The 72089-nt window shown below is 36.7% G+C and overlaps 2 protein-coding genes and 1 pseudogene across 3 annotated transcripts; all 3 read right to left on the minus strand.

The window, feature by feature from the left end:
* Window positions 1–4511: 4511 nt before the first annotated feature.
* LOC149163797 (transmembrane 9 superfamily member 11 pseudogene) lies at window positions 4512–6304 on the minus strand (annotated as a pseudogene).
* A 1782-nt stretch (window positions 6305–8086) lies between these two features.
* On the minus strand, window positions 8087–12145 carry LOC149163798 (protein NEN4-like). 2 transcript variants are annotated; one of them, XM_089430805.1, is made up of 6 exons: window positions 11735–12145; window positions 11402–11559; window positions 10181–10227; window positions 9983–10046; window positions 8884–9394; window positions 8087–8448 (listed from the first exon to the last, which is right to left on the minus strand). In XM_089430805.1, exons 1-5 carry the CDS (start codon window positions 11997–11999, stop codon window positions 9287–9289), a joined length of 642 nt encoding a protein of 213 aa, XP_089286931.1. In that variant the 5' UTR covers window positions 12000–12145; the 3' UTR covers window positions 8087–8448; window positions 8884–9286. The 2 variants fall into 2 exon arrangements, with proteins under 2 accessions (XP_089286931.1, XP_089286932.1); XM_089430806.1 differs by lacking the exon at window positions 8884–9394.
* A 30114-nt stretch (window positions 12146–42259) lies between these two features.
* On the minus strand, window positions 42260–46567 carry LOC149163799 (protein NEN1-like). Its single transcript, XM_089429261.1, has 6 exons — window positions 46180–46567; window positions 46006–46015; window positions 45351–45406; window positions 45136–45206; window positions 44212–44732; window positions 42260–42654 (listed from the first exon to the last, which is right to left on the minus strand). The coding sequence occupies exons 1-6, from the start codon at window positions 46565–46567 to the stop codon at window positions 42489–42491; spliced, it is 1212 nt and encodes a 403-aa protein (XP_089285387.1). The 3' UTR covers window positions 42260–42488.
* Window positions 46568–72089: the final 25522 nt, after the last annotated feature.

Consider the following 72089-nt stretch of genomic DNA (forward strand, 5'->3'; position numbering starts at 1 on the left):
TACAATCTTCCATCATCGTCGTGCATGAATGGTCAATGAAATACAAAATGGCACCACTTGACTTAGGAAAGAAAAAAATCAATAGGAAGAGTTGGAGAAAGCAAGAGTTCAAATGTTGATCGAAAACAACAAATAGCTCGCCTCATTCACTGGTAACGTTCAGGCCCCATATGCACGGTTATACAATAACATGGATGTCTTGGTGAAGTCCCACAGGATCCCATCAGTCATTTCACTCATAGAGATCAAGCGCAAGAACCCATTCAGGCAGGAGATCGATGAATACTTGGAACAGTGGAGACAAGTAACCATTAAGGAGTATCTTGAAGTAAATAGACAGAGTATGCACAAGTACATTGGTGGCCCTATCTAAATCAACACAATGTTGTCCTACTCAAGAAGGAAACAGAAACTGGTTCCAAGTCAGTGTACCCGGATGCCATGGAATCTAGAGTCCTCTTCTAGCCTAACACCATCACGCATTGCGCAGTATAGAGCTTGGAAATGTTATGTGGTTGGGAAAAAATCAAATGGAAGTTACTGAGCTGGAGTTTCCCCAAACTCGAGCATGATATTTTTTTTCTTATTAGGCTATCTAGTTGGCTCTACCCAATTTTGTCTTATGTGGGTACAAGTGTAAATTGTGATATTATTTTGTAATTTGTATTTGGAATTGCAAGTGTCAATATTGGAATGTGAAGAGTGATGATGTAATGTAATGATTCATTTTGTAAAGAAGTTGAAGAATCATGAGGGAAGTCCAAAAGTCACAAAGGGGAGTTGAAGAGTCACCCCTCTTGTTATAAATATACCCTCATAATTCATGTAAAGGGATTTTGAGAGCCAAGCTTTTGGCTATGCTTAGGCTTAGAATCAGGAGCTTGGGAGTTTGTGACAGCCTTGGCTTCTTTGTAGCATAGATATAGTATATTTCTTTGGAGGAGCAGGTGATGTTGAATTCTTGTTATGTTTGTAATGTATGTTATTTAACTTACGCTTATGCTTATGAAATATTTTTTTTCCATTCGTATGAATCTTGTTGAATGTGGGTTGTTGTTTAATTCATCACTGTTAACATGTGAACTATTTATCATATTATCTTGTGATGTCATTTATGCTTGTGTGTTCCTTTCAAGTTGCGTATTATTACATGATTTTAAGGGGTTCAATCATTTTCCCTTTTGTGTGTGAGAATATTCATGCATCGCATTTGAATTTCCACAAGGTCACACACTTTTTCTCACCAAAGTCATTATACATCACTCTATGGGTTATTGCAGCCAAGGCACATCATTAAAACCCACTACATCAGTAACCAGGTCATATTCTGGATGGGACTTTCACACCAAACTATGTGAGGTCTATTTGGGACTTCGTATTGAGGATATCCCTTAATTTTGGAGGGTTCAACATTGTCAACAACGCCTTAGGGCATTAGAGCATTACAATAGTCTTTCTCAACATATGATCCCATCCAAAACGTTATTTCAACAATTTTGGTAACCTAAATTTGGAGGGGTCGTTCCCTAATGACCTAACTTAAATTGTAGAGTGTAATACATGGTTGGAAAGTTGACTCAGAGATATGTCTAGTGGTACTGGGCAATCCCCTATATTCCCTAGGGCATAATATATCTCTACACTTCTTTTGGGCTTACTTTTCAACTGATTCTGGTCACTAAGATTTTTCTTGTTAATGGTTTGAGGGTAATTTTGGTGTGTGTTTGGTGACACAAGTGTGGGAGTTTTATTTATGGATATATACATGATTTACAATTTATTTCTCTACCTACATTGGGATTCATATTTTCCACATATTTAGAGGTGGTTGTAAGCATGGCATTTTGATGTTCATTCACATCCCACATGTGTGGTTTCTTAGGGTACATTGTACACCTGAAATTTGTCTCATGATGACACATCATCACTGATCTTCATTAACACATATTTGAAGGCACTTTGGTGTACTTATATCCACTTTTCATCTCTCTAGATCACATGTGTGGTTGAGGGGACATTGCTTACATATTTGTTTATTTACTTGCATGATGCATCCACATATGAGAGGTTGATGGATCAATTGACACATCACAATTGAGTTTGATTGAAAGCTTTGACCTATTTTTATGATTGCTTGCACATGGATGATTCACTTGATCATCATTTATTCCATGTGCTAACTTGAGGAGGCCATTTAGAGACACAAATGTGGGTTAATTTGCATATAGATAGAGGATGGTTTTGATAGTAGCATGTTTTTTGGAGACATACTAGGGGCTCAAACCCTAGCTTTATGGTGGTTTTACTTGGAGATTACTTGTTGACTTGGTGACCATAACACCCACTCTTTGTTTCCCATTGAGGCTTATATCTCACTCTTTACACACTCTTATTACTTGATTATGAGGGAAGCTTACATTTATGGACAAATTTCACACTTTTCGAGGCTCATTTTATTTGTTCTTAGGGCATATAACAACTACAATTTTTGTTGGATATTTGCTCATTTATCCTCACATGATATATTAGGAGTGATCCTCCTTCCAGTTTTGCAGTGTAGATTGTGTGAATTGGTTCTTTATAGTTGTCTTACTTATTTCCGTTTCACTGTAAATTAAGCTATATGGAATGTCTTACCTTAAAATGTGGGCTATATCCTATTGTTATGAGTTGCCTTCGTTTGTAATCTGAAATTTTGCAGCATATTACTACAACTCAGATTTGGTCAGTAGCACTGAAATAAAAATCTGACCTACTGTTTGCTAGTTATGGACTACATTTTTTGGGGGGATGGGATATTCCCACCATCATTGTTGTTTATCTAAATCTCATCCGTATTGAGGTTTTGGGAATTATTTAGTTGAAATGAACCTGCTATGATAATCAGTCTTGTTTCTATGGTAAGCATGAGTATTTATCTAAATTAATGTCTATTTAAAATGATAATTAATAGTATTGATTTCTTTTCCTTTATGGTATTTCTAAGAAACATGTCTGCTATGTTCATATGCTTTTATATTCCTTTGGTATTGATGTACAAGTTATTATTTGTATCTTTGTTGAGTTTGTTTCAAATAAATTGTTGTCTTTTAGAAGATTATGTCTTTGACAATCCATTTCTTAATTGAGGCATGGCCTGATATTTTGCTTGCACATACTTACTTTTTGTAGCATCCCATGTCATTGTTACATTTAGACAACTTTTATATGGGTCATCCACTAGTTGACCTTTATGGGTGTTTGTATTTTAAGCTAGAGATCTGTCAATCCTAATTGAAATATTTATCCTGATATGTATATTTACTGTCCATGAACAGGTAGAGCGGAAGAAAATAATTCTATATCTAAATATATTTTGTTATATTCCCTACTTTCTAACTATTCGTTTTGCATTGGAAAAGTGCCTGACATTGGAGGGGAGGAATTAGACCTACATTTAATTTACAGACAAGTAACTACTTATGGTGGGCTTGGACAGGTATGCCTCATTTCTCTCTTATATTGGGTGATTCTTGAATTTTGAGAAGCTCATAATGTTCTATATGCAACATGTATTCCAAATTCATTAGGTTATGGTATTACGATGATTCCTTAAATTGTATCTATAATTTTAGCCAGCTAATTATCAACACTGGCAGTATTGAATAATGCAAGAACATGCAATAACCCAAGCTACAAGGCATTGTAGATTCAAGTTTGTTGTTGCTACTGTATTTAGGAACTATACAATTTTTTTGCAAACATATTGGAACTGTAAGGATGGAACTACTTATTGTTTATTTATTATGGCAGTGTTTTCAATTTTTTTCTATCTTTTTGATACTCCATCATTTGTTTATTTTCTATACACTAGTTTTTATCAATCCTTTTCAATGTTAAAATTACAAATAATGTTTGAGGGTAATAAACCCAAAATTCTAGTTACATGTATTTGTCTGAGAGGTTATGGATGTGTTTATTCTTTCTTAGTTATGTTGTGAATTTCCTAGTCTAAAGGACTTATAAATATCCTCTTTCATTACAAGGAGTTTGATGTGGCTATGAGAAAATGTAGTAGTACTTACATGTAGAACCCAAATTTGTCTATATTGTATCTTTATAGACCCCACATTTTGTTTGACATATCCATGGTAAGGGCAGAGTACTTATGTTTGTTTTATTTTTCTTCATAGAGGACTCTATACGTATTCTAACTAGGTTTAATTCCCATTAGTGAAAGAGTTAGTTAATTAAAAATTTGAAAAAAACTAGTCAAAATAGCTAGTTAATTTAAAAATAAAAAAAAAAAATCTTCTGTATGCAATTTTTGTACTCACAGTTATAGTGACATGAATTTTTAGTTTTTTTTTTTCTAAAGGAACTGCTTCAAAAGATCATATTATCATGTCTTACAAAATTGCTATCAAATCATTCATATTCTAAACCTTTATGTGAAAAACATAGAACTGGGAGTCTAGGTCTCATCAACTACCTAAACCCATTGTAGACATGTAAGAGGCTTCCAGACAACTTCATATTACATATACTTTAGACAATCCCATGGCTTGAGGACCACTGACCACTAGATAAAACACCAGATAGTTTAATGAGTAGAGAAAAAGATAAATTGACACAGAGACATATGCAAAGAATTCTTTCCACCACCACTTCCAGTTTTCCACACACAGGGGCATGTAAGTTAGAACTAGAGAAACCTCAGCATAAACAACTACAAGGAGAATCAACACAATAAATAGAAATCCAAAAACATAGTAAACCCACCCCAACCAGATGCTTGACATGATGAAGAAGAGCTCAATGAAAAGAGTGTTGAAAGGAAGTGTTCCTGCACCAAGAACAAGCAACCAAGAAGGATACTTCTGGGGTGGAATCTCTTTGGGAATATGATTGGTACACATAGGATATTCAATATGTGATGCCTTGGCTCCAAAAAACCCACCCAAAAGAGTCATAGGTATTGAAATAAAAAACCAGAGGGCCAGAAGAATGATAAATAAAGAGATCAGTATAGCTCCAGTGCTTTGACTTCCCCACAAAAGGAAGTTAAGCATCGTGAGAATCAAGAAAGAAATGCTTGGGAAAGAGCATGAAAAACTCCATGAGATTGAATTCCAACCCCTATGATCCCCCCTTCATGGTTCTCCCCATTCTTATAACAACATAACCTATTGCAACTCTAAGAACAAGGTAGGAAAACAACATTTCAGTGATGAGAGTTCCTCGAGATGATGGAAACATGAAACCAATGGAAGTAAACAAAATAGTGACTATCACCATACCCAATATCTTCACTCAATCACCCAGCATAATGCAGTGAATATATGAGTAAGCAAGGGACCAAAAAACATAACTCACAACAAGTTTCCATCCTGACAGTTCTTCACTCATTTGAGCTTCCTTGTCTAGCTCCTCATAATGGGTTAGATATCACCTTATAGTTCGAAGGAAGATCACAAGCAAAATAACGGCAAGGAAATAAATGATCATGAGCAAGTTGAGAATTGAAAACCAATTTACCCAAGCTCCTTCCATTTTCAAGTATGCATCCCATCTTGATGGCCATCTAATATCACTCTCCACAAAGACAACTTCATAAGAGAAAGAAATTGGATGTCCTTCCTTTACAACTTGATAAGGTCCTCGCCCATACAAGTTGTAGTAAATGGCAGTAGGATACTTTCCATACATTTTAAGATTTGAAGATGCCTCTATATTATGCTGGTAACTGCAAGGAACAACCTCAAACCCCACAACCATGAATTTAAGGGTCATCCTACGATATTTGTTGTCGACCGACATTGTATCAATGCCATCTCTTGTCCCAATGGCCTTAGAAACATTGTCACCATCATATTTGTGCATGAAATCCTATTAGAAACCTGGTCCACTGAAGGTTGAAATTGTTTTGTTGTATACCGAATGGTAGGAAGGTTGTCAAGCATCAGGTTCACCTGGTAGAGATTATCGATCCTATGATTCAACTTTTAGATTCATTGAATCATTGGGAAGAGATATAGTGAGCTCTCGATCTTGTCCCCCATGAGGAGCTCTCCAAGATTTTATGCCATGTCCTTCACATCATCTAAGGCTTTGCAAAAGGGAAGGTTGTAATAGTTGTAGGGAAACTTTATCTTGGTTGAGGTAAGGGAATTGACCTTTACCCATAAATTTGAGCCCTCGGTATATGAGTGGGGATAACTGATAAAAGATAGAATGCATTTGTGTTTTGTGCGCTACCTAATATGCCCAACATAATCAAAACCCACATCCCAAACCTTGCCCAGACTCCCACTCTTGTATCCATCTCTCCTAATTCTAAAATCGTGTGATTGATAATGGGTTTATTGTGTGAACATGTATCCAGAACACAACCCTAATCTACACGTTTGAGTTTGATTCTTTACATACCTTTATTAGATCTGCTCATTTGGGTATCTTCTTGGCATGGTCAGGTAATGAAGTCCTCCATGCCCAAGCAATTGCTTTTGCACTTCTCTTTGAGCTTTTCGCAAGCCATATTTTTCAAAGATGATCTGTAATATGAATTTTGAGTTAGTTTATAGATTGTAAATTTTACAAAAAATATGTCATTATTTGTAGAGCATTTTTTTAAACCAATGCCTATATATGCAATTTCAAGGACTACCATAACTCCTCACATAATTTTTTAAAGGGTGTTAGCTCAATGGAAGAGCACCTACCTTATAAGCAGGAGGTTGGTGGTTCGATTTCACTGTGTCCTAACATGAACTACTTAAATACTTTTTACACTGATTTATTTCAATGGTGAGATATTTTTCTAGATTCATTGTTTTATATTGTCTCTAAAATGAGAAAAGTGATATCGTATTATATTTAAATGTATTTTTTTATTGTCTCTAGAGAAACAATAGCTAGGATTAAAGACATATTGTCTCTATAAAGATGATATGTCTTTAATCTCAACTATTGCCTCTTGAGAGACAAAAATGAAATTCTCCCCCAAGAGACAATAATGCTTGTGTTATATATTTGTCTTTATAAACAATTTTTTTAATGCCTTGTTATCTAAACATTTTGAATTACATTATATATATATATATATATATATATATATATTAAAACTTGTTGACTACGAGAAATTACATAAAAATAAAGATAAAATAAAATAATTATATATTGATTATTAAACCAACTTAGATCCATCTTAACTCGGGATCTAGAGGATGAAATTTCTCTAGGTGCAAATATTTCCTCATATTTTGCACTCAAAAAAGAAGTTTGAGATTTGATCCCTCTAGTGCTTGATAGATCTGAAGTTAGGTTTTTTTTTTTTTTCAAGCAATGTGACATGTATCATAAAGCTATGTTTTTTATGCTTATCATAGTTTGATAGAATTTTTAATGGAGACTTTGGAGACTTTTAATTAAGCGGATAGATATGTCTACTTTGGAATATGGCTTTTAGAATATTAATTTAATTGTCAATAATTATTAGGTGGATAATAGGGAGTTATCTTCCACAAAATAGTCTTAGTAATATACACAAATCAAAGGTTGATATTTATCTCTAATGTAGTTATGCTCTTTTTGTCTTTTTAATTAAATTGATTAATTTTAAAAAAAGCATATGAACTAAAGTTATATGAAGTGAGTTACGGTTTTGGGCATGTGGTATTGATAAATCATGGTATTGGTCCATGGTAGTATAACAAAGCCTATTTACAAATTAAGGATTTCCATAGTAAAATGGGGTAAATCTCCATGGTTAAGAATCTTATTCCATATTTTTAAAATTTTATATGTTTAATTTTTAATTTGAGCAACATGAAACATATAATTAAACAAATATTTTGAGACTTATTATGGATTGATGCATATTGGTATTTCTTAGCCCTTAAATTTATATGCCATACTAATCTTTAAATAAGTTTTGTTACAATTTTAATAACACCACATACCCAAAAAAAAACAATAATTCATGTCATATGACACATATGCATATAACATTTTTCTTAATTAATCAATTTAATTAAAATAACAAAAAAATGCTTCATATTAATGGAAATGAAGATAGCAAAATAATAAAATATTATACATAAAAAAAATCCAGTATTCAAATCGTCATGACCCAGACTGCTCTAACAGAGTTGTAAATATTAGACACGTATAAAGATATTTCGTCTTTGTAATTAGCTTTACATCACTTTTAGTATTTTACTATGACTTTACTGAACAGTTCCGCCCACAGTTAGTTTTGTGGCAACAAGGCAGATCCCTGCCTTTCGCTCGACATCATAGATCTCGAAATTATACTCTGCATCAACTAACCTTCCAGAAACCAATAGCTTATTGAGTTCATTAATGTCCACAGTTTCAGCAGCAAACCTTGTGGTAGTTCCGTTTGAATCTCTCATGTACAATTTAGTAGAATATGTTGTTGTCTCCCCAGAAACTGCAGTTGCAATGCTGTATAACCAAACCGAAAAAATTATAAATTATAACACGCCACGGTATAGCTCTGACAGAATTTGTCACCATTCACATGTACAAGGCAGCGCTAACCAGCCTGCCATAGGACATTAAATGTCTGGGGAGATGCAGGCTGGATAACTGCTAACACACGAATTCGGAAACTGGGCATTAAATAAGAAATAGGAATTCGCGTGTTAGTGGGCTATCCAGCCTGCATCTCCCCGGGCATTTAATGCCCTATGGCAGGCTGGTTAGCCACTGCCTACTGTAAAAGCTATTTTTGCACAGGAACAGGAAATTTATTATGGAAAAGTAGAATTTCTCAAACATATATAATTATGTCAACCCAATTTATAAAATCAAACCTCCCCACCTAATCATTAGAGTACATTTTTGAAATTTAAAAAAATTAACTAAATTAATACTCACTTTATCCGAATGTTACGGATGGTGTCTTGTGGGCGATCTTTCACCAAAGGCTTCCACTCAGCCTTATCATTATAGCTTGAGAACAAATTATGTGCAATGTCGTCATAATCCTTGAGAATGTTACAAGTTTGTGAAGATGGTTCCACAACAAATGACAACCGTTGTTTGCCTTTGCTAGAGGGGTCAACAAATATCCCATGATAGCGTATCTTCATGTTACTAGAACACATTCGGAATGGAAGGGTATGCAACAGCGTCAATTTCGGAGTTCCCCATTGAGATAATACATTTTTCAGGGAAAATGTGGAAGGATCTTTTAACATACCAAGATTTTCATCCTCCAAAATTTCCGGGGAAAATGGAGATATCTCATGGTGTTCCAGAAAATCTTCAGCCTTTCTTTTCATGGGATATGTGCTTGTGGAAGCACCTGGAGACTCTGATATAACTCTGATATAACAGGTGTAGGTAAAATTGGAGCTGGTAGAACATTGGGAATGCTTGAATCTTCCTGAAATAAACAAGTAAACCACTCAACTCCAATTCCTCTCCAAACCAGAAAAACAAATTAAAATCATTAGGACAACAACTATAATGGGTGGTTTTTTGATCAATTGGTTTATCTTGGTGGTTTTTCCACTGAAGTTTAATTTCCTGCTAAATGAATTATGATGTTTTGAACATTATCGTTATATAATAACATTTGACTGAAAAAAATACTCTTAAATATAAGTGTGAATTATCTTAATACCAAACCGGCTGACTCTTAACTATATTTTTTTTCAGTGGGGGAGAGAATCCCCGTTGAAGAATCATAATACATCATATATCGCCGAAGCGAGCAGATTCATCATACAATATTTATAACAGAAGCGAGCAGAATAACGTAATCATCGAGCAGAATAAGTCATCATCGAAACACATACGTCAACATCGAAATGCTGCAGCAGCAACGTGCAGCTCCCGCAGGAATCCAACGTGGCTGGGGTGCGAAAACCAACCGCCCCAACCAACACATCATGCACTCACGTAAATATACATACACATTTTTTACTAAAACTTTTTCTACAATTATATATAGGTAAGAGTGCATACTTACTAAAAACAATACAGTTGCGCAATTTTTCAGGATTTCTATGTTCATCCGAACATCAGCTAGGCTTCTGTCACATGCAAAAGTAAATTTCTAAATTAGTGAAACATAAAATGATATATGATATTTTGTACAAATGAATACAAAATTGAAATAGAGGTGCAAGAGAAAAAGGGGATTACAAGATAAACATATTTCCATTACCTGTGTTGTTGACTTCCGAGCCCAAAATAATTTGCCAAGGTAGCCATCTGACACAGTTAGACATTTATTAAATTTTATAAAAGTTTAACTATATATTGCTTTAAAAAAGGTCAAATAAAGTTATATAATTAATTTAATCTTCAAAGCAGTATTTGATTTTAATTTTGATTTTGAATTTGAAATAATAGTAACTGAGTACAATCCGAGATAACTTTATGTAAATCAAATATTTTTATTTTCAACATACTTTTACTGTTTATATTAATGGTTTAAGGTTTTATTAGGATAATAATTTACTAATAAATTGTAAGTTTATATCTATTATATCTATCTATTTTTATTTGCAGCATGGTTTTTCGGTTTATGATTTTTTATATTATAATTTATCTTTTCATCATTTAATAGTTATCACTATTAATGAATTTAAACATTTTGTTATTTGTATTTTTCAAAAAAGAAATGCTTTCATTTTAATATAGGTGGAAATTTTATATAATTTAATTTGTGATAGTAGTAGTAGAGATGGTTATAATTAGTTGCTATCTATCAATGTAGAATGACTTTTATCATTATTAAAGCAAAATCATACCACTTAGAATAAACAGAGTAGTTCATAAAGAGGCAGAGTATGTACTTTAGATCTGAGACTCCCTTACATCTAAAAAAACAAGCTCTTAGCCAACAAAAATAGTTTTAGAAAAACCATCTTATTTTTTTAATATTTTCAATGTTTTTACAACTCTTCACATTTCAATATTTTTACAGCATGGTCTGCATGGGGTAGCTCAAGTGGCAGTCGCCGTGGGTTCAAATATTTTACAGCATGGTCTGCATGGGGTACTCAAGTGGAAGTCTTGGTTCAAATTTTGTGCTACCCTCCCCATAAATCTCACCGAACCGAAAGTCTTGGGTCCAAATCTTGTGCTACCCTCCCCTTAAGTCACGAAACTGGAAGTCTTGGTTCAAATCTTGTGCTACCCTCCCAATGACTATACAATCCATTTTTCACCTATTTTTCCAAACCTCATCAAAATCAGCTCAATTCCCATAACTTACTATTAAATTACTCTTAAATTACTCTAATTCCACTAAAATTCACCAATACAATACCGAAGTCTGGGTTCATGAACTTCTCTGCTTGCACAAGGAGCATGTTCTACTCCCTCCAAAAATTTCTCCAAACACCATTAAAATGATCTAAAAACGAAAAGGGACTGTAACCTTCATGTCACCGGCTCTACTTCTGAACTTCTGGTCCAACAATTTATAAGAGTCGAAACAATGCTTTGGCTTGGGGGCCGACCGCCCGATATCTTCAAACGCCTCACGAATCCACTTGCAATCAGCGCTCAAAATATTGTGCCCCGCCCATGATCTATCTGGACTCAACCAAAACACAAAACTTAATTCAACCGCTAGAAAATGCGAAATTCCTTCTTATGAAAACAACATTGAAGTATGATGTAATTCCATAAAAATTGAAATATGAAAGAAAAATTAGTTCCTTCTAAAGCTGTGGAGTAAACTACCAGAAAATTTAAAATAAAAAATTACCGTTCAACATTTCATAAATCTTATCCGCCACTTCTTCAAATTTGGGTGCGGAGGCCACCTCCCCGGGAGTAATGCCTTTACATTTGACGCTTGTTTCGGAAACCAGAGAGAGATCGTTCGGTCTGATAGGAGTGCAGAACTCATGGAGCTCTACGAGTTTTTGAGGACAAAGCAGAATAGCACCAAATTCTATTATCATCCATTTCTGTCCAAATTGTATTCTTTCCAAATCAAAGAAAACTATCTCACACGGATCCACCGCCATCGGAAATCCTTCAAAGTTCAAACCTTTAAATTAAAACTCTCGCTTAGATTTTTAACAAAAATCTCAAGGCCATGCAATCTGAGAAAATGCCAGAATGGTCCAATCTGAATTGTGCAATCTGAGAACAGAGTATAAATGTGCCAAAACTTCATAGAGAAGCAGCTTCACTTATAAAAGTAAAATGAAAAGATAAAGCCTTCAAAGGAAAGCTTCATGTGGAAGCTTAAAGTAAAATATGTGATAGTTGATTAAGAAAGCTCATAATATCTCGTGATAAACGCTGAGAATATCTTAAATTAAAATTCCTTTTGCTATAGAAAATGAAAACTTATTTTCTTTATTTTGAAGAAATGATAAAGTTAGAAGATCCCTAATATATTGTTATTAAACATATTTATAAAAGTAATTTAACATTAATGATAATTGATGGGACCAGCGCTGATCACTTACGGCATATTATTAATTGGGTGATTGTGTGGATGATTTTATTGTTGATTGGTTTTATGGCGCGGTACTGATGATTTAATGGTGTGAGGACAATTGTCATGTCCTTGGGTCTCGCTTCTCTCGCCTCTTCACTATGCCAAAGAAACCCTATTCTCGGTCATTCTGTCATTGTTCTGGTGCTTCGCTGCTCCGTCGAGGTGAGGTCTCTGCTTCTGGTTCAGGTTGCTGCTCCTCGAGGGCTTCGGCTATCCTGTTCTCGGGATGGTTTTCCATGAGGGTTTCTGTCAGCAAGTTTTGGTAATGGTTATGGTTAGCTGTACGCTGGTCTCTTCTTTCCCCCGGCTGTATGGCTTAGCTGTGGCTTCAATGCTCCTCTGTTTTTCGGTTCTGTGTGTCGATTCGAAGCTCGGCTTCGCGGGTATGAAACCCTCGACTTTTGTCCTGTGTTGGCCACCTATCTTGTGGCTCTGCAGGCGCTACTTCAGCTATACTCCTAGGTTGCCTCGGCTCTGTAAATTTATTTGTCGTTCTGTGGTTTCGATTATGCTTTTGCCTTCAAGGTTTTCATCTCACTGTTTCATTGTAAGCTCATCGTTCTGTTGCAGGTCATGGTCGTGGGGTGGCTCGACTCTCAGCTTTCATCCAACATTTGAGCAGAGGTAAGCTCTTCTTCCATGTTTTATGCTTCTGCTTCGTTTTCTACTGTTACTGATTATTCTTGCTCCTTGTGAGCAATTGGTGCTCTGCGACTGTGACCTTGGTCCGCCGCTTCCTTCCTCCGTTTGCAAGGCTCAGCTCTTCTAGTAAGTGAACTCGCCTTAAATCCTTGGCACTGTCTTCAATTCCTTTTCATGGCTCTGTTACTTGGATTCTGATCGCCTTGTTTGGTAGCCACGACAAGTGAATGGCTGGGCTCACCGATTGCTGGTCTCGTGCCCTGACACCTACACTCTTGTATCCGGTAGGGTCGTGCCTTGTCGTTTCTTTGTCTGTCTGTTTCGAAGCATTTGCTGCTAGTAGTCTTCTGTTGTCGAGGGTTGTGGCTTCAATCTCATTGTTTCATGGTTCTTGTGTATTTATGCCTCTGGGCTGTTAACTTATGAAACTATATTTATGTCGGCTCTATGGTGAATTCGTAGTTGTACTTGGCACTGTTACGGAGGACCTTTGTTTCGTAGCTTGTCTGTATTTTTATAACTATATCTTTCACTGCAAATTTTTGATATCTATATATACGCAAAGATTTTTGAAAAGTAAATGGTAAATGGAAATGTTACGAGTTCTGTTGGTACCTGTAGATATTTGTTGTACATGACTCTTCTGCAAACCCTCTCTGTTGTTCTATGGAACTCGACCGTGTTTTCTTCTTGCCTCTGTGATAATGCCTGCTCTCTGTCACTATTAGGAAATGGGTAGATGAACTTGATTAAATAACTTTAAGCTGCAAATATATAGACTCAGATTTTCTTGCTTTAAAATGATTGCATGCTTCTTTTTTATTCAAATACTATGATGGATGATTACAGTGGCTTTTTCCTTTTCTCTTAAATATCACTGTACAGTTATTTAAACTGTCTGTAGTTACATTTTAGTTATTCATTGATAATTGTTCATCCTTGTTTATATTCTAAAGTTAATTTGAAACAAAAAATAAAAAGAACAGTGAATAAAAATAAACAGTTGGCTGAAACAAACTTAAACTTAACATAAGGTCCTAAATGTTGTTAACTAGAAATTTAAATGAAATTTAAAAAAAAATTAAATGAAACTCCTTCTGTCTGCAAAGAAAAATACTCTAGCCATGACCTCCCTTAGCTGGATGCTCCTGCATCAGGGTCCCGAGGTAGATGAAAATTCATGGCTCCGGTCCATGAGCTCCTCGATAGAATACTCTGCACGTTGTATCTAACCTGCATCAAGCCATGAACTATCCTCAATGGGACGGTTCTTCCACTTGATGAGGTATTGTAGGTACTCTTTTCTTCGAGTCTGCCTGGCCACCTGTGTATCGAGGATTCCTTCGATCTCAAGTGGCTGAGCTGAAGGCATTTGTCTCATCCACGAACTACTCTCTTCCTGGGTATCCCGATTTTGCTGCGTCAAACTGTCCCATTCAGGACTGGCAGTGTATGGGAATAAATCTGCCACATTAAAGATGGGCGATATTCCTATACGTGGAGGCAATTGCAACTCATAGGCATTTGCAGAAAACTTACGTAGAATCTTGCAAGGTCCAATTTTCTTAAACTTCAACTTATTGTATTCGCCCTTAGGGAATCTTTCTTTGCGTAGATGTGCTAGGACTTGATCCCCTACATTAAATTGTACCTCCCGTCTTTTTAGATCTGCTTTTTGTTTGTACCTTTGATTGTTGTCCTGTAATTTTGACTTCACCTGCTCATGTAGGTCGTTAATTGCTCTTGCGAAATCTTCCCTGTCAGCACTTCTTCTTTCTAACTGTCCCAAATCTCGTAACTCATGCACTCCTCGGGGATGCATTCCATACAAGATCTGGAAAGGACTACTTCCCGTGCTTCGATTTGGTGAATTGTTGTAAGAAAATTCCACTTGGGCAAGTACACGATCCCATATTCATAAATTTTCCCCAACTAGACTCCGTAGCAGGTTTCCTAAACTCCTGTTCACCACCTCCGTCTGCCCATCGGTCTGTGGGTGATAAGCAGAGCTGAAGTTTAACTTTGTGTCCAACTTTTTCCACAAGGTGTGCCAAAAATGTCCTGTGAATTTCACATCCCTGTCAGAAACAATGGACTTGGGTAAGCCGTGCAGTCTGACAATTTTAGTGAAAAACAAGTGTGCTACATGGGTAGCGTCACTGGTTTTCCTGCAAGGGATGAAGTGTGCCATCTTGGAGAAACGGTCCACCACCACCATGATGGATTCAAAACCCCGTTGTGTTTTTGGCAGACCCAAGACAAAGTCCAGACTGACTGAGTCCCACGGTTTGTTTGGAATAGGCAAGGGTGTATACAACCCCGTGTTCTGATTGTGCCCTTTTGCCAACTGACACATTTTACACCTGGTTACATATCATTTCACGTCTCTCTGCATCTTCGTCCAGTAGTAAAAATGACTGAGCTGATCCAAGGTCTTATCAATGCCGAAATGTCCAGCTAGACCTCCACTATGTTTTTCCCAGATGATGTTCTCCATCATCGAACATTATGGAACACACAGTTTTCCTCCCTTGAATAACTGCTCCTCTTGTAAGTTATAGTCCAGCCATGGACTATTATTCCTCAACAAGGGATTTTGGTAGGCTTCATAAGCCTCCTTGAAATCTGCATCTGTTTGATACAAGTCCTTCAGGTGTTCAAAACCCAACACTTGTATTGTGCTCTCCTATAAGAATAAAACTCTTCTGCTTAATGCATTTGCTATCTTGTTGGCTTGACCACTGATATGCTTCAATACGAATGTAAAACTCTGCAAGTACTCTACCCATTTTGCGTGTTTATGATTCAGCTTATGCTACTGCATAACATACTGTAATGCAGAATTATTAGAAAACAAGACAAACTCATTACCCAACAAATAATGTCTCCAATGCTTCAATGCTTGGACGACGGCATAAAATTCCTTATCGTAAGACGTGTATTTTTGTCTGCTTTCATTTAATTTTTCACTGAAGTAAGCTATTGGTTTGTCCTCCTAGCTGAGTACAGCTCCAATGGCTATACCACTGGCATCACAATGAACTTGGAAAAGTTTGATAAAATCAGGCACCTCAAAATTGGCCTTTCAGTGATCTTCTTCTTCAATATCTAGAAACTCTTCTCTGCAACTTCAGTCCACTGGAAAGGCTAACTTGCCTTTTTGATGGTATCCAACATGGGTGCACAGATTCCACTAAAATTCTTTATAAACTTGTGATAGAAACTTGCCAACCCGTGAAAACTCCGAACTTCGAACAGACTCTTAGGGGATGGCCAGCTGATTATAGCTGCAACTTTTTCTAGGTCCATTTTCAGCTCATTTTCTGCAATCACAAAACCCAAATAGACTAACTCCTTCTGAAAGAAAGAACATTTTTTTAAATTTATCAGCAACTTATTTTGTTGTAACTTCTCCAAAACATATCTAACGTGTCGAAAATGTTCTTCCTTGGTCTTACTGAAAATCAGTATATCGTCAAGATATACAATCACAAATTTTCCAATGAACTCCTTCAACATCTCGTTCATTAGGCGCATGAAAGTGCTAGGGGCGTTACTCAACCCAAATGGCATCACCAACCATTCATACAGACCTTCATTGGTTTTGAAAGTTGTTTTCCATTCGTCCCCTTCTCTTATTCTAATCTGGTGGTATCCGCTCTTTAGATCTATCTTTGAAAAATATGTTGCTCCACTCAAGCAGTTCATCATGTCATCCATTCATGGCAATGGAAACATGTACCTGATAGTAATTTTATTTATTGCTCTTGAATCTGTACACATCCGCCACTCACCTCCTTTCTTGGGAGCTAAAACTATTGGAACTACACAGGGACTTAAACTTTCCCATATCAATCCTTTGTCCAACAATTCTTGTACCTGCTTCCTGATCTCTTCGTTGTCCTTAGGACTCATCCGGTAAGCATCTTTGTTTGGTAAACTAGCTCCAGGGATGAAATCTATGTGATGACTGATACTTCGCTTTGGTGGTAACTTATCTAGTAAATCATCCACCACAATGTCGTTGAATTCCTGCAACAAATCCTGGATTTCTTCAGGTAAGTCAGAAATTTCAGTATGCAACAGCACTGCTCTTGGTCTCCTTATAGCGGCATACTTTATCTCATTGTCTTCAATCTGTTTTAAAAATTCTTTTCCCCCCATCAGCAGCGCTTTTGTTCCACTAGTCTCTAATGCTTCTTCTTCCTTGATGGGAACTAGTGTATGCTTAATCCCATCCTTGACAAACTTTTAGCAATTTGTTTTTCCGTCATGAACAACTTTTCGGTCATACTGCCATGGTCTACCTAGTAGAATATGACACACGTCCATGGGCATGATATCACAAGTCACCTTGTCCCTATACTTTCTAATATAGAATTCCACCTCACACTGCTCATCAACTAGCAGTTGATGTCCTTTCTGTAACCAGGACACCTTATAGGGAGTTGGGTGCTTTAACCTTTTCAAACCCAATTTCTCCACCATCTTTGTTGCAACCAGATTATCAATGCTTCCACTGTCTATAATCAATTTGCAGCATTTTCCATGTGACTTACACACAGTCTGGAATAATGCCTTTCTCTGGGTTTGGTCAGTTGTCTCCTTTGTCGGTTTTAGCAGTACCTTATTTAAGACTAAGGCCTCTCCTGTCTCCGATACATTCTCTACCTCTTGGGGTGGTGCCTCTGCTTCCTCTGTTTGAGCAACATATGCTCCTCTTTGTCTAGCCTGTTCACCTTCAGGACACTCAAAGGACCTATGCCCCCACTTGTGGCACTTGTAACACTAGTAGGCAGCTCCTCTGCCTCTGCCATTACCCCTTCCTCACTGGTATGGCCTTCCTCCCCTAGTGCTACCTTCCTTTTCTGTTATCCCTGAGGTCTTTGAACTGTTGCCTTCTTCACTATTGTTGGCAGTCCTACCTCTGCCAAAGGATTGTCCATTCCCTCTGCCAGATCCACGTCCTCTTCTGGCATTTTGCTTCCTAGCGATCTTTTCTTCTACCTTCAAGGCACTCTGGTATGCTTCCTCTATGGTCTTTGGAAAAAGAATACTTATCTCGTCTAATATCTCTAGCCTTAGGCCATTTACAAACCTCCTTGTTTTTTCTGGGGTGTCTTCAACGTAACCTACTCTCGGATTCACCCGATAAAATTCTTCAATATATTCTTTCACAGTCATTCCTCTCAGTTTCAAATTCTGCACCTGCTGATATAGAGCAATCTGGTAATCTTTGGGCAAAAACTTGTCCTTCATTTTGGCGACCATTCTGGTCCACTTTTTAATAGGTAAATTATTTGATCTTCTCCTCTCTGCTTGGACACTGTCCCACCATAAGGCCGCATGTCCTTTTAATTTGGTGGCAGCGAATTTAACTTTTCTATCTTCGCTGATCTCCTCACATTCAAAGTATTTGTCTAACTCACTGATCCAATCCAAAAACACTTCTGTGGACAAACTACCATCATAGTTTGAAATCTCAGGCTTTGGCTTACTACTAGCCAATAAAACTGACCTTAAAATTCTGATTTCAAGTCCTTCCTCATCTAATCCATCTGTCGTAATTGCAACTTCTTCCTCACTGTCATCTCCTCCTTCCAGATCCCTTCTCCTTCCTGCTTCTACTGCTGCCAAACGGGCATTTAGGATCCTAATCTCTTCTCTCAATCCTTCATCTACTACTCTTCGAATAGCCCTACCACGACCTCTTCTTCCGACTTCCATTTTGTAAAAAAAAAACAAATTAACCCTAACCTGCTATGATACCAAAATTGATGGGACCAGCCCTGATCACTTACGACATATCATTAATTGGGTGATTGCATGGATGATTTTATTGTTGATTGGTTTTATGGCATGGTACTGGTGATTTAATGGTGTGAGGACAACTGTCCTGTCCTCGGGTCTTGCTTCTCCCGCCTCTTCACTATGCAAAAGAAACCCTAATCTCGGTCATTATGTCGTTGTTACGGTGCTCTGCTGCTCTGTCGAGGTGATGTTTCTGTTTCTGGTTCGGGTTGCTGCTCCTCGAGGGCTTCAGCTATCCTGTTCTCGGGATGGTTTTCCGTGAGGGTTTCAATCAGCAAATTCTGGTAATGGTTGTGGTTAGTTGTACGTTGGTCTCTTCTTTCCCCCGGTCGTATGGCTCGGCTGTGGCTGCAATGTTCCTTTGTTTTTCAGTTCTATGTGTCAATTCGAAGCTCGGCTTCATGGGTATGAAACCCTCAGTGTTTGTCCTATGTTGGCTGCCTATCCTGTGGCTTTGCAAGCGCTACTCCAGCAATACTCCGGGGTTGCCTCGGCTCTGTAAATTTATTTGTCGTTGTGTGGTTTCGACTATGCTTTTGCCTTCAAGGTTTTCGTCTCGTTGTTTGATTGTAAGCTGATCGTTCTGTTGCGGGTCATGGTCGTGGGGTGGCTCGACTCAAAGCTTTCATCCAGAATTCGAGCAAAGGTAAGCTCTCCTTCCATGTTTTAAGCTTCTGCTTCGTTTTCTACTGTTACTGATTATTCTTGCTCCTTGTGAGCAGTGGGTGCTCTGTGACTGTGACCTTGGTCCGCGGCTTCCTTCCTCTGTTTGCAAGGCTCGGCTCCTCTGGTAAGTGAACTCGCCTTAAATCCTTGGCACTGTCTTCAATTTATTTTCATGGCTCTGTTACTTGGATTTTGATGGCCTTGTTTGGTGGCCATGACAGGTGAATGGCTGGGCTCACCGATTGCTAGTCTCATGCCCTGACACCTATGCTATTGTATCGGGTAGGGTCATGCCTTGTCGTTTCTCTGTCTGTCTGTTTTGAAGTGTTTGCTGCTAGTAGTCTTCTGTTGTCAAGGGTTGTGGCTTTAGTCTCACTGTTTCATGGTTCTTGTGTATTTATGCCTTCGGGCTGTTAACTTATGAAACTGTATTTATGTCCGCTCTATGGTGAATTCGTAGTTGCACTTGGCACTATTACGGAGGACCTCTGTTTCGTATCTTGTCTGTGTTTTTATAACTGTATCTTGGACTATAAATTTTTTATATCTATATATACACAGATATTTTTGAAAAGTAAATGGTAAATGGAAATGTTACGAGTTCTGTTGGTACCTGTAGATATTTGTTGTATTCGACTCTTCTGCAAACCCTCTCTGTTGTTCTATGGAACTCGACTGTGTTTTCTTCTTGCCTCTGTGATAATGCCTGCTCTCTGTCACTGTTAGGAAATGGGTAGATGAACTTGTTTAAATAACTTTAAGCTGCAAATATATAAACTCATATTTTCTTGCTTTAAAATGATTGCATGCATCTTTTTTATTCAAATATTAGTATGGATGATTATAGTGGCTTTTTCCTTTTCTCTTAAAGATCATTGTACAATTTTTTAAACTGTCAGTAGTTACATTTTAGTTATTTAGTGATAACTGTTCATCCTTGTTTGTATTCTAAAGTTAATTTGAAACAAAAAATAAAAAGAACGGTAAATAAAAATAAACAGTTGGCTGTAACAGCCTTAAACTTAACATAAGGTCCGAAACGCTGTTAACTAGAAATTAAAATGAAATTAAAAAAAAAACTAACTGAAACTCCTTTTGTCTGCAAAGACAAATACTCCAGCCATGACCTCCCTTAGTTGGATGCTCCTGCATCAATAATATTTTATACCCGAGATCCGAGTGTCCAAGAGAGACCCAACACACTCTCTTAGCTTTGACGGCATCCAGCACATGGCGAGGGTCATTCTACAAATGGTACCCATAAGAATTTACTTCTTGTACATTCATTTCTCCACTTCTAAAGCCGTAGTTTTACTAGACTATGTTTTTGCCATGAAAATCATAGAAATTCTGGCTATATTTTGATAAAATCTGGCAGTATTTTTTCTAAATCCAAATTATAGATGTCAAACTTCAATTTTTTGGGTGCCTTGGAGGTTTTTGAAAGTGTTGAATCCATTTCCACCATCGAAAACAAAATTCAAATACTGCTACTGCAAGATTTTTTAAACCTTTTTTGCTTGGATTCCGTCCACTTTTCGCTGTACGGGCAATTCCTCTACCTCCATAGATGACTCCGCCTCTAAATATGCCATTCAACCTATCTCATCTGCCATTAAAATCCTTAGTAACATTGCCTCCTGGTTGTTTCTATCCTGGCTCTTTCTCCTTGAGGCCTTCTCTGCCCCCTTTGATCATTAGTTTGTGCTATCTGACCCCTGCACCATAGTCATGAGCAACGAAAAAGGAAGCGGGCGCCACCCAGGTAGGGGAAGAGGTCATGGATGCCCCCCACCACCATGGGAAATGCCTCCATTGCCACAGTGTTTGATTAAAACACTCATGAGCACATTCGAAGGAGCATCATTTCTATTGAAGAGGAGGAAACTCGTAGGCGGCGCACATCCCTATGGGCTCTCCACAATCTATTCGCGTGCCAACTTAAGGAGAGGGAGCAGGATAAGTTCAAAGCAGCCAACTAGATTGTTGAGCTCTCTGTGCACCTCAATCACTCTACCTCCTCCCTCAAGCGCCTAGCCAGAGACCTCAAAATTGACTACTCCCCCAACCGTCTATCCCCCTCCTTCCCTGTTGCGTCTCCCTCACAGTCCCCAATGGTTGGCTCATCCTCTCCACCTCCCCACAGAGCTCTGACGACCCTTCTACGCACCTCCTCTCCCCCTTGTCTGTTGGCTCTTCCCCTCTCTCCCTCTCGTCCCAGTTCTTTTGGTTGTTACATATTGGAAGAAGTTCTAGGGTACTCCAACAATGTGCTAGACCACATAGTTTCTAGCTCGACTTCGATGCAGATCTAAGGCGACAAGCACTAACTTCAAGAGGCCATGGCAAGCAACAGGTTGGTAATTGGAATTTTGATTTCAACTCGGCCTAAGTGCACCTAGTCAGGAGCCATTTCGTGCACCTGGTCAGGATCCATTTCGTGCACCTTTCATAGATTCATTTGTTATTGTCTATTTGGATGATATACTGGTATATAGTGCTACCTAGGAGGAGCATATTTCACATTTTCCATAGGCCCTGAAAATATTGAAGAAGCACTAGCTGCTAGCAAATCTTAAGAAGTGTGAGTTTGCATAGTAGTCCTTGGTGTATTTGGGATATGTGACTAGTGGAGGAGAATTGAAAATAGATCCTTCCAAGATGGAGGCCATCATGAAATGGTCGGTGCCTACTAATGTTACTAAGGTTAGAGTTTCATTGGAGCAACATAGTACCTGAGGAAATTCATAGCCTCGTTTTTAGCGGTAGAAACACCGCTCCACACCATAACAACAAGTAGCAAGAGTTTCCAGTGGGGAAAAGGGCAGCAGCAGGCTTCGATGAGTTCAAGAAGAAGACCAATGAAGCACCAGTTATGGCATTACCAAAATTGTAATGGCCCTTTGAAGTGGAGACAGATGCGAGTGGGTATGCTATGGGAGTTGTCTTCATGCAAGGAAGAAGTTATGTTTGCTACCATTCTAAAGTATTTCATAGAGCAGTTCTTAACTACCCTACCTATGATAAGAAGTTCTATGCCATGATGCAAGTCGTGAAGAAGTGTAAGCATTATCTGATGGGAAAGGAGACAATAATCCACACGAATCACCAACCGTTACACTACCTGCAGGCCCAGAATAAGCTACAATAGACCAGGCATTACAAGTGGATGGGGTGTTTATAGCAGTTTCATTTGGTGATCAAGTATAAGAAGGGAAACACAAACAAGTTGGCCGATATGCTTTCAAGACCACGCACATCAAAGATTACAACTTTTGGGACTCTTGTGCACATGGAGCCATTCACCCATGATGCATATATAGAGGCATATTCAGAAGATGAGGACTTCAAGGAGGTGTATCAGCTGTTGTAAAGTTTGAGTCATGTGCACGATGACGACGACACCGTTGACTACCACCTCCAGGATGGGTTACTCTACAAGCTGGATAAGCTATGTGTTCCTAAAGGTGAGCGTTTGCAGCTGATTAGAGAGGCTCACACCTCCAAGGTTGCAGGGCACTTTAGTGTAGGGAAGGTCGTGGCTAAATTGTAGAGGTGTGTCTATTCGTCCAAGATGCAAGAACAAGTAGCTAGGTTCATAAGAGGATGCATGTTTTGTTGTACCAACAATCCTAGCAACAGGTAATAGGGTCTACATCATCCCTTACCTGTACCTACTCGTCCTTAGGAAAGCATTTCCATGGACTTTGTGGGAGGTTTACCGAAAACCACGAAGGGACATGATGATCCGGATTTAAACAGGAACGCAACAAATTACAGAGATAACCATAAACACAGAAATACAGCGGAAATAATATTTCATTTCATTAATGTAAAATACTGAAATATGCTTACAAACAGAAATGGAAATGAACCACTTAGGGCAATGGTAACTTATCTTTGAGAAGAGTTGTGGCGGCTAGATGCCTCTAAACTGCTTTACAATGAGGCTCAAGGGCCTTTTTATTATTGAACAATAAGAGCAAACCCTAAACAACCAAAACCATAACCCGAGGAGATGTAACACCAAGAGTTTATGAGCCCCGTTGGGGTGAGTTGGACAACAAACTTCCTGAGGTCATGACTTGGTCAAATTATCTCCGTTTGATGCGCATGATAACCCGTTTGAAAGATATCTCCAAGGACTACGACGGAAAAGACAATTTTAGACAGAAAATTGCTGGCAGTCAAAAAAAACGTCGTTTAGGGCCTCAAAATGACTCCGGAAGTTTAGGAACCGAAAAACTGCTAAAAATAGTAAACTGTGTTACAATTAAGGAAACTGAAAAACTGAAAGAAGCAATGGTGGGGGTCTAAGTGGAATTGGCAGGTGGCCACCAATATCCACCTAGATCATTCCTCCCCCCTTAGGAAGCAATGGTCCCCATTGCATTGATTTCCTCCATGAGATGAGGAAAATTCTGTTGAACTTGGTCCCTAGTGAGCCACTTTCCCTGGTGAAGGAGTTGGCCTACTTTGACAACTTGATATAGTTGGATATTTTGCTGGCGAGTGTGCTTGATCCGTGTGTCCATGATCTGATCAGTTGTAGCTTGTTCCATGCAATCTGGATTTAACTCTGTGGGTATGAGCTGTTCTGCGATGTCGGATGTGTTTAGTAATAGTGGAAAGTATGGCCAAAGGTGGTCCACATTGAACACTGGGTGCAAGCCAAGGAATGGGGGAATGCTAAGCTCAAATGTATTGTCTCCCACATCCTTGGTAATGGTGTAAGCACCATATCGGAGTGGTCTGAGTTTCTAATAGGCTCTGGTAAGGCGTTCCTTTTGCAAATGCAAGCAGACTTTGTCGCCCACCTGAAACTTGTGTGGCAACCGATGTTGATCATGTCGCTGCTTGTACTTGGCATTTGATTTCTCCAGAATGTCATGGACCTGCTGGCGAATATGTTAGATGTGCTCAATGAAGTTTTTTGCCTTATCTGTTTCGGACTGGACATGAGACGAATCTGCGTGAGTAGCTACAATTGGCATGGCCACATCAATGGGACATAGTGGCTGGAATTGCAATCCCACCTAAAAAGGGTTTTGGCCAATCGAGCTGTGGAGAGCCCGGTTGTAGTTGTGTTGAACATAGGGGAGGCTCTCGTCCCATGTGCGTGGATGCTTTGAGTTGTACATGCGTAGAATGTGTACGATCTATTGAAAATAGCAACAAGAAATGCTAAAAATAGAAGTGCTAAAAATAGCACTGCTATAAATAGCATTTCGGGATACATTCCAATTTTAGTTAGTCCCTAAACTAAAATTTAGAATTAAAATTCGAATTTGATCTTAGAAGTTGTTTGTAAAATAATTAATTGATTCATCTTGAGTTAATTAATTGGAGAAAATCAAACATGAAGTCTATGTGAAGACATGCAACAGTTTTCCCTTTGATTGAGGAAGTTATCCCTTGATTAAAGTGATCAGGATGAGTTGTACTTTGAGTTGTAATTAGTTAGCTCAGATTAACTGAGTTAAGTCCAGTTAGATTAGTTCCAATAGTTTGTGGAACTGGTTGTGAGTTCAGTTAGTTAATGCATGCATGCATGTAACTGCTACACTTCAGATAACTAAATATTCTCTCATAAATAACTCATGCATGTCAGTTTAGTCAGAGACCTAGTTGAGATCAGATGATGGGACAATGTACTATCAGTTGCAGGAATATTCCATTGAGGATATCTCTAGCATTCAAAAGGAATTCATTCCTTGGAGATTGTGCAGTTACTTTTGAGTTTTGGTGAGTTGTGTGAGTTTGGTGAGAGGTGAATTCACATAGGTGGCAGCCAGAGGACCCAGAAGAAACTGCGCAAGGAAATAGGAGGCTTGGAGGGTTGAGGGAAGGCATATGTTGTGTCTATTCAGTCTGTGAGCTGTATTGAGGGATTGTACTGAGAGCTGGATAGCTTGTGAGCTAAAGCTTTGTGTAATCCAGACATATTTCCACTTGTATGATATTACAAAGATTGGGGCTTTTAGCTAAGGCTTTCCCCAGAGTATTCTTCTGTGTTCATGTGTGATTGATTTCTCATTCTTTGTTATATGTGTTCTATTTGATCTTGCTCAAAATCGATTAAGCTTCCGCAAGTTTGATTGTAGAAGTAGATTAAGTATATTGCTTTAGAACATTGCATTATCAGTTTAATCTACAGGTGAAATTTCTACATGGTATCAGATCAAAGGTGATCAAAGGAGAGAACAGTATACAAAGAAGGGAGAAGTTCAAAGTTTGAAGTTCCTGATTATAGAATTCGAATTCTTATCACATCTCTAATTTCACCAATGGCGTTCAACGGTTTAAGACTCGAGTATGCCCTTGATGGCAGCTCGAATTATATATCCTGGAAGAATCGCATGGAAGCAGTATTATAGGAAAACGGTTTGAAGGACTTCATTGATCAAGAAGTCCCCAAGCCAACAACAGCTAATGCTACAGAATTGGCGGAATGGAAGAAATGTGTGGCTAGAGCAAGGAGGAGGGTATGTATGCTCTGATTAGAGCATTATGCATTGGACACCCCAAAACGAAATCAAATTTTGTTGGATCAACATATGCATCAACCGAACCTATTGCGGCTGGATAAGCTACTACTTGGTGTTGGGTAAAATATTGAGCAGCCATAAAATCTTTTTCTAGATCAGACCATGGTCTTTCTATGAATGCTCCCAACTCTACCTGAGAGGGATGATAAAGACATTTATCTGCCTGAATAATTCGGATATGATAAGCCAAGTAAGTTTGTTCTTTTCCTTATTATTTCTCATTGAAGAACTAATGGTAGTTGCGCTCCATTTCCTTCCTATTGTGGGGTGGAGTCACCACTTCTCTTCTACTAATGTTCACACTTAATTGGACCGGTCTTTATGCCTTATATTATGTTGCCTTTCCATCAATATACAGATCAATGAAGGAAAATGGAAGGAAGGGTTTATGGACGTCTGTTGGCCCACTTTAGCCATTTCTCGTCCCCTCATCATTCTCAAGAAATCCTTCTTTTAACACGACTTGTAACACATGATGCGGGTAGGGTTTCATGACAGTGGTTGAAAGACCCTGCATTGTACGTGAGGACTCCATTGTCGAAATATTGTAGTGTGAGCAATACTATCCCATTATTCAATTGTGTATGACTATTTATTTGTTGAATTAAATGTTTTACTCACAAGTAGCACATGCATTGTTGTTTTGCAGTTCGGTTCCCACCTGCCTCACCTCACCAAATCCCTAGCTACTTTGGAAACATTGCTCGCTGACAAGTAGTACATGCAGATGGCAAGTACATGCATATAGCAATTCCATTGCCATGTGGTGTGGTCTGTGGCGTGTACACGAAAAGACACATATATTACCAAACCATAACACCATAACATTGGCAAACGAAAACGAAATATTTAATGTTAATCAACTAATGTCAGCATTAGTTTTGATTTGAAAAATATTTGAAAAAATGGAAGGAAACAAATGAATATAACATAAGGCTATAGCCTCCCCGCCTAGGGAAGAGGCCAAATAAGATGGTGAAAAGAGATTTCACTACGGAAAATACGTCGCAACCTAAAAAAGTTCATTGAACTTTCATTATTCTTGACAATAACTAGCTCAAATTAATGTTAGTTCCATCATTCTGACTACTATAGTCTCAATCATGCCTGCGACAGAGACTAAAAAGATAAATTATTCTCTTTATTTTAAAGAGATGAGAAAGTTAAAGATCCTAATATATTGTTATAAAATATATTTATATTTTTTTCTTAATATTAATGATAATATTTGCTACATTAACATTATGATTATGTACAAATAACATTTGAATAGAGAGAGGAATTGAACCAATAATTTAACATCTAGAAATACATTAACATTATGATCATGTCTAAAAATAACACTTGAATAGAAAAGAGAATTGAACGAATTTAACATCTAGAAATACCTTAACATTAAACACAATCATCTATCATCTATTTGAAACCCATGGACATATAAATAAAATATTTAAAATTATATATAATATATATAAAAATAAAAAATTTAATATATATATATATATATATATATATATATATTTTAAATAAAAAAAAAGAAGTTATTAACTAATATTTTGTCACAAATATTGTAGTTTGTAATTATAACGTGCAAATGCCATAATGGTGCAATCTTTACGGAGAGAGGTTGACGATTTCAAACATCTAACTCAATCAAGTTTAATATAATCTCGATAAAAACATCTCATTAATTTTTTTTAATTGAGCATCTTTATAAAAAACCTTCATAGAGAAGTAGCTTCACCAATATAATTTAATAAAAAAATTCTTCATAAAAGACTTCATAGAGAAGTAGCTTAAGGCATAAAAGTAAATTAAAGAAAACTTTAAAAGAAAGTTTCATTAAAAAGAAAACTTCCTAGAGAAGCAACTTCATTTATAAAAGTAAAATAAAAATAAATTCCTTTAAAGAAAGCATCCTATGGAAGATTCAAGTAGATTAAAATAAAATATGTGATAGTTGAATAAGAAAAGTGAGAAGATCTCATGATAAAATGCAAAAAGATAAAGATCTTAGATCAAAGTTCATATTCATGTGGAAAAAAAATAATTTATTCTCGAATGATAAAGTTAAAATATATATAGTTTTATAATAATGTATTAAAATATTCCCTTTATTTTAAGGTAATGATAAAGTTAAAGATCCTTTGTTATAAAAGTAATTTTAATATATTGTTATAAAACATTATATGAATGAGATAACGATTTAATATTGATATATTTAAAAATATAAGTTTTATATATATATATATATATAAACATGGGTAAAATATTATTTAATATTTATTTGTGTTTGAAAAAAGATTATAAATTATAAAAATAATATATTTATAAGGTAAAAAAAGAGATTAGTTAAATCAACAATTTTCTTATTTGGTTAGTATATTTAAAACTAAAGGATTATTTAAAACAATGCTGATATTATTAATTTATTTTATAATAACATTTAAAAACAATATTATTAATATTTTGGAATTATGTATTTTTTTAATATGATAGTATTGATATTAACAATTTAACATGTTTTTAGATTCTTTCATTATAAAAAAATTATGTTTTTTTTATATAAGTAGATTTTTTTTGTTAATTGATGGTGAATTATTATTTACACTGTGAGTATATAAAGAAAATTTGATTTTTTCTTTCCAAATATGTAATTTTAAAAAGTTGTTCCAGTTACATTAAGAAAATCAAAATTTGTATTTGTCTTACAACTTTATTTTTTCCACTATGTCACATTGCATATGTGTTAGTTTGATATTAGGGGTTTTTGATTAAACAGAAGTTGACTTATATGAGAGTATATGTAGTCTTATCTAATCTCACTAAAATTATTTTATATTTTCCATTGGCTTATAATTGTGTTTCAAGGAAAATTAACAACTTGTTTGGTGCATTTTGGACATTAGTTAAGCATTTTCTAAACTAAATTCTTATAAATGTTGTTGAAGCATGATAATGTCAATTATGGTCTTGGAAGTCTATATAATAGAGAAGTAAAATGATTAATGTTGTTGAAGCATGATAATGTCAATTATGGTCTTAGAAGCATATATAATAGAGAAGTAAAATGATTAGACAAAATACAATTTATACAACATGATGTTTTAAATGAGGTAAAAAAATTATTTTATCCATTTTTTTTACCAACTAGACGTGGCATTTTGACCTCCAAAATGGTTTACTTGTAGGTTTTTTTGTGTTACAAAACATTCAAAATTTAATTCCAATATTCGTTGGCATGAAAGGTGAAATTGGACTAATAAAACAAAATCAAATTTAATTACAATAGATACCTCAAAGTTCATATTGAAATGGTATGTCGGACCTATGGCTAGAATTTCAAGGGAAAATTGCATATTAAGAGGAAATCTAGTCATCAAATAGGACCAACATTTTAATAGGTTAATTTTAGGGTTTTACCCTAACCACTTTATTAATATAATAGGCCCAAGGGACCCCATAAGAGTCATGATCAGTTAGTCTAGTATATAAATCCCATAAGCGATTACCCCCATTAATGATGATTGCAAGTGGTTGACCCTCATTCTTAAAAAGGGACCATGATTAGTTAGGTTAGCTAAGGATGATGAATAAACAAGCCATAACTAATAAATAAAGTGGTTAACCTACATTATGCAAGGGACCACAGGTAGTTAGGGTTTTGGATGTTATGAAATTATATATAGTCATAGATAGCGAGGGAATTTTTTTCTTGTATTGTGTGATTGAACTCTGCTTTATTGGAGGTTTACCCCTTGAAGAGGCAAGTGAACAATGTCACTCTGGATCTCAATAGAATATTTCCATTTCCTATCATTGCATTATGCTATTTTCATTGTTATCTCTAGCATGTTTTGCACTTTTGATATTTTATGTAGGTTAAGCATACTACAAGTGGTATCAGAGCTCTTTCCAGGGCCACCTACAACCCAAATTTTAGCAAACAAAATTTAGGCTAGAGACGTGTTCTGATGTTTTTAAACTACAAATATTTGTTTTTATGCACAATCAATTTGTGGTTGGGGAAGCATACATGCAGGAAATACAAGAAGTGGTCATGTTTGTTGGACTCCCTTATAACCCTAGTTGGCACCCCTTCGATTATAGTGCATTAAACAACACCTGTACTCAGATTGGTCTTCCATGTACCTCTGGTACATCAAAAGTCCCCCTAGGTTACCCTAAAAGTAGCCTTGAATAAGTTGTGAGTCATCTTGTTGTTACAGTACATCGAGAACAACACTCAAGGAGATTAATCACACATACCAAGGGTAGTCGGGTAGCACGACTAAGGGCATGGTCGATCCTCCTTAGTTGGTGCTCTGAAAGACTGGGCAGGGTACTATTGTTGGACCCCTGTGGTATATCACAATTTGTAGCACTTAACACTCCTTTACTACTATATTTCCCTGGCCTTCTATTGTTTTTCCATCAAATTCCTACACATTTTGCAGTATCTAGAAGTTGGGGTTTTTTTCATTGCAATACAGATTAGTGGGAATCCCAATTTCCTACACATTTTATTTTATCAAGAATTTGGGATTTCGGTCGTTGCAGTATTGATCTGTTGAGAGTAATACTCCTCTCAAAGTAAAATAAACGATTTGGTTGTTCCAATACAATGCTTGCAAGAGAGCTAGCCCATGGGATTTAGGATAGCGAGTTGATCACAGTGATACCATTCTCAAGCAAGGCGCCCCAATTTTTTCAGAAGTGCTTTCAAGTGACCTATATCAACAAATTCCTTATCTCGCACCTATTCCAATCTTACTACTCTTAAGTAAGCTAAAATTTTGACACGATAAATTGTATGGTGGGTGTGTAGGCTCAAAATATGGAAAACCTTGAGAAAAGAGTGAAAACATTGGAGGAAAGCCTCGGTGCTATGCACAACCACAATTCAAGGCACAATTGCAAAGGCCATGGAAGCCTGGCACCTTAAGGCTAAAGACCCCATGGGGGAGGGGAACAGTGTAGATTCCCACCTGGAAGGAGAAGTCAACCACCATCGATATGAAGGGTATCATCATTTCCAAGGAGGTCACCAATATTATAGCAGTAAGGCACCCAAGCTTGACATGCATAAATTTGACAGTTCTAACCCGACAGTGTGGGTGGCACAAATCGAAGAATATTTTCAACTCAATAATATATGGTATGATGAAATGAAACTACAAGTGGGAGCTCTTTACTTAGACCAAGAACGCTAACAGTGATGGCAATGGCATCATAATTTTTATGCAAGAAAGCCAACTTGGAATATGTTATCTAAAGCCCTTTATGCCCGTTTTGATAGGGAATCTCACTTTCTAGGCCGACTCACTAAGCTCAAATAAATTGGTATAGTACAAGACTTTATTATTCCATTTGAACAACTATTCATAAGGACCAAGGGCCTAGGGGATGCCTTTTATATAGAATGTTTAATTTGTGGCTTTAAGGAAGACATTTATGCTCATGTTTAAATGCATCAACCTGCTACTTGGTTGGAAACTTGCCACAAAGATTTAGACATAGAAGTTGCTATTAATACTCAATCCAGTTGTATTTCATTCCCATTAAAGGCACATCCAACCCTTGCTAGTGGCCCTAGCCAAACCCTTAAGGTTCAAAAGGTGTCACCAACAGAAATGGCCGAAAGGAGAAGACAAGGATTGTGTTCCTATTGTGATGACAAATATTCACCAGGAAAAAAATGCAAGGAACAAAATTTCTTTCAAATTGAAACGAATGAAAATAGCCCAGCTGATGAGGCCCCACTTGATAAAGTTCCCGGGGAGGATGAAGCAGAACGTCAAGATACTAAAAAAGATACTATAGCAACACCAAATGAACCAATTATCTCACTCCATCCATTAACAGGTATTTCTTCTCCATAAGCACTTAAAATTCGAGGCTTTATTAAGTTTCGGTTGGTGGTGGTGTTGATTAATAGTGGAAACACACACAATTTCTTCCATAAATAGGTTTTTGAGGCCATTAATTATTTTGTGAGAGCAGTATCCAATTTTGAGATCCGCATAGTTGATCAGGGACCATGAAATGTGAAGGACATTGCGTGAACATAAAGCTCTAGATGGGGGACCATCACCTCAAAACCCACATATTTTCCATTGAAATGGGAGGATGTGAAATCGTCCTTGGAGCTTAATGGCTTCGAACACTAGGCTCAATCACCATGGACTTCCAGGATCTATATATAAGCTTCAAGTAGAATGGACATACTCATACACAAAGGGGACTCTAGGGAGGTGCACCTACTATAATCAACTCACATAGAATGAAGAATCTCTTAAAAAAGGGTCACCATGGGGTCGTTGATCAGTTCAATGCAATCAAAGCCATTGAATCAAGCCCCACCACCATTTACTGCAAATCTAACTTAGACTTTCTCTAAATCAACCCTATTTAACAAAACAACCTCTAAGCAATTTCCCCAAATCAATGCTTCCTTCAACCCTTTTGGGATGTAAACCTTATTAAAAATCGAAGTGGTCATGCATTTTTAAAAAGTGGGAGGAGTCAGAAGAGGTAGACAACTCTATGAAAGTATGGTCAAATATACATACAATTGTCCTCACCCTGACTCTTCACTCATATACATATGCCACTAGCCCAGAGCCCAACACTTTCTTACAGTGAATTGTATGCACCTTCTGGGCACTTATTTCAGAGTAGACCTTTTTGGGTAATGAACCTGCCAACCTTAAGACTCCCAGGATTTGAAAACCTCTGAGCTCATTAGCCTCAAGGCTGGCCCACTTTTCCACCTGTTGGCCGCTTGTGATGAAAACCTTTTTCTAACCCACCTATCTGCATGTCATCCCCACTAGTGATTCTAGCTCTCAATTAAAATAGCTTTTGGGATCAATGGTCTCGGCCAATAGGAAAGTTCCCGTCCCCTGTAACTCTCGTCAATAGATGGATTCCAGAGCCTAGTTATTTTAAAAACAACAAATTATAAATCGTCTGGGCACTCGACCTTAGGGAAATTTCTTTCACGTGTTCTTTTAAGTATTGGTTTCGGGTCTTGTTACATGATAGAATTCGTGAAATTGAAAATGAATAAGTATGGTGTGCCTCGCCTTTAGCATATGGATGCGACTATGTGTGCTACTCCTCCCATCGCCTTCCCACACTCCTCATCACGACCTTCTTGCAATCACTCTAACAAACAACATATATATATATATATATATATATATATATATATATATATATATATATATATATATATATATATATGCCTCTCGACCCTGTCAATAAAATAAAAAGACAATGTTATTACAAATAGAACTGTGCATCAATTATAACTAAAGATTGTCGAAGGACTGATTCATGAATGAATCAAAAATACTCTCTTGCTCCACTCTGAATCACTATATTTTATTGAAAAGAGTAATATAAATATTACATTGAAAATTTGGTCTAGGTCCACAATCATAGGATCAGAAAGACAATTTTAGGGAAAATAGTCAAAATTACAACAAACTACAACAATTTGCAAAATTTAATTAATTATATAACAAGTCATATCTAACAAACCACTCACTAAGGAACCGACTTCTTTAATAAATGCTTCTGACCTCTTGGTCAATATATATATATATATATATATATATATATATATAGATATAGATATACCTCTCGACCCTGTCAATAAAATAAAAAGACAATGTTATTACAAATAGAATTGTGCATCAATTATAACTAAAGATTGCAGAAGGACTGATTCATGAATGAATAAAACATACTCTCTCGCTTCACTCTGACTCACTATATTTTATTGAAAAGAGTAATATAAAGATTACATTGCAAATTCGGTCCAGGTCCACAATCATAGGATCAGAAAGACAATTTTAGGGAAAATAGTTAAAATTACAACAAACTACAACAATTTGCCAAATTTAATTAATTATATAACAAGTCCTATCTAACAAACCACTCACTAAGGAACCAAATTCTTTAGTAAATGCTTCTGACCTCTTGGTCAATGGAATTTTATTGATGCCCTTGCATCATACTCCCAAGGAACAAAGATTTCATTGAATCCTATTCATGAGTTCTTCAATATATTTTCCACTTTTTTGTATAAGTGTGGCAGTCATCCAAGTTGCATATGCAATTAGATGGTTTTCCACTTTACCAAGTATTCAAAATACTCTTTGTCCCTAGTTTTCTTGATCAATCTCTTGTCCAAAATACTTTCTAGTTGCAAAGGTTTAGCTATTGGCAACTTCTTTTCCCACTGTACCGGATGCTTCTTTTGATCATCACTTGTTGGTTGTTCTATTTCAGGCTCATACAAATCTTCTACATTCAATATTGGTGAAATTCCAAATCCAAGTGGCAATTCAAGTTCATAAGAATTAGCAGATAATTTCTTCAAGATCTTACAACATCCTACCTTTTTGAATTTCAACTTGTTATACTCCCCCTTTGGGAATATTTATTTCCATAAATGTGCAAGTACCAAATCTCTGACCTCAAAATTATGCTCTTTCCTTCTAAGATCTACTCTTCTTTTATACTTGAGACTATTGCCATAAAGTTTTTATTTCAACTGATCATGAATTTCTCATATGGTTGTAGTAAAATCTTCTCCTGTTGCACTCCTCTGTTCTGGTCTTCCCAAATTTATAAGTTCATGCACTCCTCTTGGGTCCATTCCATACACAATATAGAAAGGGCTTTGTCCAATGGTTCTATTGGGAGTATCATTGTATTCATATTTAGCTTGAACTAAAATTTGGTCCCATTGTTTGGGATGATATCCAACCAAACTGCATAGAATATTTCTCAAAGTTCTATTCACTACTTCAGTCTAACCATCAGTCTGTGGGTGATATGCTGAGTTAAAATTCAATTTTGTGTCAAATTTTTTCCATAATGTTCTCCAAAAATGTCCCAAGTACCTAGTATCCCAGTTTGAAACAATCCTCTTGGGAATTCCATGTAATCTTACCACCTCCTTAAAGAACAAATTAGCAACATGGCTAGCATCAATACTCTTAGCACAAGGAATGAAATGGGCCATTTTTAAAAATCTATCTATAATCACAAAGATATTAGCATTACGTTTATGAGTTCTTGGCATTCCTAAAACAAAATCCATACTCACCGAGTCCTATGGCCTCTCTTGAATTGGAAACGAAGTATATAGTCAAGTGTTCTAGCTTCTGCCTTTGGCATATTGACAGGCTCTGCATTTCTTTACAAACTTCTGCACATCAGTCCTCAACTTTGCCCAATAATAATGTCTTTTCAGTAGATCATAAGTCTTGTCATGCCCAGAATGTCCTCCAAGGCCTCCATTGTGTTTTTACTTAACTAAATTCTCCCTCATGGAACAACTGGGAATACACAACTAGTTATTCTTAACGAGCAATCGATTTTGAGAAGTTGGGTTCTTAAAAGCTTCAAAGGCTTCTTTGAAATTTTCATCCTTCTCATACAATTCATTATAAAATCAAATCCCAACACCTAGATTTGATTTCCCTGCAATAATAATTGTCTCATGCTCAAAGCATCTGAGATTTTATTAGAATGTCCACTGATGTGCTTTAAAAAAAATGTAAAACTATGCAAGTACTTGACCCACTTAATGTGCTTTTGATTCAACTTAGGTTGCTGCATAATATATTGGAGAGCATGATTACCAGTATATAAAAATAAATTCCCTAGGCAATAAATAACGCTTCCATTTTTTAAGAGTTTGAACCACTGAATAGAATTCTTTGTCATAGGTTGTATACTTCCTTTAGGTCTCATTTAGTTTCTCACTTTAATAAGCAATAGGTATATCCTCTTAGTTGAGTACTACTCCATTCACATCATTATTGGCATTGCTTTTCATTTGGAAAGGCTTATTAAAATATGGAAGTGCAAGCACTAGTTGTTCTATAATATTCTTGTTTAACATTTGGAACCTCTTCTCAGCTTCAACAGTCCACCAAAATGGTTGTTTATTCTTCTTAATTGTATCCACAATTGGTGTGCTCATTTTGTTGAAGTTCCCAATGAATTTCCTGTAAAAAATCGCCAAACCATGAAAACTTCTAACTTCAATTTTTTTTTTGGGAGAGGGCCATTCAATAAGATCCTTTACCTTCCCTATATCCATCTTCAATCCTTCTATGGAAATGAAAAATTCTAAATATACAAGCTCTGAATTTAAAAGGGAACATTTCTTCAAATTTATAAGTAATGTTTCCTATTGTAATATCTCCAACAGATAACTTAAATGTCACAGATGTTCCTCCTTTGACTGATTATAAATTAAGATGTCATATAGGTAAACAATTACAAACTTCCATATGAATTCTTTCAATACATCATTCATTAGTCTCATGAATGTATTTGGTGTATTGGATAATCCAAATGGCATGACCATCCATTCATACATTCCGTCATTAGTTTTAAAGGAAGTTCCCTGCTCATCTTCCTCTCTAATTCTAATATGATGGTATCCACTTTTTAAATCAATTTTTTAAAACCATCTCGCACCACTTAAACAATCCATCAAATCATCAATGTGTGGCAAGGGAAAACGATACCTGATTGTAGTCTTATTCAAAGCTCTGAAATCTATACACATGCGCTATTCACCATCCTTCTTTGGGCTCAACATTGTAGGCACTGTACATGGACTAAGGCTTTCATGAATCAAGCCCTTATCTAATAGCTCTTGCACTTGCTTCATGATTTCCTCATTCTCCTTAGGTGTCATACGATAAACAAATTTGTTGGGAAAACTTGCTCCTGGTATCAGATCAATATGATGGATGATACTCCTTATAGGTGGTACTTCATTTAGTAAATCATCCACAACAATGTCATGGCATTCCTCCAACAATTCTTGAATATAGAAAGGAAGATCATAAATAGTAGCGGAAGTAAGAACTGCTTTAGTTTTGCAAATAATATCAAAATTTACCTCCTCTATCTTCAGTTGTTGTAAAAATTATTTCCCTCTCATCAACAAAGATTTAGGATCGTTTGGTTCAGAAGTTCCTTCTTCTTGTAATGGAAGCAAGGTATGATTGATGTCATCCTTCTTAAACTTATAAGTATTCTTCTTTCCATCATTTACAACACCTTTGTCAAACCGCCACGTCCTACCCAACAAAATATGACACACATCTATCGACATCACATTGCACAAGATCTTATCCTTGTAGCTGCCAATCTAAATTTATATTTCACACTGCGCATTCACTAAAATTTGATGTCCTTTATGTATCCAAGACATCTTATAGGGCGTTGGATGATTTTCCCTCTTCAAATTTAGTTTTTCTACAACTTCTGTAGACACCAGGCTATCAGTGCTTCCACTATCCATCACCACTTTACAACACTTCCCTTGAACTTTGCAAATAGTTCAGAACAAGGATTTCCTTTGGAATGTCTGAACAACTTCTTTCTCTTTCTTAATCAACACCTTTTTCATCATCAAGGCCTCTCCTGTCTCTGACAAATTGTAAGTATCCTGCACCTCTACTTTTTCTTCCTCTATTGGAGCAGCGAAAACATTCCTTTGGCATGTCTCTATTCTCTAGAAAATTGTATGCCATGTGTCCAAGCTTGCCACATATGTAGTAATGAACCTCTCTTCTACCTCTTCCTCGTCCTTTGGAAAAGGATTGTCGACCTCTAGTTTCTCCCTCTTGCTGTCTTGGTGCATTCGAACTGCTTGATCCATCTCTTGGTGTTGTATATCTTCCTCTATCAGATTGTTGTCCTCTTCCCTTTACAACGCTATTACATCTGCCAACTGTCTTCCTTGCAAGTCTTTCAAAGCCAATTGATATGTCTCCTCTACTGTTTTGGGTGACTGTACATTAATCTCATCTTGTATGTCTAGTCTAAGACCATTTATATATCGTGTTGTCTTCTCTGTAGACTCTTCTACATATCCTACTGTGATGTCTACCTTGTAGAATTCTTATGTTTACTCTCTAACTGTCATCGCCCTCTGCCTAAGGTTATGCATACTCTCGAACAAGATAAGTTGGTAATCTTTCGACAAAAACTTAACTCATAATTGTGCCACCATCTTGTCCCAACTTTTAATCTTTTTCTTGTTCTTTCTCCTTCTTTCTCTCTATACACCATCCTACTAGAGAGCTGCATGACCCTTTAATTTAGTTATAACAAACTTGACCTTCTTCTCCTCATCTATTTCTTCATATTCAATGAATTTTTCCATCTCTATGATTCAATCAATAAGTTCCTCTAGGTTCATGCTGCTTGTATAAGAAGACAAATCTGGTTTGGGTTTCATAACAGATCCCATAACTGCTTTCAATACTTTAGCTCTTGTTGGTTCTTCTTCTGCTGCTTTTTTTTTGAAGATTCTTCCTCTTCTGAACTCACATCACTTGCTTCTAGTTCTCTCTGCAAACCAATCTCCATTGATTCCATTCGTACCTGTAATCATTGTATTGCTTGTAGTACTTCTCTATTATCAACTGGCCTTTGTATGTCTCCTCTTACACCTCGTCCAACACCTTGATCAATTCTAGGTGCCATAATGATCCCTTGTTCTTGAAGCATACATAGAGTCTACTCTCATACGAATTGATACAAATCTAACTTATATTTTCTCTAAATCAACCCTATTTAACACATGGAAGATTCACTAATGAACCTTTGACATATCACGTGCGTTCATGATATACTAAACAATACCCTTATTTTGACTACATATTGGAAAATACCTCTAAAAATCACATTATTTAACCCCCTACAAATACAAACCAAATACACATTCCCAATTTAGAAAACCCATACTTTCACTAGATATAGTAGGTATCCATTTTTTTTATTTATATTTTTATACCCCTTTATATTTTTCATTAAATTTAAGCTCCATTTTTTATACCTACCAATATAAAAGTCCTTTACCCCCCTATTATATGCTCAATATATTATGTCATTTTTTCCTCATTATATATCCCCCAATATGAATGCAAGTGGTATGGTATTTCTCCTGCAATAAATCCCCCATAATTTAACAAAACAATTTCTAAGCAATTTCCCCAAATTGACGCTTCCTTCAACCCTTTCAGGATGTAAACCCCGTTAAAAATCGAAGTTGGCAGGTTTTCTTATAAAGTGGGAGGAGTTGAAAGGGGCAGCCAACTCTATGTGAGTATGGAAAAATATACATACAATTATCCTCACACTGACTCTACACTCATATACATATGTCGCTAGCATGGAGCCCGACACTTTCTTAAAGTGAATTGTATACACCTTATGTGCACTTACTTCCAGGTATACCTTTCTGGCTGGGATCGTTGGCCTTCGGGCTGGACCACTTTTCCACTTGCCTGTGGCTTGTGATGACAACCTCTAGCTAACCCACCTATCCACTTGTCAACCCCACCAGTAATGTCGACTTTCAATTAAAATAACTTTCGGGCTTGACAGTCCCGAGCAATGGTAATGTTATTGTCTCGTGTAGCCCCTGTTAGTAGATGGATTCCAGAGTCTGGCTATCTTAAAAACAACAAATTATAAATCCTCTGGGCAATCTCCATCACGAGTTCTTTTAACTACTGGTTTTGGGTCTCATTACATGACAAACTTTGTGAAATTAAAAATGATTAAATATTGTGTGCCCCGCCTTTAGCATGTGGATGTGACTATGTGCACTACTCCTCTCACTGCCTTCGAAAACTCCTCATCATAGCCCTCCTACAATCACTCTGACAAACAATATATATATATATATATATATATATATATATATATATATATATATCCTCTCAAACCTATCAATAAAATAAAAAGACAGTGTTATTACAAATAGAATTGTGCATTGATTATAACTAAAGATTGCAGAAGGACTGGTTCATGAATGAATAAAAAATACTCTCTCGCTCCACTCTAACTCACTATATTTTATTGAAAAGAGTGTTACAAATATTACACTGCAAATTCGGTCCAAGTCCACAATCATAGAATCAGAAAGACCATTTTAGGGAAAAAAATCTAAAATTACAACAAACTACAACAATTTGCCAAATTTATTGAATTACATAACAAATCCTGTCTAACAAGCCACTCATTAAGGAAACAACTCTTGTAGTAAATGTTTTTGACATCTCGATCAATGGAATATTATAGATGCCCCTGCATCACCATTCCTCCAGATTTGCAAAAAGTGTTGGGTCACCAGCAACAGGTATTTGAAAAACCCAAGGAGCTACCCCCCTCTTGTGGTGAGCATGATCATAACATTCCTTTAATTCCTGGTAGCCAGCCACAAAATGGTTGCCCCTATAAGAATCCATTTGCACACAAGAATGAGTTTGAAAATATTATTTGGGAACTATTAGAAGCGGTCGTTATTTGTCCCAACACAAGTCCCTATTCTTTACCAGCAGTCATGGTCTTAAAGAAATATGGGGAGTGGTGCATATTTTCCGACATTCGGGTCTCAATAAGCTCACCATTGAGGATACGTTTCCCATTCTAGTATTCAATGATCTCGTTGATGAACTTTGTGGCGCTAAATTCTTTATCAAATTGGATCTTCATTCAGGGTATCACCAAATCAGAACGAAGGAACCAAATATTCCCACGACAATTTTCAGAACCCATGAAGGTCACTTTGATTTTTTTGTTATTCCCTTTGGTCTTTTAATGCACCGTCCACCTTTCAAAGTCTCATGAATCACCTTCTCAAGCCATATCTTTGAAAGTTTGTCCTAGTCTTTTTTGATGATATACTCATCTACAACAAAACATGGGACACACACTTTCAACATGTTGACAAGATATTACAAATTTTGAAGGATAATAAATTATTTGTTAAATTGTCCAAGTGTTCTTTTGGGATGGTTGAGGTGGAGTACATGGGCCATATTATGGGCTGCGAAGGTATATGGGTAGATCCAAGGAAGATTCATGCAATGCAAAATTGGCCACAACCCAAGACATTGAACAGTCTAAAGGGATTTTTGGGCCTCATGGGCTACTACGAGAAATTTGTCAAAAGTTATGGACACATTTCCAAACCCTTAACAAATATTCTCAAGGAAAATGCATTTCTTTGGAAAAAAAGTAGCTCAACAAGCCTTCCTAAAACTCAAACAAGCCATGTGCACCACCCTTGTATTGGCTCTCCCAGATTTAAAAAAACCATTTGTTCTAGAATGTGATGCCTCAAAAACTAACATCAGAGAAATCTTACTACAAGAAGGTTGACCACTATCCTTCACAAGCCAACAATTAAGTGGCAATAATTTGGGCCAATCTACATATGAGAAAGAGATGATAGTCATCCTACATGTATTGATTTTTGTGTTATAGTAATTCAACGTATAAATATTGGAGAGCAAGAGAGACAAGATAAAGTAACGACTTGAATGGCTTATGATTTCCACTGCCATTTTCATATAATCAATATGAAAAGTTGACAAAACTAACATGGGTGACAATAAAAATAGTAGAAGTAAATAGATTGACATTGATCACAATGAAGACTATTTATAATTGACTACATTCCTATTATTCTTATTTTCTATCATTCAACACCATTACATTGTCGTTTTGCATTCAAAATTTTTATTTCACCATTTTTCATCATTAAATTTATTAACAATATCTATTATCTCAACAAACTGAAGAGATAACTGAGCAGATTTAAAATTAAAATGACGAGACTAATCACAAACATATATAGCATATTTAAAATGGTCAAAATAATTATATGTTCAACAAATTTTGTGTGACCACATATAACTGAAACCACCATAAATCCATCTAACATTAGATTTATCATGCGCCGAGTGGGATCTTTTGAGATACAAACTTTTCTTCAAATTTTATACTAAAAAGATAAATTCGCACCTTGAAAATTTGATCCAATACTCCTCCATAATACTCTAGAGATATATTAATGTAATGTTATACAAGTGTAAGATAACATAATGAAAAATAAATTTAACATATACATATCCAATACTCCAAGTTTTAATATCCCAACGATAAAAACAGTTTTCGTAATATAAGTGTTAGGATTCAATAGATTACTTATCAAAACAAAATAACTTTAGTTGAGTCTTCCCTAAATATAGTTTTGAGCATGCTAACGCAAACTGTGAGATGACACATGCAGATATATTTCATATTTGTAAGGAGAACCACGGCTCAATAATGGGAAGTTCTTATTTCCAGTTTTATAGGTTTATTAATGCGCTTTGATATGGTTCTTGATAGTCTCATGTAACATTTTTTTCTATCTGGCTATCAAGGACGCATGTCAGGGAGCATTAATAAACCTATAAAAGTGCAAATAGAAATTTCCCTTAATAATAAGCTTTACGTCACTTCTCTGAATAACGACTAAGCATCCCCGCAACAAGGCAGATCTCATCGAGTTCATCAATGTCCACAGCCATAGCAGCAAACCTCTGAGATGTTCCGTGTGAATCTGTCAGGTACAATTGCGTAGAATATGTTGCTGTGTTTCCAAAACCTGAGGTCTCAATGCTCTGTAACGGAAGCCAAAAAAAACATATAAATTTCATGGGACGAGATGGATATCACGCCACCAAAAGCCATAGAACTCTAACAGAATTTGTATTACCATTAATATCTAGTGTAAAAGCTATGTATTTCTGCACAGGTCATTTGGAAATGGACCCTTGGCTATTCATAACGGAATTCTGACTTGGCAAAACCTTCAGAAGCGCGGATTTCAGGGTCCTGGTTTATGTGTTTCCTGTACAAAGGAAACACATATTTTCTCTGTTGAAAGGGGTACTGGAATCTATTTCCAGACGATGTACAGATGTTTCAAAGCCTCGAGCAGAAAAGGAATGCAATCATATATTTGAGCAGAAAAGTTTGGGGTTACATGATGACATCAACAAGACTGTGGCCTACTTCAATGAGGTTGAGGTTGGGTAGTCGAACAGAAATAAAATGTACAGGACATCAAAAGAAAGAGACCTTTGGAAATCATATTTTGTAGGATTTTTTGATGGAACTAGTTTTGGGAGAAAACGAGGATGTGGAGTGGTTATATATATATAGCCTTCCATTTCTGGTGGGAGAGAGGGGAAGGTACAGACAGTAGAGCAGAATTAATGGCTCTGCGGGGTTGTTGATTGCCGCTAAATGGCTGGGAATTGAGGAGATCTAGATTTTTGGGGATGCCAGTGGGAATTGAGGAGATCCAAATTTTTGGAGATGCCAAAGGTATTAATCGAGTGTGTGAAGGGCGCAACGAGTTCAGACCACCCATCCTCATGAAGTGGATGAAGCGTGTCAAAATTGTGATAAGAACCTTTCAGAGGGTTATCTTTGATCATATATACAGAGAGAAAAACTGCACTGCAGGTTTACTATTAAAAAGAGGCATTCATCGGAAAACAGGTAAGTTCTATTTTTCAATTTTTGATTGCCGCTAAATGGCTGGGAATTGAGGAGATCCAGATTTTTGGGGATGCCAAAAGTATGAGTGTGTGAAGGGCTCAACGAGTTCAGACCACCCATCCTCATCAATTGGATGAAGCGTGTCAAAATTGTAATAAGAACCTTTCAGAGGGTTATCTTTGATCATATATACAGAGAGCAAAACTTCACTGCAAGTTTACTATTAAAAAGAGGCATTCATCGGAAAACAGGTTAAGTTCTATTTTTCAATTTTTGAATAGGGTAGAATGATCAACACAGACAGCATCAATTACTCATAAGGATAGATAGTGCAGGGTCACTTTTTATGTTCCAGCCAAGAAAGAAAGATACTTTATGTATTAGAAGTTTTTCCAGCTGATAGACAGTTACAGAATTCTGTTTTTTTTGTGTAATCAAAAGTATGCATATTGTTAGAGCATAGAATCTTGAAGAAATAGAACATTCTCATGCCAAAATTCTGTATGGCTTTTTGAAGTAAAGGCAGAAAAATGTAACAGGACATATGTACTACTTTCTTATTTTAATACAAAGTATTGTTTTTTTCCTCTGAAAAAGAATTTCTGCACAAGAACAAGAAATATATTATTGAAAGGAATTAAGCAAATGTGTAGCTCAATTAACACTTACTGTATCCGAATGTTAGGAATGGCGTTCTGATCTGGATCATCTTTCACCAAAGGCTTCCACTTAGACTTATCATTGTGGCCCTTGAACAAAATCTGTACGAGGACATCATATATCTTGAGAATGTTGCAAGTTTCTGCAGATGGTTCCACAACAAACGACAACCGTTTTTTGCCAGTGGGGTGATAATATTTCTTGCTTATCCCATCATAGCGTATCTTCATGTTACTGTAATGCATTGGGAATGGAAGATCTTTATGGAACAGTGTCATCTTCGAAGTTGCCCACTGAGATGATACAATTTTCAGGGAAAACGTGGAAGGATCTTTTAAGATAACAAGATTTTGGTCTTCCAGTATTTCTGGGGAAAATGTAGATATCTCATGGTGTTCCACAAAATTTTCAGGATTCTCTTCAGAATCAGTTTCCGTGAATGGCTTTCTTTTCCTGGGATTTATGTTTGAGGAAGATATAGCAGGCGTAGCTAAATTTGGAGCTGGTAAAACATTGGGGGAGCTTGACAACTGAAATAAACAAGAAGCAGACAACTCAACTGGACAACCAGGAAAACAAATTATTTTAACAACTATAAGATTTTGGGTAACATCAATTGGTTTATCTTGTGTAGTTGGACTCATCGTTAATATTTCTTCCACTTAAGTTTAATTTCCTGATATATGAATTATAATGTTTTGACAATTATTGTTATAATGACTTTTACATGAAAAAGATACTCTTAAATATAATTGTGAATTATCATAATACCAACCAGTTCACCCTTAACTATATACAAAGTAAATATACATACATAATTTTTACTAAATTTTTTTCTACAATTATATATACCAGCTCACTCTTAACTATATACAAAGTAAATATACATACATAATTTTTACTAAAACTTTTTCTACAAAAGTGCATACTTACTAAAAGCAATACAGTTGCACAACTTTTCAGGATTTCTATGTTCATCCGAACATCATCTAGGCTTCTGTCACCTGCAAAGTAAATTTCTAAATTAGTGAAACATAGAATGATCTATGATATTTTGTACTTATCTACGTAAACAATGGCTTCACAAATGAATACAAAATTGAAATACAGGTTAATAAAAGCTAGGTGGAAGAGAAAAAGGGGATTACCTGTGTTGTTGACTTCCAAGCCCAAAATAATTTGCCAAGCTAGCCATCTGACACATCTAGATCAATAAATATTGCTTAAATTTTATAGAAGTTTAACTATATGTTGCTTTCAAAAACACTCATTTGATTTAATAAAAGTTATATAGTTGATTTAATATTCAAAGTAGTATTTGATTTTAATTTTGATTTTGAAATTGAAATAATAGCAACTAAGTAGAATCCGATATAACTTTATATTTATCAAATATTTTTATTTTCAACATAATTTTACAGTTTATATTAATGGTTTAAGGTTTTTTATGATAATAATTTACTAATAAATTGTAAATTTATATCTATCTGTCTTTATTTTATTTGCAATAAGGTTTTTCAAGTTCATATTATTGGTTTATATTTTTTTATATTATAATTTATTTATTTATAATGTAATAGTTATCACTATTCATGAATTCAAACATTTTGTTACTCGTTCTTTTTAAAAAAGGAACGGTTTTTTTAATATGGGTAGAAATTCTATATAATTTAATTTGTGAAAGTAGTAGGATGGTTATAATTGATTGCTATCTAGTAATGTAGGATAATTTTATTATTATTAAAGAAACTATACTTTTGAGAATGAACCGATAGTCTATAAAGAGACAGGTTATGCTCTTACTCAATATATTCTAGATTTGAGATTCTCTTACATTAAAAAAAAACAAACTCTTAACCAAACAAAAATAATTTTAAAAAGAATATCATTAATTTATTTCTAAAACTTATTAATTTATTTCTAAAACTCTATAAAGCTCTGGAGTAAACTACCAGAAAATTTAAAATAAAAAATTACCGTTCAAGATTTGGTAAATCTTATCCGCCACTTCTTCAAATTTGGGTGCGGAGGCGACCTCCCCGCGAGTAATGCCTTTACGTTTGACGCTTGTTTCGGAAATCAGAGAGAGATCGTCCGGCCTGATAAGTGTAGAGAAGCTTTCGAGCTCTACGAGCTTTTGAGGACAAAGCAGAATGGCACCAAATTCTATTATTGTCCATTTCTGTCCATCTCGAAGAGGTGTTCTTTCCAAATCCGAAGGCCATGCAATCTGAGAAAATGCCAGAATGGTCCAATCTGAATTGTGCAATCTGAGAACGGAGTATAAATGTGCCAAAACTTCATAGAGAGGCAGCTTCACTTGTAAAAGTAAAATAAAGATAAAGCCTACAAAGGAAAGCTTCATGTGGAAGCTTAAAGTAAAATATGTGATAGTTGATTAAGAAAGCTCAGAATATCTCGTGATAAAGGCTGAGAATATTTTAAATTAAAATTCATTTTCGTATAGAAAATGAAAATTTATTTTATTTATTTTTGAAGAAATGATAAAGTTAGAAGAATTTTAATATAGAAAGAAAGAAAAAAGAAAGAAATGTATATTCTTTATTCTACACGTTTTTTGGTTTTTTCTAGGGCCTTGTTTCACAATGGAGTTGATGAGAATTAGCTTTTAACTGAGCAATACGAATTCTGCCTCTCCAAGAGATATTGGTTTCTATGTATGCTTTTAGTTCATGACTATGAGTGAGATTAAACACTTTAATATAATACTTTTTCTTTCTTCCTAGCTCCTTATTCCAAGTATGCTTGTGGAACTTATCCATAACAAAAGATTTTATCTCCTTGTTTTTTATGGTATAGGTGTTCAAGCAAATACCCCATTTACTAAACCATTTTTTAGTTTGCTGCATCCAAGTTGTTGTGTGTGTGTGTGTGTGTTTTTTTTTATTTGTTGCACAATCTGTTATTAAAGACAACCTTAGGCCATCTACCCTCTTCCATTTGCTCAATTTTTTTTAAATACCTTATGATTCACACCATAACAATTGTATCAATAGGAGTAGCCACTGTTTCACTTAACAAGATAGCATAAGGAACTGCACTTTTAATCTTGAATTTGTTTGTAATCAAACACTTTTGAATTTTCTCAATTTGTCTCCACTACATGTCAGATGTATTGCTGGCCCATAGTTCACAACCTTAGAGAATCACCGAAATCACTAGAAGCCCAAAAAGAGTTTGAGTGGTTTTCCAGTCCCATAACCCTGCCTCTCTACACTTATTTTGAAAAGCATAAAATGTTTTCCAACCTCCCAAAGTTCTTTTCTTTCTACAACCATCCCACCTTAGATTTTTGTTGAAGTCAATTCCGAGGTATTTGTAATCCACAACTTCTTCCAGAATGTTGCCTTCAAAGTAGAACTTATGTCGATTATGTTTTTTTTTTTTAGAGAAAACCACTACTTTCGTTTTGTTGATATTGACTTGCATCCCCACACTTCTACAAAAATCCTCAAGGGATAGTAAGTGCTCTTGCAAACCAAGAGTTGATTTAGCAATCAGAATAAGGTCATTTGCATAAAAAGAAGCCTTATAACAAACTTGCACAAATAGATACCATCACCCCCTTGCGAATTTAACCACTTCTCAAGCTTGTTGATATATAAACCAAAAAGGGTAAGAGACAGTGGGCAACTTTGCTTGACCTCGATATCACTTCTAAAACTTTCAAAAATGTTTGCTGAAGTTCTAATTTTGACTTTCATCTCTTCATAAACCCTATGCACAATTTCTCTCAAATGTTCACGTTTTTATTGTTATGAAACATATTTATAAAAGTAATTTAATATTAATGATAATATTTTATACCCGAGATTCGGGTGTCCGAGAGAGACCCAACACACACTCTTAGCTTTGACGACATCTAACACATAGCGAGGGTCATTCTACAGATGGCACGCACAAGAATTTACTTCTTGTACATTCATTCCTCGACCTCTAAATACGCCATCCAACCTATCTTCTCTACCATTAAAATCCTCAGCGGCATTGCCTCTCGACAGTTTCTATCCTGGATCTTTCTCCTCGAGGCCTTCTCTACCCCCTCTAATCATTGTTTTGTTCCACATGACCCCCACACTATAGTCATGAGTAGTGAAAGAGGAAGGGGGCACCACCCAAGAAGGGGAAGAGGTCATGGACGCCCCCCAACACCATAGCAATGCCTCCATTGCTACATTGTTCGATTAAAACACTCTTGAGCACATTCGAAAGAGCGTCAGTGCTATTGAAGAGGAGGAGAGGAGGAAACTCAGATTGGATTCTTATGTGATTCATGATTTAAGCCAAGTTTTTCCGGAGACATCATATAAAAAATCACATAGAAACTCTAAAGGGGTGCGCATCCCTTTCGGGTCTCCGCAATCTATTCGGGTGCTAACTTAAAGAGAGGGAGTAGGATAAGTCTAAAGTTGCTAGCTAGATTATTGAGCTCTATGTACACCCCATTCACTCTACCTCCTCCTCACTAATTAGTTATTATTCTTTGTTAAGTTTGACTTAGCCTTAATTTACTAGATGGATCGAAGTACACCATATAAGGCCAATTTTACCATAGTAAAATTGCTTTCACTGTGAGAAATTACTTAATAAACCACATTTGTTAAGTAATTTATAATTAAACCCATGAAGAATAATTAAATAAACCACTATTTATTTAATTATTTTCTAAGAATAATTAATTAAACCATTGATTAATTAATATTCCTTGTCATATTTGACCCAATTATGAAAAATAAACAAATAAATTATTAATTATCTTATTTTTCTCTAGGAAGAATTAATTAATCACTAATTAATTATTATTCATTGTCAAGTTTGACTAAATCCCTTAGGAATAATTAAATAAATCATTATTTGTTTATTATTCCTTAACCATATTTCTTAAGATGATAAACAAATCATTTATTTATTTATTATTTCTAAATAAAAGTTTAAATACTTTTTCCCTCCTAACCAAATATAATAAAATATTCCAAGTTGTTATTTATAGAATGGGGTTAATAATATTTTATTATTGCTCATTATTTGAGGATAACTCAATATTTTGTTATAAATAGAAGAGTTTTTCATTCATTATTCACTTTGATTATTTTCATTGTTGCACTCACTGTTGTAACTCTGATTATTATCACTGTCGCACACCATTTTTCTTTCATTTGAGTCCCCATTGAGCTCAAACATTTTAATTTTTGGGTTTACACATTAGAGGAGAAAGACTCTACAAAAGCTAAAGACATTTGAGGATATCCAAGAACCCATCCCATAGAGGAGGACTGGTAACATTTATTTGTTCCCTTTACATGTGTTATTTAATAAAATCTATTATTTGCATATCTCATTTCCATTGGATTATTTAAGTTACTCACATTTATTACTATTTCATTTTGTTGTTTAACTATGATTGTGGCATAAATCAAGACTTTGGTAGGTTTTGTTTTCATCATTTGCTGCAAATCTACAATGTTCAACAACCATTTATATTGTTGAAACTTTTTGTTATCCACAGTCTTAGGTGATTTCTTTTTGTACACCATTGAGAAGAAAACATTATAACAAAATTTGCGACTCCACTAAGGACCATTATGTCGTAATGTGACTTCTAACTGAGCTGCCCATACATACAGTATTGTAGATGACTTGGCACAATCACCTGAACCCATGTCGACGCTGGAAGTACTCCAGTCGTGCCCATCTCAAAAGAAAGCTCTACTAATTTCTTTGGGCGCAGTAGATCCTTCCGATGATCATTTGATTGTCTTCCCAGTTGATACATTAGAACATCCCCCATTACCTTCAGTCGTTGCTTTCCAGATACCAGTTCGAGTCCGTAATGCCATCATCTCCCGATGCATTATTGACGAAGGTGCATCCACGTGTGTGATGTTTGCTGTCATTTGGAAACAACTTAAGTCGCCTGAGTTGTCCCCATCCACCATCACTTTGTGTGCTTGTGACGTCACTCCTCCCACTCTCTCAGCATGTATCGCAATTGTCCAGTGACTCTTGCGGGCAGGACTATCCATGTAGACATTGAGTTTATTTATGCCCCTCTAGATTACAACATTCTCTTGGGTCGTAGTTACACATATGCCATGTCAACCGTCGCATCTATAGTTTTTCGCAAGATGTGATTCCCCCATCAAGGGGAGATCATTAGCATCGATTAGTTGACATACTACGAGCTGACATCCGTGACCTACCCTGAGTCCATTATCTCATCAATGTTTGATAAACAATCTTCTACTCCTCTCACCAGTGTTTCACCCAAAGTATATAAAGATTCCTCATTGTTGGGTTCTTTCCATGGTCCTCCCCCTCTCATCTTTGAGCCTAGCTCTTTGAGTGTTTGCATGTTACAAGCGTCACGGGCTGCTCTCAAGAAGTTTGGTACATCTGATCAACATCCAGCTCTCCAACACCTTGTTGTTACTCGCTCAGCCGAGCCATCTGGATCCACCCCCCAGGACCTCCTCTGTTTGTGGGTGCCTCTCTTATGTTGCCACCAGGAACTGTTCCTCCAAGTCTCAACCATTCAGGAGCTGTTCTGCTGGGACATTAGCCTACAGGCCAGGTACCTTTCTTATTTCCTCCTCTGGGAATATTTTCTATCCCTGTCATGGCTTCGCTAGTCCTCCATAATATGACTTTGGGGATCCCAGTATGGTACATTGATCCCCCTGAAAGTACTCCACTTGGTCAACTAAGACCTTATCATGCTTTGACCCTGGTTCAACCGGTCCCTACGGCCCCTGCCGTTTCTCCAGTTCCATCACAACATCAACAAGAACACACTACTGTTATGAAAGCATCTGGATAGGGGGCAAAGACAAGAGGAAAAAACCTAAGGATAAGGCTCCCCAAGCTCCTCCAGCCCCCAAAGCCCCAAAGTCGTCACCTTCATGCGCTTTGTGTAAAGTTGTTGGGCACGCCACCAATAGTTGTCTCGAACTCCCTCATCTCAAACCTTTGGTTCATGAAACGTTCCCTGAGTCAAATATCCCTGAGGTCCAAGTTACCTTACCAGGTTCAGCCAAGAAACTTAGAATGTTACGCACAAATCACCCTTGTGCCTTGTGCGATCATCATGGTCACTATTCCCATTGTTTCCCTTGTCTCAATGAATTTCGCGATTTTGTTGAGGCACTTCATGAATACGAGACCACTCGTAGTGGATCACCTACTCCTCTACCCGTGGATTCCAGTACCATTAGTAAACTAGAACAGGGGGACTCTGGTCCCACCATCGTGATCCATCCCCCTGATGTCGAGATGATGGACTCCACGGGCCATATCCTTTACCTATCATCATCCTTGAGTTCCTCGCATGCAAACCTTTCTGAGGTTTCTGCACTCTTCTATCGAACCTCTTTCGATAAAATCCCAGGTCTCAACATTCGTAGATCTTCCATATACTAGCTCATTGTCTACCACTCAAGATGATGCGCATGTGAACCTTCTTTCTTGGGATGATACACCAGGTATAACCGTCAGATCATCTAGTCAGTCTTCCTCCCATCCTCCCATATTCCATTATGATGGGGACATCATGGAAGCCATGTCTGCCCCTGATTATCCTTGGGACGATATGCACCATCGTGTGTAATTCCTTCCATGTTTGGAGTACACCACTCTAAATACATCCAGTACACCCATAACATACTAGGGGGGCACATAGGCCCCTACATCTCCTTATCATCCTTTGGAGGATCTTGTGCCAAGTTGGGCTGAGATGCTTGAATCCCTTATTCGAGCACTCGAAACACAATGGCGCTCCACAAACTCCTCATGCTAGGGGGCATCATCTCCACCTTTTTATACCAGATCAGTCCCCTCCATCACATATGTTTGCAGGTAGTATCCCATGCTTGGGGGCATGATGATTTTTACTCTAGCCATCTTCTCAATTGGTTAACATAAGTCTTGTCCTAGATCCCACTGGATCTAGGTATGGTCAATTATCCTCCCATTCCTTAGAAAGTTTGTCCTACCGGCCTCTCTGGCGAGCCATATGCACATTGCATATCGTAGACATTTGATACCATATCTTCAAATATTCTACTCTATGTCCACATAGTCCCCATGTTTGACTTAGTGGGTGAGAATGATTCTAGACCTCCTCTAGTAGTTCATTCTCGTTTTCCTCTTCCCTCTATTCTTTACCATGAACCATCGTTCCAAGAAGCATTAAGGCTATTTATAAAAGTAAGGCCACTTGCCTGAAAGTCGTCGATCCTGATTCTAATGGTTGGTTTGTCTTGTATGATCTCCACAAGATTTAGGGTCTTCTCCTCCTCTCAAATTGGAAGGAAAACACCCTTTTATAGGAAAACCCACAATTTTTTTGTCACCCATTGTGACCAGACCATAGATCAGTTTGGCAAACCATCAACACCATTGGAAACCTCTCATTGAGTATTATAATGGGTCTTACTCAGCTTTTTATGATTTGACACTTCACCAGGAAGCCATTTTTCCAAGAAGGGTCATTTCATCGCCTCTTAAAATCAAATTTATTCATATGCGACGCTTGTACCTTAGGGACCACCTTCCCCTAATGCTTTTCGTCTCACGTTTCGATTTTTATCATGAGTAACCATCATTCACTCATGTTTTCATGGTCCCCATCGGGCCTGTTCTGTCTGGCAGCATCATCGAGTCACCCTTGTTCAGAGCATCCACGATGAGTCACCTTTGCATCCATGGAGTTTGTTTGACATCCCATTATAACATGTCACCATATTCCATCCATATTTGCATATTGTTCATCCTGTGTTGCCCATTTTGGCCTCTACTCATATTGTCCCCCAGCCCCTTCGGAGTTGAGTCAGTTGCTGCCAGGTCAACCATGCACTTTATGCTCTGACAAAGGAAGTCGTCTGTTTGTCCCTCCGTCCCATTTTCTCCATTCTTTGTGGTGTCATTCCATCAGTCACATTACTATTTTCCTGCATGCCTTAGTTGAGGATCCTCATAGCCTCACCTATGGCAGGCCCTATTCTATCGACATCAACATGTTTATTAAAAAATAATGGCCTAGAGGGCAGTGTATCTTTGTTCCAACTTCCACTATTGTTTGGTGCCTCAAATCGAGCAGAGGGAATCATTATTTCCCTTTGACTTGGTTGTTTCATGTTCGTGATGCATACACTCGATGGTTAAGTGATACAGCAGATTGTATTAGTGATTCCTGGGTGTTTGTGAGATGTTTGAGACCTCATGAGGGGGTGGCCCTTCAAGTAGCTCCCCACATGCTCGAATGCCTTCATATTATGCTACAACCTCAGATCCAGTTCCGTATATTTGATGGGTTTGGTTCCTACCGATTACAGTGTTCATAACATGCGCGTCTCCTTCAGATGATCCATTCAGTTTTGCAGAGCCCTTCCTTATTCATCAGGGCTTCTTCGATTGTTCTAGCCTCCCTCCCACCCATTTTTAAGGGAAGGACCATTATATCTCATGTAATCAGATGATATTGTATTCAGTCCTTGCTCAAGTTTGTTCTAGGTGCATTATGTATATGGGACACATTGTATTATTTTCTGGCTCAGTTATGCCAACGTGTCATGTAACATTCAACATGTACTTCATTGCTCAGTTTTATGTTTCTGGGTGCATCATTATTTTTGTACTAAGTTATCTCGATAGGTATAGGTATGCCTCCCACGCCTCACCGAGATCTAGTACCACAACATAAAAGGAGACTTGCATTGATCTCGCCCCCTCTGTCCCTATCCTCTTTCGCTTCATCTCTATTGGTCTCTCTCTCTCTCTCTTACTCCACTTTGTTGTCTAGTGATTGTGCCTTTACAACATACTTCGGTCATATGTTTTGCTCCTAACACTCGTACATTGGGGGAAATCTGTTATCACCAAAAAATTGATCATCTAGCCTTAATTTACTAAATGGATCGAAGTACACAACATAAGGCCAATTTTACCATAGTAAAATTTCTTTCATTGTGAGAAATTACTTCATAAACCACATTTCTTAAGTAATTTATAATTAAACCCATGAAGAATAATTAAATAAACCACAATTTATTAAATTATCTTCTAAGAATAATTAATTAAACCATTGATTAATTAATATTTCATGTCATATTTGACCCAATTATGAAAAATAAATAGATAAATTACTAATTATCTTATTTTTCTCTCGGAATAACTAATTAATCACTAATTAATTATTATTCCTTGTCATGTTTGACTAAATCCCTTAGGAATAATTACATAAATCATTATTTGTTTATTATTCGTTAACCATATTTCTTGAGATAATAAATAAATAATTTATTTATTTATTATTTCTAAATAAACGTTTAAATACTTTTTCTCTCCTAACCAAATATAATAAAATATTCCAAGTGGTTATTTCTAGAATGGGGTTAATAATATTTTATTATTTCTCATTATTCGCGGATAACTCAATATTTTGTTATAAATAGAAAGGTTTTCCATTCATTATTCACTTTTGCTTATTTTCATTGTTGCACTCATTGTTGTAAATCTGATTATTATCACTGTAGCATGCTATTTTTCTTTCCATTTGAGTTCCCATTGAGCTCACAATTTATTTGTTGGGTTTACACATTATAGAGGAGAGAGACTCTACAAAAGCTGAAGACGTTTGAGGATAGCCAAGAACCCATCCCATAGAGGGGGATTGGTAACATTTATTTATTCCCTTCATAGGTGTTATTTAATAAAATCTATTCTTTGTATATCTGGTTTCCATTGGATTATTGGAGTTACTCGCATTTATTACTATTTCATTTTGTTGTTTAACTATAATTGTGGCATAGATCAGGACTTTGGCAGGTTTTGTTTCTATCATTTGCTGCAGATCTACAATGTTTAGCAACCATTTATATTGTTGAGATTGTTTGTCATCCACAGTCTTAGGTGATTTCTTTTTGTACACCTTTGAGAAGAAAACACTATAACAGGGGGTGCCACCTAAGCAAGGGAAGAGGTCATGGACGCCCCCTAATATATTGTTATGAAACATATTTATAAAGTAATTTAATATTAAAGTTAATATTTTATACCCCAAATTCGGGTGTCCAGGAGAGGCCCAACACACTCTCTCAACTTTGATGGCATCCAACACGTGGCGAGGGTCAGTCTATAGATGGTATCCATGTGAATTTAATTCTTGTACATTCATTCCTCGGCCTCAAAATACGCCATCCAACCTGTCTTCTCCGCCATTAAAATCCTCAGCGGTATTGCCTCCTGACTGTTTCTATCCTCGCTCGTTCTCCTCGAGGCATTCTTTGCGCCCTCTGATCATTGTTCGGTGCCACCTAATCCCCACACTACAGTCATGAGTAGTGAAATAGGAAGGGGGTGCCACCCAAGCAAGGGAAGAAGTCATGGACGCCCCCTAATATATTGTTATGAAACATATTTATAAAAGTAATTTAATATTAATGATAATATTTTATACCCCAGATTCAGGTGTTCGAGAGAGACCCAACACACTCTCTCAACTTTGATGGCATCGAGCACGTGGTGAGGGTAATTCTATAGATGGAACACATGAGAATTTACTTCTTGTACATTCATTCCTCGGCCTCGAAATACATCATCCAACCTATCTTCTCTGCCATTAAAATCCTGGGCAGCATTTCCTCCCGACTATCTCTATCCTGGCTCTTTCTCCTCAAGGCCTTCTCTACCCCCTCTAATCATTGTTTAGTGCCACTTGAACTATGCACTATAGTCATGAGCATCGGAAGAGGAAGGGAGCACCACCCAAGTAAGGGAAGAGGACATGGACACCCCCCACCACCATGGACAACTCCTCGATCACCATATTGTTTAATTACAACACTCCTCCGCAATATATTTGCATGCGAGCTTAAGGAGAAGGAGCTTGATAAGTCCAAAGCTTCTAGATAGATTTTTGAGCTATTTGTGCACCTCAGTCACTCTATCTCCTCCCTCAAGTGCCTAGCGAGAGACCTCAAAATTGACTACCCCGCAACCGCTCGCCCCCCTTTTCCCATGTTATGTCTCCGGCGCACTCCCCACTGGTTGGCTCATCCTCTCTGCCTCCCCATAGAGCTCCAATGGCCCCTCCCCCCTCCACGCACTTCCTCTCCCCCTAGTCGGTTGGCACTCCCCTTCTCTCTCCCCCTTGTCCTAGTCCTTTTGGTTGTTACATACTGGAAGAAGTTATAGGGTACTCCAACAATGTGTAAGCTCAAGGAAGTTCCCAAGCTCACGGAGGTTCTAGCTCGGCTTCGATGTGGATCCAGTGTGACATGCACTAACCTCAAGAGGTCATGGCAATAAACAGTTTGGTAATCAACATTTTGATTCGATTTATTTTGATTTCAACTCGGCCTAAGTGCACCTGGTCCACAGCCATTTCCTTGGCAACAATTCTGTTGGCCATTATCGTTGATTTATAGTCTATAGTCGACTCTCCATTTTGGCCGAATGACAATATCTTTCCAATGTCCAACTATTTGGAAAACTTAGACCCTGGTTTCCCCTTCTAGGGGCAGAGAACTTTTGATCTCACAGTTTGGTTTCCTCGTTTTGAGGAAAATATGGCCGTCAAGTTTGTAAACTATGCAATTTTTACTCTGTTAATATAATGTAGAAATGCTTGCTTACAAAAAAATTAATAATATTTATATAAATAAAATAAATTTTTTTATAAGTTCAACATTGGTAAGGATACATCATGGTCATGTCCAAGAACAACACCCGAATATGATATTACCATCTATCCAAAACCCCATAGGCATATAATAATAATAATAATAACTATATATATATATATATATATAGAGAGAGAGAGAGAGAGAAAATATTTAAAAATATAAATACCATGATAAAAAATATATTAAAAAGTTATGCACTAATATTTTGGTAGGGATATTGTAGTTTTTAATTATAACGTTATTTTCCATGCGTAAAAAATTATTTAACATTTATTTGTGTTTGAGAAAGGATTATAGATTATAAGAATAAAGTATTTATAGGATAAAAAAGAAGATTAGTTAATTCAACTCTTTCCTTATTAGTCTGTGCTATCAGGTACGACTTGGATTATAGTAATCGAAATGGTCCCATTAGCATTAGTCCCTGCGACAAGTAACTAATTTTTTCACCTTCTTACCTATGTTTTTCACCATATTATTTTAGAGGACCAATAGATTTTTTTGTCGTCTTATTTGGCAATCTTCTTGAGGCGGGGAGGCCACAACCATGGATATTGTATAGTATATGTGATTCATATTTCACAACTGAAAACTAATGCTAGCATTAGTTCACAGTACTAAATGTTATTTGGTTATTTAAATTATAAAGAAAAGTAAAAGGTAAGTATAGTTTTGATTATCAATAAAGGCTAAGTTAAATAGTGAATTTAACACTCGCAAGGTCTGTTAAACTTTGTTGTTCAACTGTTGTGGTGAAGTAAAATTATGAGTGCAGACACAAACAATTCCTCTAGCCCGATAATGGGTCTAGCCACAACTAATACATTCTATGGAAGATTTCCTTAGGTTAGAACCAATTAAGAGGGCCTACCTCTCAGTACACTTATCCTATTTGATGATGTCCTTGTTTGCTCAATCCAACCAACTCTCATTTCCTTCTTCAAACACCTGAAACAAGTAAACAACAACAAACAACAATCGTGATAATAGATAAATTGTAATTCAACCTATTTAATAAGTCAAGAAACATTAAGCCATGAATGTGTAAGATGACACATCATGTAGGAAATCAATCGATAGTTTCATATATATTGAATCAAGAAGAGATTACAACCATTGTCTTGACATTGTCGTTCTCCTCCCACAAAACTAGGTTCCCACACACTTCTGCTAGCATTCCATGATGGCCTGAACAATAATAGTTTTAAGGCTCTTCCCTTTGGGATTCACACTAAACCAAATCCACACTTCTCCCTCACACAACTAGAGAGCTACAACTCTGAATAGCTTATTGTTTACTCCAAGCTTATTTAGCACTAACACTACAACACTACCTTGTGCTAAAATGGAGGTTTATATAGCATGATAGGATGGGAGATGGTTCCTCTTCTCATGGGAGAAGGTCTTATCTCTTGAGGTAGTTCCATCCTAATATGGGAAAGGAGTCCAAACTGATATCCTCGACCCCATCCGGCCAAACCATTTACCAGACTTCCATTACAAAGCTTCTAGAGCTGGAAGCTCCGGCTCCTTATTTAAGAACCTTTCCAAAATAGGATCAGCGCGACTGAAACAAAGCTCAGTTGCTCCGGTCGGTACTAGGGACAATGTTAATCCCTACATATCGACGTGAGGAGGACAAGGGCCATTAGCGTCAGTCTTGTAAACTGGGAAAAACAGAAGATTTTTGGAAAATGGTGCAAAAGAGAATTGTTTTTCTCATGAAGAGGGACACAATGGGAGTTTCTTCATGAAGAGAAAGCATGTATAGTTCACTATAGAGGTCTTCCAGGATCAAGGAACGGGGAGTACAGGGACAGTGACAAAATGTTATGTAACAGATGCCCCCTAAAGCGTGAAGGCCAAACTAGAGTGAGGGATGAAATACTTTATGAACCAATGTAGGGAACCGTAGTCTGCCATCGGAAAACCTGCAAGCAAGTACATATACATAGACATAACTGAGAACTCTATCAAATGATACATGAATCATGACATGGACACAACCATCCATTTGAAAGAGACATGTATATTTACATAACCATGTCACATTACTTCGCAACCTAGACTTTTGTGAACTGAGCCCAGGGTCTTGCGTTCCAACACGACCCGATCAAAGTACAAATCCTAACATGTGAATAAACGTGTTGATGTCGAACATGCTAGAAAGTCGCTTGATTACCAGTCAATGATGTAAATCGTTAACAAGTGTGAGAGAAACCACCAATAATGACAATGGTCCTCAAGGTACTATCAGCACAATCCACGGAATGTGAATATAGGAACTGAAGTCGAACATCCGTGAAATATCTCGATCGAAAGCCAATGATGTGAACTTGTCATCGAGTGCGAAGAACTTGCCATTAGGGCATGCAAGCTCTAAGGTACTAGAAGGGAGTCTCCCAGTCAACTTCTCGAATAATGAGTTGAATTCGATGGGAAGCAACTGTGTTGAAGGAGGGCCATAATGTATCCCACATCATCGACATGAGACAAAGGGGTGAAAAATGATTTTGGATGATACAGAGAATTAGGGGTAAGTGTAACTACAGAAGGACAACTCTTGAACATATTGGTGACACAACTGGAAGTTTGGCAGCTTTTGGATCCATAGGATCGATTGTCATGACAACCTGGCAGATATCAAATGGAAGGCAAAAAGGAATGACCCAACCTAGGAAGGTCAATGATACAAAGGAGGATGTCCCAAACCGACACGAAGTAGAAAGTTCCATGTTCAAGAGTGAGCTACTGACACAACTGATTAGATTTCCAAATTTCCCCCCACCATTTTTGGCAGGTACCCCAATTATTTTTAATCGCAAGCTTGAAGGGGATATCATATGCTTGCACTGAAAGTTCATCCTTCGGACGAATACGACCTAATAAGTTTAATGAGCCCTAGGAAGGAGAAGCTCATGTTCGTCATGGTGATGAATCCGATGTCGTTTAATATTTTAACGAGTCTGACAAAGGTATAACTCAGTATATTTTTCATTTTTAGAGAGTTTGAAAAAGACACAGAAAAGAAGACTCCACATGGTCCCTTTTCATACATTTGTGTCTCTCGAGCCCGAAAAGGTAGAAAATAATACTTGAGAGAACCACTTGACTATTTCAGTCAAGGAGTACCTTTTTCGTAAATAGTGTATCCCAGCCCGAAAAAGGGGTAAACTTATATAGGGTAAACAACGTTTCTTAGCCTTTAACGATTTCAAAACGAAAAGAGCTTGAAAATATTTTCGTGTTTAAAGGGTCAGAAAAGAGCTTGACAGTGGACCCCCCATTTTATTCTCTTTTACGAGTCAAAAAGGAAAAAATACTCAGCAATCTTTTCATCTTTTACGAGTCAAAAAAGAGCTTAAAGGTGACTTGTCCTGGAGGAATGAGAGGTATAAAGGGTAGCAACTGGTTCTGGTTATGGTGGAACTGCTCAAAACATGTAATGATCAAGAGGATGGCTAATAAAACCACTCATCGCTACGGTTCCTCAAGAAAGGAAAAAAAACCAAGTGAAAGCATATGATCGGCCAAAGAGATGGTGGCGATGGAATGAAACAACCAAGGCTCATCTAGCATAAATTAGTTGATAAAAACGACAATCACGAGATGTAAATTAGGCATGGGTTCATTTTTACACAAGCTTGAACCTTGGAGAACTCTACTTGGATTCGGTTTCATGTTTACACAAGCTTGAAAAAAAAAACTATGCTTTCTATAAGTTTGCATGCCCCGGCATAATGACTCAATCGAGGTACATGCCCCCCAAGCTTCATTTCAATCAACTCAGTGGATGGAATGAAGGTTCACTTTCGAGATCCAGGAAAGACTCGACTAGGATTTTACGAGATCTTAATCAAAGACTCGATTTGGAAATGGGAGGTGCTTCATTTTTTTAATGAGGTTGACATAGTAAAAGAACTATCCTCATAACTCGTTTCATTTTTTAACGAGCTTGACACAAGACAAGGAACTATTCTCATGATCCTTGTTTCATTTTTTAACGAGCTTGACACAAGACAAGGAACTATGCTCACCCCTTGTTTCATTTTTTAACGAGGTTAACACAAGACCAGGAACTATCCTCATAACTCCTTGTTTCATTTTTTAACGAGGTTGACACAAGACTAGGAACTATCCTCATGACCCTTTTCATGAACCATATGAGAACATGGCTCCTAAGAGGTCTTCACTAGACGGAAAAACCATGCTCTGAGAGGAATACATGTCAATTGGTACCACAGACAGATCGGGTTCCAATGCCCACAGTACATAATGTACTATACAATTTGTGTGATCATCAACAGATGCGAAGATGGAATGAGTAGCCATAATTGAACTATGGCGAGGAAGGTATTGCTTGCAAACAAGAGTTGACAGGGGATGATGGTTGAAAAGGAGGCATTTGGTGACCAATGAACGATAGTTGATGAATAGTCACAACTCTCCCTTCGTGCAGAAAACAAACCACACGGAAAATTGAAGAAACAAGAGCTCCCATGACATAAATATAGTCGTGTCCAAGGAGAAGATTGAAATATAACGGACCTCAGACTACCATCACATCTATATAGACGGTATTTCCTCCCAAAGTAATAGGGAACTTCAAAAGGACTCCCAAGGGTTGACTGGTTCCTCTGTTGAAAGCCAAGAGATTCTTAGTAACAAGCACAAGTTGTGGGGAGCACAAAGCTTGCCAAGTAGTAGAATACATGATGCTAACAAACGTGCCTTCATCTAATATAGTTCCATGTACTACCATATTATAGGCTTGTATTGTGATCTGGAAAGGCACATAAGATGGGAGGCGGAAAGCAATCAAGTGACTCCAATCGAAAGAAACGACATAACTACTTGGTGGGGGTATCATATGATTACCCCCATGCTGTAGAGGAATAGGAGAAGGACTCTCCTGAACAACTGGGATGGGAGGATCACTCTCTGATTCATGAGAATCTGAGGAGATGAGAAGAACATGAGCAGTATGATCACCACTCTTTCCCGTAACAGAGTGAGCAACTAGTGGTAGAACCAAGTTGACACTCTTTTCGAACAATGGTTGATCGGGAATAGACATAAGAGAGTCTCGCTTAAGAAGAGCAGGATGGGCAAGAGATGAACCTAAGTCAATCTCTTAACCAACCGAGAGAGGGTCAGAAGAAAGCCTCTAATAACCAACAGGAAATTGGGGTTGAAGAGCTGTAAGGTTTTCCAAAAATTTGGAAGCTTTATCCATAAGTGGACAAAGGTGAAGAAGATGCTCTCCTTCACATAACCGACAAGGGAATCTAATCTTTCCCGTCTTCTTATCATCATTAGCTAAAGGCGTAACATCGACATGATCTCTAGATGTCGATGGGGATGGTCAATTCAGATCTTGAGACCATACCTCTAAGACTCTGGGAATGCCAGGACAGTCTCGAAGGAGATGATCACCCTTACACAACCTGCAAGGTATTCCGTGAAGGATCAGAAGGTTTGTCGATGGGGGCTACATTTGGAGTAATAGTTGCACGGTTGGCCTCTCGCTTATTTGAATTCTTCTTCGTCTTCTTCTTCTTCTTCTTCTTAGCCTCCTAGTTACTGGATTTAAAACTTTCACCAAGCGAAGTAGAAGAGAAGGATGAAGAAATGGGGGAAGAAGGCGAGGGGTCAACCTTAGAATCATCGTGACGTGATTCGAATGAAGGAGATGGCAGGGTAGGATTTGGGACACTCGGGACCACTGAGGTCAAAAATAACTAGACAGGTAAACCAATGGTTAACCCAGGGAGGGACAACATTGCCATATAAGGAGCACCAGCATTTCCAAAAGAAGGAAAAGGACCAAGATTCCCATCCGAGGGGAACCCTTGACTGGTAGACTCTGGGAATGTTTCCATTGGAATCAACCCTAAAGAATCACTAAGGAAGATAACTTTAACCAAGAATATTTCGTGGGCAGTTAATTTTAAGACACTTAAACAAAAATTTTCCTTTTCATATTTTAAGAGTCGAGAGAAGGACGAAAGCTGACTCTAGTCGCTTTCGGAATTAACGAGCTTGAAAGGACAAGTGCTCGAATGATATTTTAAGTTTAACAAGTCAAAAATATCAAATGACTGCTCTGGATGATCTAGGTAAAAAGATTACCAGGCAACCGTGAATTGCAGAATACCTCCCAACGAACTGAGAAGTACAAGCAGACAATCTCCCCGAATGTTGTGTTCGGTGTATCACGTTTGCAAGGCGGATGACTTGGCTTCCTATGGATAAAGGATCACAAACCTAGTGGGGTCTCCCTTTATGTACACGATGGTACGGGGAGCACGAGCCCATACTAGCACTGTCTAATGCCGAAGCTAACGACAACTGCTAGGTTTAAAGACGCTGGAACACGTCTCTAGCCTAGACCACTAAATGTGAGCGTTAAGTTTCAATGCTTCCTTTTAATTCAATAAATTTTAATGGTTGATCTTCAATTAGGTTTCAATTACAAGGCCCTACTCCTGTCATCTGACAAAACTCCTACATGCAGCTATATGAGAAAAGAGATCTCTGTCTTCGATGAAAGTTAACACTAATTGAGAGATAGGGAACACAACATCAATGCAACAATCAAAGAATGAAATGTTTCACTAATATATGTCCTAAATGCACTTAATCTTCCATTAACAACAAAAAAAGTTTCATTTCATTTCCATGCCTATGATGATGCAATTCTAGCTTCTCAATAACGCTACTAATGCAATATTTTCGCTTAAGTAAACTAGAATGATGTTCTCCTTTTCATAAAATGCAAAATTAATCTTTCACATAAAGAACTTTAAATGAAAATTTTCACAATTCTGAACAAACAAGCATCATTCAAAGCCAAAGCATGATGAATGAAACTAAAAGAAACTTCTTCCCTAAATCAAACAAACCAAACACATAAATGCTTCAATCGACAAACCAAGCAATGTAATCTATGCTTGGAAAGAGAAAAGAGACACTCAAAATAAGAGAACAAACAAGACTCTTTCACTAATTCAATTGAAAACAAAGAATCCTAGTCACTTCTGGGCGGAAGAAGAGAGTCTGAGGATCAAGACACATTGGCACTAGAATGAGGAGATTCTGATTTTTCTTAACTTAGAGACCGGAGTGACTTTTGGGCCAAAAGTAGCGCTGATTTTCACGACTGGCACAACTTTCAGGCTAAAACTAGTGCGGATAGGCCTGATTGACGTGATTGTTTGGCCAAAAATAGTGCTGATCGAGGGATTCAAGAAAAAATAAAAAATAACTTCACACAGGGCTAGAATTAAAGCATCATAGGGTGGGATAAACCAAGCAAGCACACAAACCAAGCTAAATGAAGCTCTCTAGTTAGGGAGAACATGGTCTAAAAGGCTTACAGGGTTGAAATCATGAGAGAAAAACACATTGGCCAAGATTTGGGGCAAACTCTAATCTTCACTTACAGGCATCGGCATGACTGGCATTGAATTAAGTGCGTTGAGCGAGGGAGCCAAGAAAAAAAATAAAATTAAAGATGGGACTAGATCTACTTTTATGAATTTCAAACTTAGACCAGTAAGCAAAGGAAAAGAAATAGAACCAAAGGGAAAAAGTGGAACTAGAAAAGTTCACACAAAATCATGAAATCTCAAACAAGACAAACAAAAGGATTGGATCCCTAGCGGAGTCGCCAATTTGTGGTGAAGTAAAATTATGAGTGTTGACACAAGCAATTCCTCTAGCCCAATAATGCGTCTATCCACAACTAATACATTATATGGAATATTTCCTTAGTTTAGAACCAATTAAGAGGGTCTACCTCTTAGTACGCTTATCCCGTTTGATGATGTCCATGCTTGCTCGCTCCAAATAACTCTCATTTCCTTCTTCAAACACCTGAAACAAGTAAATAACAGAAAACAACAGTCGTGATAATAGACAAATTATAATTCAACCTACTTAACAAGTCAAGAAACATTAAGCCATGAATATGTAAGATGACACATCATGTAGGAAATCAATCGATAGTTGCATATATATTGAATCAAGAAGAGATTACAACCATTGTCTTGACGTTGTCGTTCTCCTCCCACAAAACCAAGTTCCCACACACTTCTACTAGCATTCCATAATGGCCTGAACAATAATAGTTTTAAGGCTCTTCGCTTTAGGCTTCACACTAAACCAAATCCACACTTCTCCCTCACACAAATAGAGAGCTACAACTATGAATAGCTTGCTTTTTACTCCAAACTTATTTAGCACTAGCACACCAACATTAACAGTACAACACTAGCTTATGATTGGGAAAAATGGAGGTTTATATAGCATGAATGGATGGGAGATGGTTCCTCTTCTCATGGGAGAAGGTCTTATCTCTTGAGTTAGTTGCATCCTTATAGGGGAAAGGAGCCCAAACTGACATCCTTGACCCCATTCGGCCAAGCCATTTACCAGACTTCCGTTACGAAGCTTCTAGAGATGGAAGCTTCGACTCCTTATTTAAAAAACTTTCCAAAAGAGGATTGACGCAACTAAAACAAAGCTCAGTTGCTCCGGTCGGCGCTAGGGATAGTTTTAATCCCTGCATATCAGCGCGAGGAGGACAAGGGCCATTAGCGTTGGTCTTGTAAACTGGGAAAAGCAGAAGGTTTTGGGAAAATGGTGTAAAAGGGAATTGTTCTGCTCATGAAGAGGGACACAATGGGAGTTTCTTCATGAAGGGAAAACATGTAGGGGTCACTGTAGAGGTCTTCCAGGATCAAGGAACGAGGAGTACAAGGACAGTGACAAAATGTTGTGTAACAACTATGCTTTGTAGATATACACTTGGCAATGAATACCGACATCAAGTGAATCAAAACCAGTTATCGAGTGAAAGGCTCAGAAAAGGTAACAAATAATGCACATATTTCTTCAATTCACTACCCTTTCTTCACCTACCACCCTCCTCGGAACACCACCCAGTGGAGTAGCTTTCTATGCTCTTTGCACCTCCAATTGATACATTTTTATATTTTTTAGTTTTATTTAGAGGCTAGCTAACTTCTTAGTCAGTGTAGTCAACGTACCAATAGTTATGGAATTTTTACGTGTTCAAGAAGTATACACTCTCGAATGGAAAGAATACACTTTCAAATGAGCTATGCTTTATCTCTAATTGGAGATGGAACTCCTCACAATGACACTTGAACTTATGAATTGTATTTTCCTTCATCTCCTTTGATTTTGACTCTGATTCCTTCTCCACTCTGGGTGGGGTTTTCACACGGTCAACTAGATCCAAATCAACTCGAGAATAAGGAATAGGCTATAGGGCTAAAGGATCTGAATTTCGATCTCCATCTGCTTATGATGCAAATAATCAATTGGAAAAATATTTGATCTATATTTTCTTATGGTTCTGAAAATGGAATTGGCTATGCTAAAACTGGATCAAAAGATGGAACAAGATCAACTAGGTCAACAAGCGGAACAAAAGGTTTTGGCTATGGAATTGGATATGCTCTTGTAGGTTCTGATGGATCTCCAACTTGATCTCTAACCAACTTTTCTACTTTCTTTACCCCTTATGCTTTCTCTTATGGCTCTGGTCCGGGATATCAATTAAACTAAGACGTTGTAGGTTAAACTGAGTGCTAACTTGGTTCTTCTTCCTCTCTAGCGACTACTTGTGCTATTGGATCTGCGATATTAAATGATTCACAGTAAAAAAAGTGAACTTCTCTAGCTCCTTCACCTTAGTAGTTGGTAATGCTATTTGAATTGGTGGTGTTTATTATACCTTGATTAGTTTAGCTGGTAATGGTGGTGAAACGTGCTGAAATAGGTGGTGCTACATCCCCTTCACCTAAAGGATATGAAACAGGCTTTGCAGCCTATGTGCCTATGCTTTATCCTATTCACTATGTGTGTGCAGTTGGGCTTATATATGCCTTATGTTATGTATTTTCCTTTGCTTGGAACTATGCTATTGTTGGATCAATTACTTAGTCAACTGAATCAATTGGTTAAGGATCAAGTGCTTCTATTAAAGTTTCTATATCAATTGATGTCATTCGGTTAACAAACTATGTGACAAATAAGAAAAGTCTCAGTTCCGAATACGGGTTGTGGGTCAACTACTTGTCCACTCAAGGTAGGAACTCGATGCCCTGCAACCCACCTTGTTTGGTTAGTATACTTCAAATAAAAAGACTATTTAAAGGAATTTTGATATTATCAACTTACTTTATAATAACATCTAAAATCAATATTTGGAATTAAGTATGTTTTATTATTATTATTATAAATATCATAGTATTGGTATTAACAATTCAACATGTCTAAGTAACATGTTCGGAATTTTGTAAAAAGTTTTCTTATATAAGTATTGTTTGTTCTTGTGAATTGATGGTGAATTTTTAATGATTACCATTTACTCTATAAATATATAAGAAAATTTGACTTTTTTGTTTTAATGTGTAATTTTAAAAACTTGTTCTAGTTGCATTATCAAAATTTGTAATTGTTTTACAGTTTTGTATTTTTCACTATGTTATATTGGATGTTGGTTAGTTTGATATTAGGTTTTTCGTTTAAATAGATGTTTACCTATATGAGAGTATATGTAGCATAATCTAGGCTCATTGAAACTATTTTGCATTCTCCATTGGCTTATAATTGTGCTTCAAGGAAAATCAACAACTTGTAAAGTGCATTTTGGACATTAGTTAAGCATTTTATAAACTAAAATCTTACAAATGTTTTTAAAGCATGATAATGTAAATTAGGGTCTTGGAATCATATATAAAAGAGAATTAAAATGATTTAACAAAGTACAATCTAGGCAACATGATGTTTTAAATGAGGCAAAACTTGTATTAAAAAAATTCATTTACCCTTTTTGTTAACCTCCAAAATAGTTTATTTATAGGTTTTCATGAGTTGAACACAACACAACATTCAAAATAATTCCAATATTGGTTGGCATGAAAGGTGAAATTGGGATAATAAACAAAATCAACTCTAATTACAATAGACACCTCAAACTTCATATCAGAATGGGTTGTCCAACCTAGGGCTAGAATTTGATGAGAAAGTTGCATGTCAACACAACACAACATTCAAAATTTAACTCAAATATTGGTTGGCATGAAAGGTGAAATTGAACTAATAAAAAAAAATTGACTTAATTACAATAGATACCTTAAATTTCATATTGAAATGGGATGCCCAACCTAGGGCTAGAATTTGAGGGGAAAATTGCATGTCAGGAGGCAATTTAGCCATCAAATAGGACCAACATTCTAATAGGTTAATCTTGAAATGGGGATGATTCAATGAGTTTTAATTTTATAGTCATGGTTTTTGGGCCTGTGGTATGTTTCCCATGGTATTACATGTAATGAATCTTATAAATATGCATGGGATCCTCCATTGGAAGGCTCCAAAAATGAGCAAGAGTTAGGCTCACTTAATCCTTAGTTTGGCTAGATTTGGGCAAAGTGTAATAACAAATATTTATGGTTGGTTTTTTTCACAAGGGTTTTCTAGGATAAGATCTTATTGTTTTTATGGATGTGTTTTTTATTTTATTTTATTTTTCTTTCCTTACTCATATTCCTAACAACTAGTATCAGAGTGAGGTTTAACTTGAACTATTATGAGAGTGTTATGATGTTAAGATTCATGGAGGAAGTGATAGGTTGGTGTGGCCTATGAAGCCTAGATATGGTGGCAATATATTAAATTGGTGTATTACACCATATACATGTCTACAAGATTTGGACTAACGAAAATAAAGGCTCTTAACTACTTTAAGAACTATGGAGAGGTCATGGACTCCAACATAATGTAGAATTGAAACCCTCTAATGGAAAATCAAGGGTAAGAGATCACGAAATGGACCTTAAGTTGGTTTTGTCAACGGATTAAAGGTACAATTGTATATGGCTAGAGAGTGTTGAATTTTCAACAAGATGTATAGTAGAAACCAATTTTTTGATTTGATAATTTCTACCTAATGATATTTAATAAATTTTCTCATGTCATTGATATCATTGAGAAAATATAAAAATAAAAACTCAATAGTAATTATAGTGAAAACAATAAGATCATAAAGAGACAACCATGCACAATAAAGAAAACAATTTTTCCTAGGGAAACCCAAACTTGGGAGAAACCACAACAACGTTTATCCTTGCATAAATTATTCTTCAACAGGGTTTACAAATCCAAATTATCTAGAAATATGTGCCAATATCCAAATCCAATTACCAATCAAACTTGATAAATTTACAAGAAGTAAACCATGGTCAAACTAGCCAAAATACGGAAGTCAATGTTAGTCAAGAGAGAAAATTTCAGCATATAGTCAAGCTCGGTCCCATAGTCAAATCAACCTGTGATCAACTCTAGTCAATGGTCAAACTCAACCAAAATCATATTCAATCAAATTTTAGTCAATTCAACCTCTATCCATTCACATGTGCAATTGCTTTAGGGTAGAGAGGATGTGATGATTGAGGGATCAAGGTTAATTGTCATGTCATGTATATATACAAATCGAATGTGTGAACTTTGACCAAGGGACATACCCCTTCCTGGTGGGGCTAACTTGTCCTTTTTTAGCATACATGATTCCCAAAAAAAATTATGTTTTTATTATAACTAATGATCCCTAGTATTTCAATAAGAATGTTGCAAATCCTAAGGTTACCAACTTTAATTATCAACTCGGGGTTCATACAAACTTAAGAGGGGTTAACATTGTATGTGAAACAAACACCTTCCTCTTCCTAGTTTGACTCCATTTAATGTAGGTGAAAGAAGTAAATGAAAAAACTTCAAATGAGCAAATATCTAGGTAAGCTACCAATCCTAAGTTACAAAAGGTAAATATCAATAAGAAAATTTATTCTACTTTTGTTGGAAAGTAAATGACAAAAAGGAAATTTATTCTATTTACAAAAATGTAAAGAACAATGACAACCAAGCAAATATAATCTATCTTGTTGGAAAGGAAATTAAATTGAAGGAAATATATTCTATTTTATAGAAAAGGAAAGTCCTAGATTATTCTTGTAGGAAGTAAATCACACTTTGCTTAAAGTAAATTGCGAAAAGGAAATACGAACTAATTGTAGAAATCAACATTCAAGAAGTAAGAAATGTAAAATATAAATGATGTTCTAACCAAACCTTAGATCAACCAAAGTGGCATTAGAGCATTCATAGGATATACTTTTACTTCTACCATGAATTTGGAGTGAATAAGAGCTCGGAATCAAACTGCTACAAGTTGCTACACGATCGTTATAGGATGCATGTTTCTCAAGTTAACCTGCCAAATTCCCAACCTGATCAAATGAAAAATCTGTGAGGTAATTTTTTTTATTAATTTCAATGTTTTTAGCCTTCAATACAAGTAGAATAAACTCAAAATAGCTTTATTACCATATCCTAAAATTCAACAGAAAAATACTACTAAAAACTAGAAATTTCAAAATGATGAGCTAGTAAATTGATCTAAGTACCCAAATGCCTAATCTAATCACGTGAAAATGCTATGAAGTAATTTTTATTTTTCTAAGTCAAATATTTTTAGGCTTCTATCCAAGTGGAGTCAACTTGAAGGAAACTCATTAAGACGTGATAAAATTCAGTAGAAATTGATTACTATTTTGCTATAGGATACTTCCAGAAATTCCAAAATTGTGAACTACAATGATGAATATGACTTTTCAGAGTTGTTCTAAGGATGGGTAATACTTGTAAATGTATAAATCACCTGCAAAACAACTTATGTCAATTGTTTAACCATTCGAACTTACAACAAATGAAGCATGAATATTAAGTGCAAAAATAGGAAATGCAAGTGAAGAAATACAAAGAAGATAATGAAATTGTATAACAGGGTTATGAGGCTCCTGGGATGGCCAAGCCCAAGGATACTCAAATTATTATGAAGAAAACCAAGCCTTAGAAGTTGAAAATGAAACCAAAATTCATTATTAGAGTCAATCCAAGTACATCCTTGCTGGACATGAAATTAGAGCTGCTAAATAGGAAGTTTTCTTCACATGAAGACTAAAAAATACATGCCTCTAGAGGCTTATTCAAATCATTACTTATAAAAATTAATGGGGAAGAATCTGTTGGAAATAATACTAAGAGGGGGGGGGGTGAATCAGTATTAGTCAAATCAATAATCCTTTTCCTTTCATACTCAAATTTATATACGCTACTTTAATGAAGGTAACTCGCGTGTACACGCAACTGTATTTAAGGCAACCAATGTATATCCAACAAACTTATGATTCAGTTAATTCATCATATGTTGATCTTTAATCAGTGCATCAATACTTCATTAACCATATAAATAGTAACCATGTGTAGTAATATCAGAACAAACCATCACACATAAGAAACACACATGAACACCAAGATTTAAGGTGGAAACCCAATGTGGGACAAAAACCACCTGCTGTTGTCTTCTTTTAATATAAGAAAAACCTGTTTACAATCTTGTACTGGTGTAGACTCATACTAGTACACAGGCACCCACTTGCAGAAGGTTACAACCTTCTCTCATTCTCTAGCTTCTTCTAGAAGGGAGCTACAACCCCCTAGCTCTTGTACTAGCCGATATGTTTACTAGTACGTAGGCACCGACCTACAGAATGTTATGACCTGATTTCTTCCTCCAGGGACCACGTTTCATAAATTTTTAGACTGGATACTCCTAGAACACAACACCACAATTTGAAGGCCACGTTTCATCCAATTTTCATACTGGACCCATCAACAACATTGAAGCTCAAAATCAATTACCACTGCAATACAATTATCAAATACATCTGCATCAACCAATCACTGAAACTCAATCATCAATCTCTGAATCACCCACAACTGAATCACTGAAAGCCCATCGTCACTGAAGCAAATCACAATCAATCAATCTGAACATTCAGAATACTGTCATCAAAACACAGTCACCAGAACATAGAGCAGAACCCAGAACTCTGCAACAACAGCTAGATCCAACTGCAACTTCAAATATCATATTTCATAATGTATACGCTACTTAGATGTGTCGAACCAGCATGTATACGCACTTTTATCAAAGCCAACCAGCGTACATATCTACAAATATTAACTCATAACTTTGTAGCTATTCCAGACTTCAGTCATACCCAGATCATAACATTTACAAAACAAAAT

The sequence above is a fragment of the Pinus tabuliformis genome, chromosome 5_1 (assembly GCF_031772625.1).
Source record: "Pinus tabuliformis cultivar Carrire ecotype Pingquan chromosome 5_1, CPIR1, whole genome shotgun sequence".
In the NCBI taxonomy this organism is placed as follows: domain Eukaryota; kingdom Viridiplantae; phylum Streptophyta; class Pinopsida; order Pinales; family Pinaceae; genus Pinus; species Pinus tabuliformis.

Bases quoted from the DNA above. Each gene is read 5' to 3' on its own strand.
- LOC149163798 (XM_089430805.1), bottom strand. From the start codon at position 11,999: ATGGCGGTGGATCCGTGTGAGATAGTTTTCTTTGATTTGGAAAGAATA. The intron at 11,560-11,734 runs GTAATTTTTTAT...GGTTGAGTCCAG, and splicing joins GATTTATGAAATGTTGAACG to ATAGATCATGGGCGGGGCAC. The intron at 10,047-10,180 runs GTAATGGAAATA...TGCATGTGACAG, and splicing joins CTCGGAAGTCAACAACACAG to AAGCCTAGCTGATGTTCGGA.
- LOC149163799 (XM_089429261.1), bottom strand. From the start codon at position 46,567: ATGAAGCTTTCCTTTGTAGGCTTTATCTTTATTTTACTTTTACAAGTG. The intron at 45,207-45,350 runs GTAATCCCCTTT...TTTACTTTGCAG, and splicing joins CTTGGAAGTCAACAACACAG to GTGACAGAAGCCTAGATGAT. The intron at 42,655-44,211 runs GTAAGTGTTAAT...TCCGTTACAGAG, and splicing joins ATTCCTAACATTCGGATACA to CATTGAGACCTCAGGTTTTG.